Below are 72,089 nucleotides of genomic sequence, written 5' to 3' on the forward strand. Positions count from 1 at the left end.
TGTGATAATTCATTGATAAGCTCTCCATTGTCATCTCTTTTCTTGATTTTCTTGGCAACCCTTCAAGTAATCAATCTTCTCCTTTGAACAAAACTTAAGCGATCTGCTTAGATTTCACATATCAATATCAATAACATCTGCAGAAGTAATTTCTTTATGCTTCACATTCACTCTCACACACTTTTGTTTCTTTGATCAACCTTCTTTTGTACATGCCTCACACACACTTTTCGTTAGGCTCTATACCTCTTTAAATAGGAAATTCTTGCTTTTCCATTTTCCAAAATCACCATAGATCTTAGGGTTTATGATCAGGTTTAACACGATTCATTGAATTTGTCCACCTTCTTGATCATCCTCTAGAAAATTCTCTGGAATCCATCTATTATGTCTTTACCTAATTTGTTGAAGTTGATGAAAAATCAACCTCACATCTCCCAAGAATCACTTTTAATGCAAACACTTGTCACGGAAGAGAAGCAAAAAGCTATGGAGGCTGGAAATCTTAGATCCATAGATGAGACATTCTTGATGAGAAAAAAAAAAAGATTTCTATTATCCTGCTCTAATGTTGAGAGGTAAGACTTGAACACTGAAATTGAATGCAATATCTCATGCAAAGAGAAGAACTAAGAACATCGAGAGTGCAAAAGAAGTACAAACACCTATACTGGCATGTGTCATCGACACATTATGAGGCTAATGTCATGGAAGGAACACTCACTTGACAAAAGAAGATGGAAAATATGGCCAACATAAAACCCCCCAAGGCATTTTATAATGTAGTGTGAGTACAACAAAACAAAAATATGTCCAAGATCCTGAAATGCAATAGAGTGACACTTTATCTCAGCGCATTTGCAAAAACACTACAAAAGGATGTCAACAAAGATCAAAAGAGACATAATGCTAATATAATAGATATTATAACCCATGAGAAATTATTTGAAACAACAAAATCAATCCCTGGACTTGAAACAACCAAGATATCCATCAGAATGCAAAAAGACAAAAAACTAAATGGGATGTGCTTGTAGTAGAATCTGGAAAATGAAATGTCTCAAAATATGTCTCTTACAGTGCAAACTATAACTTTTGGCTTTGATAGTCAAAATAGGCCACCAAACAACATCAAAAATTCAAATAAACTATACGATCATGACGGGCTTAGAATTAGCTTTTTGACACTTCTTTTAGATCGAAAAAAAGAGTCTAGATGAGCAAGTTATGGCCAAAAAATCACATGTAGGTAAAAAAAGTGTTGGAAAAATAAAATAAAATAAAATTTACCACCTCAGGATTTGTGCCAAAATGTCTCAAAAAGTGTGTCCACAAGTACCATAAATTGCCTCCGAAAGCATGTCCGTTCTGTACCAAAACTGTTTTGATTTATGTGCCCCAAAATCTCAAATTTCGTGCAAAAAATTTGAAATTTTGTATAGAGAATCATGAAATTTTTGTCTTGGGAAATGTGCCAAAAATTGATTTTCAAAAATATTGGTTTGCGTGCCCCAAAATCTTGATTTCCATGAAAAAATCTCATTTTTGTGCCAAAAATCACTAAATCACCACATTGGGAAGTGTGCCAAAAAATCTTCATTTTTGGAAAAGCTTGATTTGTGTGAAAAATTTAAAATATTACTGCCTTGGAAAACATGCCAAAAATCATGATTTTTGAATAAAAAATCTTGATTTGTGTGCCATAAAATCTAAAAATTGCTACCTCGAGAAATGTGCCAAAAATTATAAAATCATCGCCTTAGGAAACATGTCCAATCTTGGTGCAAAATTTTTAGCCTCAAATTCCAACTGTGTCCAAATTAGACAAATTTTATATGAAAATAGAGGTTTTTGGGCATTGTGAGCTCAATGGTGATGTTTGTTTAGGCTCAATGTGCACTAAAAAATGATGACCTCCCCTAGATTCAATACAAAAAAACTCTGAAAAATGAAACCCTCTGAACAAAAAGCACAAATATGAAAGCCATGACAAACTTCTCATAAACAGAACGGGGACATGAAGATCTAGAGCTCTGATACCATGTTGAAGTTGATGAAAGATCAACTCCATAGCTCCCAAGAATCACTTGCATGCAAACACCTGTCACAGAAGAGAGAAGCAAAAAGCTATGGACGCTAGAAATCCCAGATCCATAGATGAGACATTCTAAATAGCAAAAAAAAATTGATATTATCAAAAGTGAATGAATAAATTACAAAAAGATCAATCCTTATAAAAGGAGATCAAAACCCTAATAGGGCAAAACCTAGGTTGCATAATAATAATTAATAAAAGAATTAATTATTATATGACTAAAGTTTAACTTAAGTAAACTAGAGATAATAAGTGACTTAATAATTAAATCAAAATGATTTAATTAATAAGGCAATATCTTATTACTCTAACATAATCCTCACCTTGAATTTAATGACCGAACTCATCAATCTTCTCTAACATGGTTTACATCTCCCAAGAAATCAACTGAGTCAGCTAGGAATTCATGATTTCGTCAAATTCATTCTCAAAACTATTACTTGACAATCACTAAGTTTTGACACTCGATCATCACTTAAGCACTCAGGCACCATAAAACTTCTGGCTCGACATCAACTATCTTGCTGGGTTGATACCGATGCTCGATCAACACTAAATTTGCTCGGCACTTAGCATGGGCTAGTTGACATTAGCATCACTGGACATTCCTTAACTTTTTACTCTACTGCTCGTATTAGCTTAACTTTCTTGATATAAACAATCACTTTGTCTTATCAAAATCTAATTAATCAGATGTCTATTGTAGCTTCCTTTTCACAACTCAACCTTTCTTCTAGGTGCTATTGTTATGAGCAATTTGTCAAAGCTTCTTCATCAATCAAATAGATATGACATTTAGATTAGGTAGCAATATGTTTTCAGTAGATTTGACATTAATGACAAAACAACAATTGTTCCAATTATAAGTTTCCAACAAATACCTCTATAAATTTAGTACTAGTATGAGACTTAATATCAATAAATTATTTTTTCTAGAGATAAAACTCAACTGCAAATAAGCTAATCAAGTTTGTTCAATCAAGGTCCATGCTAACAAGCAATCTTAATCGACTAAAATAACTTTATCTTACAAAACTATATTGATCTCAAAGTATAACTAACCTACATCTCCATCTCCACTGATTAAAATAGGTTTAATTTGCAAGAGTATATTGATCTCAAAGTATAACTAACCTACATTTACATTCACTAAAATAGATTTAGCTTGCAAGAGCTTTCAATGTACAACTAACCTATCTTGAAACCACCATACTATGCAAAGTTATCTAAATCATAAAATCTATTACTAATCTAATTCTAAAGAATTACCTTTTTCTTTGTTTGATGGTAAAAGGCTGAAGCGAAAACTTCTTCTTATTAATTTATAAAATTGATACGTTCTTCAATTTACTCAATTTGAACTTTTTCTTTGTATGCTTCTCTCTATATACACTTTGCTCTTGACCAAGATCGTTGTTAAAAGAAATCAATAAAAAGTATGCAAGTTATTCAAATGATATGTGAATCTTAGTCTAAATGATAAATTAAATTTAGTCTAAATGCATCAAAAAGTCAACCTTTTTTAAATTTACGTCAAAGATAAAACTTTCTTTTCCATTATGATGGCTAAATACTTTGATTTTCTAAAGTATGAATTTTATTATACCTTTACGAACAAATATTCATAACACATTTTTATTGAAAAAATTGCCCAAATACTCTTAATTGATAAAGTTGAAAGATTTTTTAAGAACTCAGAGGTAAGTCCAGAATGTTGTTAAAAATTGTACTCAAATAGATCACACTCCTCTTAGATTACTTGAAACTATTGGACGAAAAATCCTCCATCATTTTTTGTTTAGTTAAAAATTTATAAGTATCTAACATCAACTTAATAGAAGATATATCAGCGTGTCCGCTCAAACGTAACGGTAACAACTGACTCCAACTGGTTGACCTTCTATGACCCAAGACAGCTAATTCCGTTGGAACAGAGCTTTATTCTGCTCTGTACAACTTATTTTGGTGTATATCTGGGATGCCGTTTTCTGAAGAATACATGTAGAGACAGAAGCAACGGCAAAAACAATTGAGAGAAAAATGGCAGAAGCATCTGAGAAGCACAGGGTTTTAATGGTGTCGGATTTCTTCTATCCCAATTTTGGTGGCGTGGAAAATCACATTTATTATCTCTCTCAATGCCTGCTTAAATTTGGCCACAAGGTGTGTCCAACACTCTCATTTCGTTAGTCGCCCTTTAGAAAAGATAAATTAATAAAGGGAATTTTTCTTTGATTAATTTGATCTCAGAATTCACGGTAATATTTAATTCGTAACGCACATTCTGATTAGTATGATGAAAGTTTCGATAAAATAATACGTAAGATTTTTCAATCACTTGGAAAACCCTAGAATTCCTACAATTGGTTTGGTTTATTCCCATATGGAAATTGAGAAACGGAACATCTAAAATCCTTATATTACTCCTACGATGTACAGAGTAAATGACAGATGTTAACGAATCCGCAAGTAAATGGTCCAAATTCGTGCAATATATGTTAATGTGTTTAATTGGCATATTGAAGTAGAAGACATAACGCATTTTTTCATAATATGTTCGTGTATAGCATACATTCTTGAAGGCGAGCTTTCGGAAAGACTCACGGGACAGTTTTTTCATTTATATTTCAGATCACATTAGCTATGCTGATGACTGCTCACATAGGGAGATCGGAAATGTTGAAAAAAAGAATTTGCACACAATTTTTCGGAAATTCCTATTTGCTTATCATGGACCATGGAAACTCAAAATCTAAACTACATAGATATATGCAATCATAAGCCTAGTCTGGTGATTTGTAATGGAGACAACCAATCAAGACTTGTGGAATTTATCCTACAACCAAACATACATTGAAACAGTCTTTTAAACAAGCAAAGACATCCTCGCTATGTCTCATACATGACTTTGAAAGGCGTCATGGCCAAGTCCCATAACTTAAAGTTGGGTGCAGTGGATGAGGCTGGGTAATTTCTATAGATAGAATCTAGATGCCCCAAGAATGTGAAATCTAAATCATGGTTAAGGAGAAAAAAATTCATTGATTAAAAGAGAAATCTAGTGGCTAAAAATGTTGAAATTCTTGCAGCTCAAGGGCCATGTTATGAACCTCAAGAGGAGTGGATTTGTATTCCGTTATAAGAAGATCTCATATGCCTCCTTGATGGCGCATTCGCAGAATGTGATTTGTTCTTGGTTGTGGCATCCTTCAAACTCAAGGTCCTTTGAATGGGATCTCTTGCATAGATATACACTCAAAACCCGTAACCAAGCCTTGAAATAACTTTAATAATCCCTCCACAAGCAAGAAAATAAGTCTCCTCTTATTTATATTTGGCACCATGACAACAGCCATCCACTGATCGATGTTGTCTCAACATGTCAGTTCTTTGAAATGCACTTTGGGATCCTTCCATCAAACTTATCATTAAGCCTTTGTGTGGATTCAGCAGATGTCACAGCTCTACTATGATCTTGTGTGATTAACCCATGATGCTACCATTTGTGTTGTCCCATCGAAATGAGGAAAAGCAAATTTGATAGTTGTTAGCTTCATCTTTTGTTGTAGGGCTAAGTGAAAGATATGGGTCTACTGTTTGGACCCAAGCTAATGGAGTTGGCCTTCCTTGAGTCATTGAAAGTTGGGAGAGTCAACTCACTCACCGTCTTATCTCTATTAAATTGTTGCATTTGTTTTCTCCCTGTTGATCTATTTCTAGTATTATGGAATTGTATTAAACAATAAATGTTAATTGATGTCTAACATCCAATCAAGTCTTGAATACACATATATGCAACCAGTGAAATTTTTTTTTGTTGGATTTAACCCTTCCTCTTTAATGTCTACTCGACTCTAGGAAAGAATGGTGTTTTTGTGGGTCTAGGAGTTGTTCCAATTAGAACCCTGCTATCATGGATATGATTTTCGGACCCATTCAGATTTGACATGCTGCCTTCCATTCTATTATTGGGCGCAGATCTAGTGGAATTGTTGGACGTCATCTTTTGGAACATTTAGAGGAGTATTTGTGTTGCTTGTTCCTGCCTTTGTGCTATTTGCATTGTACTTGCACGGGAGCTCTCTATGCCTCGTCCCAGTTTCACATCTTCTTATCCCTGCCTCCAATTCTAGACCCTAATTGTTGTGACCCAGTTTTTAGTTTTTTCCTGTTCTAGTCTACAGCCCACCGATCTCTTTGGCTCAGCCATACACAATACACAGCTAGCAGGTTGGAAGGTCTACATGCTCTAATACTGCTGTTACAGCCCAAGGGTTTCTCATTTCTAGGGTTACAAATTTGTTTGTTGATCCAAAATAAGACTTGGTAAACAACAGATCAGTTTCACATAGATTCATTCAATTATTATAACAATTTGATATATCAGCAGAGTACACTACACAGCCATACAAGATGTGCATTGATTTGTTGGTAATTAACCTTTAGTTCCATCCTAGTAAACCAATGCAGGTCTGTTCATTAATGCTTGGTTTGTTAGGGCTTCCTGTACTGTTTGTAAATTTAGTAAGCTTCAGGAAAGATACGGATTTACAGTGGTCTCTGTGATTGTGTGCTTTCCTTAGGGTTTGAAGATCTTCCATTTATATCTGCTACTCCAAATTGATTTGTCCTGGGCAAACTGGTGATAGTCATATAGTGTGATCTGCCACCTTAAAGTAGTATGCTTAACTCCAACAAATAGTGAGAATCTTTAACACCTGAAGATGACACATGGATCTGTTGCTAGACCTTGACCTGGAAAAATGGACCCCTAGTTAACAGGAAATGTTTTGGTTAGATTTAGGCTTTGTCCTACAATGCAACACCTCCTAAATTTAGGCTCTTAATTGACAATGATGCTGCCACGTATGAACTGATTTCACCTTTAACTAGCTTGTCCTAATGAAATCTGTACACAACTCCCTGTGTAGCATGGTGAAATAGGTAAATAACAGTTGCCGAGATAAATGACTGTAGTTTTCATCTCAGTTGCTGTTGCTGAAAAACTTTGCTCTACAGATCCTTCAAAAGAGGCCCCCAAACATGTATCGATAGTGCCTTCAAGGATAGGGCACATGGGCCCAGCTATAGTGCTACTTCTTGAATTTGACAAATTTGATTTTACTATGCTTATTTTATATTATAATAATAATGAAATATGTACATGTGTAGTGTTTAAAAATACTAATATTAATGATGAGGTGGATTTGGCCTTAGGAGGTATGATAGATGACAATGTCATGATTGTAAAGGGATAGCAAAATTAATCAACATATCCTACCAAATTTCAACAGCACAGCAAGATGAACTTGGGCAAAACCTCCATCATCCTTCACCACTTTAACCCAGGCTTAATAAACTATCACCTTTTAGCTCTAATAATACGACTTTTGGAGATGACTAGGAGAGGAAAGAGGCCAGATATTCTTTAACTGTCATCACATCAGTTAACATTAGGTATTGACATTAACATAGATGGCTAATTCTTGTCTAAGTACAGTTGATTTTCTTGCAATAGAATGAGTGGGCAACTCAAGGGCAACCGATTCTTCTGAATACAGGAGCTGCACCTCCACCTCCTTGGGATCATGTGTACCTTCATCAGAACTTTCCGCAATAAGAAAAATTTCCTCAGAGAGAATCTGTTAAGAACTCAATCCCTAGAAGTAGGTCTGAAATTTGAGTGCTTTTTGCTTACAATGTCTTCCATAATTGACATGCTAGTTCTCTGCAAAGTTGCAAACCTCATTCTTGTCCAAGATTTTCTTCAGTGTATCCAAATCTGAGAAATTGAAAGTGCATTTGAGATTCTATCAGACAATGCACCATTCTAGGGAAAATCCCTACTAGACATGTGCTTCTTCTTGCTCTACTTCCACTGATCAAAATCCTCCTGTACATCAAAACATAGAACCACCTGCATTCTCCTGCGGAAACACAGAACAAGCATAATCTGTAATGTCCCCTAATCCAGTAATTAGATTTATGCATGCTTCATATTTGATGTCCAGCCTCCCAGCAAGATAGCTGTATGTGGGAGGAGTCTATAGCGTCAAGAAACAATGACATATTTACTCTATAATTATGGAAATAGGGATAAAACAATTATGGACATTGAAACTTAGGAAAGGAGCATACTATTTGTAGAGGGGCCTGGGCTCCTAAAATTATGTAGATCCTCACTAAACCTTGTTGTGTAAGGAAGCTGGGAGTTTTACACTTGAAAGACAATCTGGGACATGGATACATTCTTGTAACTAAGTCACTAGATTCACTGAATTTTATTATAAAATAATGAAACTTCAAATAAGGTGATCCTCAAAAACCCCAAAAATTGTCTATGATCGATTCATATATATACCTTCTGGCTTTTCAGTTCAAGGAGTATCTGTGAGATATGTGAACCTGTTATTTTATTTTGAGTATTTGTTCAGTTTAAGGAGTATCTGTTCAGTTCAAGGAGTATCTGTGAGAGATGTGAACCTGTTATTTAATTTTGTTAAGTGCTAAGTCTTTGAATAAGATAATCGAGGCTTATTGATTGTTTTGTTGTCTTCAATCATAAACGAGAAATCTCTATATTAGTTTTGAGAACTCAACTGTAGTGCCTCTCGTGTTTGCAGTTTATACCTTGTTATATTTTGATTTGAGAGATATTAGTACTCATGTTATGTTTTGCATTTGAGATGACTTGAGGGTCGGATGTTATACCCTGATTTCAGTATCATAGATGCTATACTACTATGCTGTTCAGTTTATTGTATTTGCATGATGATGCCATTTTGAGATGACAATATGTTTTGTGATGATATCTGGTTATCTGGTATTTGGACATATCTTTGATTATGTTATATGTTGAATTTAATGCTATGGTTATTTACTTCATTCTTGCTTCATTATGCTTAATGCGAACGTGAGTGATGTAAATGGATTAATTCAGTATAATTGAATAAATGGTTAAATTAGGTGATTTAATGCGTTTATTGCTTCGACTATGTTATTATAAGCAATTGTACTTGATTGTGTGTTTTAGTGTGCGGGATTAATATCTGTGGTAGTGGCACATGGAGTTAGTGATTCAGCTATTCATATTTGCCAATGTCGTCCCTGTATGGTTGAACATATACTTAGTTAATTGTTTAAATTAAATCTTTCGGTGATTATTAAATCCGAACTCATTTGCATTATGTGACTAGGCCTGTGAATGCATCTGTGCATTTAGAGTTTCACATTGTTGCGAAAGTTGTTAAGGAATTTCTGTGATTTTGAGTTTTTAGACTTTATTTTAATTATTTTTAATTTCTGGTAGCTTTGCCATAGATGAATTCCAATTACTTGGAATAGCCTGTTTTTGTTTGAGTCGATTTGAGATTTAATTAGGTAGACTGGTTATTTACCCTAATCGATTATTCACTCGAAAAGTGAATAATTATTGAAAGAGGAAATTAATTCCTCACTTCTCACCTTTGGAATTAAGAATTTGAGAGTTTTTTTCCAAAATCTCTTGTGGAGGATTATGTTTCTGTTCGTTGTGAGAGCTGGGGGCATGGGATTTTCGCGAGGTTAGTCTCATTGGATCCAGTTCGGGGAGACCTTGCTATGCAGTGATTTCCAGCAGCTATTGCAGGTTATTTATTTTATTGTGCTGTTTCCTATTTCAATCCCTTTTGCTGTCAGGTAGGGCTCTCCTGTTTTCATTTTTTAACTCAGTTTCTAGGTATGTTTTTGGTAGCTGTATGTTAGGAGGCTGAGAACTAGCGTTCCCCTCCATTTTTGTTTGCTGGTTCTGCCCGGTTGGTCGGGTATGAATTTTTTCCCTTTTTTTGGGATGAGGGTTTGGGATTTCGTGCCCTTATGTTGGCCGTTTTTTCATACGGTGTTTGAACCTGACTTTTATTGGATTTTCATGGCTTTTGTGCCCTAAGACCAAATAGGTTTTATTTTCGAAGTTTTCTAGTTTTGAGGGTTTTTACCTCATTTTGTGTGCCACCCTGTTTTCTTGGGTTTTCTTGGTATGATGTTGGTTGTGGACTTGGATCATCCGTTGGGATGCTAGCTAGATCATCATTGCATTTTTTATGTTGCATTGGGATGCATGCCACATCCGTTCTCTCGAGCTGTTTCAATTGAGTATTTTATTGCTCGTGTTCTCATCCAACCCTTGTGTTTTGATATTCATGATGGTGGTATGCCCATTCATGAGCACATGTGCGTGTGTCTATCGGGTGACTTACGAGGCTTGAACTCCTGGTGGTAATGCGGTTAAGTTATATCTTTGGGGTTGGGTTGGGAATATGCATGCCTACGGGTGCTCATCGTTGGATGAGTATGGGTAGGATAGGGTAGCTTCATGGAGGGGCTTCTACCGCATCCCTAGTGACCATGCCCAGGTTGATAGGTAGAAGGCTTAAATAAGTGATAACTAAATAAAATATTGGGTGGTAATAAACTTGAGATATTAAATGTGTGAGCACCCGATTAAGTTTGAGGACATAGTGTGTGACCCTTCCGTTGGGAAGTTGATTCCGCACCACACTAGCTTAGGCTACTTGATGCCATGCTATTTCCCCTCTAGGTGAGTCCTTACATAGTAATCCATTGAGTGTCTGACCAGGACCTGTTGTACTTGCATTGTCTCATAATCTTGGTTGCAGTCCTCTTACTATTTGGTGTGAGTGTTAGCCACGAATTTTTCTTTATGTGAGTATGGTTGGATTATTATCTCTATCAACAAGGCGGGAGTGGACCTAGGGGTTTTACATGGTTAGGAGGCATAACTGCCTTCACCACTATTGGGAACTAGTGTATAGAGACGGTCTATTGTCCTAGTGCGATCGTTGCTCGATGTGTTCACTTCACACTTCGGGTTTCGAAGTATGCTTTCATTGGAATGCTTGGATATCATGTTTAGATGATGTTGGTTATTTGATGCATTCCCTTATTATGATGTTTAGCATACGATTTAGATGATGTGATTTGATTGGTTGGAATATCTAATGCTTACTTTTTAGCATGTTAGATTTCCTTATTCTTATGATGTATTATGTAGTGACATCCTCATAAGACAACTCCGACGATTTGGTTATTAGTTTGGGATGTTACGCAAGTGGGATGGCTAGGACCTTCGAGGTCTCATGATGCTATTATGGTTGGGAGGAACTGCACATGAGTTTTGAAATTCTTGTACATTGTGATGTTTCTTTTTGCATTCCTATTGTTTACTGCATTATGATAGATGGTTAGATGTGTTCCTTATGTTTCGAGTGTCCAAGCCTTGGTTTGTGGATCCAGTACTCCCCGATGTGGAGGTTCTAACTCTCTTTTATCTCTCAGAATGTTCGTTGGAATGTTCTTGCTTTCTTGGGTGACCGTGTTTCAGCATGGGGCGATACTTATAAAGTATCGCATGTCCATAGAGAAAAGATCGTGCGATACTGGAATGTATCGCTCGCCTTTAGAGAAAATGTCATGTGATACTAAAAGGTATCGTACGTCCTCTAGAGAAGTGTTGTGCGATATAGGTAAAGTATCGCACGGTCGTAGACGAAGTATCATCCAGTCTTTGAAAGTATCGCACGACTTCTTGAGAAGTATCATACAATGCTACATTTAAATGTCGCTTGGGTTATTGGAAAAACCTATTTGGGCGAACAACAGACACTTTTCGGTTTGATCGGAAGTTTTTGAGAGGTGATTTGTCTACGCTCTACAATGTTCTTGAATCCCTTGGTTTTGGATTTTGAATTCTAAATGTTTCGGATTCAAAATCGTTTGCATTCTTTTGTGGGTTGTTTTGGTCAGTAGTGGCATTTGGAGATCCGTTGGTGTTTGGGCGTTTGTTTAGTCTTCTTTTGCGATTGTTGTGATCCCTGTATGATATTGTCATGTGCATGCATACTTGTTTTGAATTTTTTTTTTAATCTTGGCTTATATTTATCCTTGTTCCAAGGATCTCTGAGCGGGGCATTACATCAACAAAGGGATATGTTTTCTAGGTGTGGCTGGGTTTTTCCCTTGAGTAGGAGGGTTTTCCTAGGATAAATATCTGTGCCATCTTCTGAATTTCTGTTTATTGCATTCTTGAATTCTGGCTTGAAATCATTAACAAAAATAGGCTTAGTTTACCTAGTTTGCATGCATAAGCCACAAAATCCAATTTTCCTACTTTACATTTTGCTGAAGCAGGCCCCTTGCATCATAATTTTGATTTGGATGTTTAGATCTGATTTATATGCACTTAATTAGCAATCATTTCATTTGTTTTGTTCCATTATATATATATATATATATACATATATATACATACATACATACATACATATATATATATATATATATATATATATATGTATACATATATATATGTATGTATATATATAAATGTATATATATATATATATATATATATATATATATATATATATATATATATATATATATATATATATATATATATATATATATATATATATATAAACCCTTTTATTCATTGTTTATGCACTTGCATTCGTAAGAATTTAAAATCACATATAGTTTTGTACATTTAGTATATCAGTATTTTTTGCATACACGATTAGTTTCTTGTTTATTTTAAAATGCTTGGTAAACTTTTTAATGTGATTATTGATATTGGCCCGACACATCATTTGGCTCCATGTGAAATGCTTTTGACTTGAAGCTATGAATCGATGAGGCTACAAATGAGGACCTCATCCTCTTATTACAAAGTTGAGGCCCAAACTTGTGGGCACATTAGATAAGAAAAGGCGCAAGGTTGCGATCACAATGGCCTAGTGGGGGTTTGATCTTTGGCAGGGACACCACCACCACCACTTAACCAACACACTAAGTGGTGAACGTTGGATATAAGATATAAATAAATAAGATCAATTTATAATGCACAAATTTATAGGTTAATCCTTGTGCTCTCCTTAGGACTGAAGCATTGGAGGATGGTGTGGCTTATTCACTTGATAGGTTTCTCCCCCATGAGACGCCTTAGTGAACGAGGAGGATATTGTGGTTGATATGGTTGGCAATTCCCTTATTGACCCTTTACTTTCTATTCATTTCAATGACGACCTCTCATGAGATTAAACATTAATGAGTTGTGTTTGTCGCTCTCATATAGTTTGTCTTACTCCTGAAGATGCTTTGGAAATATTGATGTTCTCCTTTCCACAAATGAAACCTTTGAAGTATCCAATCAACTTAACATTGTTTATGTTTTGGGTAAGGAGTAACCAAAGATTGTTGTCCACCTTTGTCAAGATATCATATGATTTCAAATCAAGCTAGTGCTTGCGGTTAAAGGTGCTTAACATCCTAATTATCATGTAGTAGCTCATACATATAACACTTAAAACAGCAAGAAAAATTCTAGTGCTCTTCCCACTTCTTGACCTTTCCTTCTCCCCTTGTACCTTTTCTTTTCCCCTTGTCCTTCACAAGTAGTTTGTAAGGAGTATAATCTTATTGAACAACTTCATACAACTCTTTCTAAGATATCCCTTTAGGACTTAATTCAACTTTCACCCACATACCATACTATGCTTCAAGATGCTTTGTTAAGACTATTGGTCCCTCTCCTATGGGGCCTAATGATGTGACAGCCTTGTTGGAATGTATGAATACAACTGGAATTAACATTGTGCTCTTTACAGATGACTTGCCTTATTTAGAAGTTTTAAAATCAATGTGATCATCCTATTATTATTGCGGTCATTATTAATGATAATGCTATCAGAAGGACCTTGATTGATCATGGATCTGGTCTTAATGTTTGTATCATAAACTTGTTGCACAAAATCAATGTAGATCGCAAGCTTATCCGAATTAATCCTCTCTCTATTTGTGGCTTTGATAATATTGCTGGAGAATCATTGGGTACCATAACCTTACCTATCACAATAAGTCCGGTTACTTTATCTACACCTATTCATGTCATACCCTATGATCTTACTTGTAATCTTATTCTTAGTAGACCTAGTTTTGTGCTATGCAAAGTCAAGTTTATCCATAACAATATTGTGTATACCATACCATGGGATTGTAAATTACAAAGTTGCTTACAATCGAAACATTCTTCTATTCCTTCACCAATACAAGGTGATACACCATCTCCTACCCCTAAAGAAAAGCTCCTTGAGGATGATTGGGGGTAAATAGATTTTGCACCATTCGTGAGAGAGTATAAAGTACTTGAACTTAAAAGGCCTAGTGTGTCATTTGTTAAACCCTCTCCTCGTAATCATGGACATGGTTAAATATTTGTGCAACAAAGCATTGAGAATCACAAGAAATGCACATCACACTTACCTCCTTTATCACCATCCCTTCCCTTTTTGTGGAATACTTCTATCTTCTATACCTCAATTTAATCGAGATAATATTTTCTCAAATACTTGTATATCTTCTATGCCTGAATTTAATGCCAAGTTGATTACCCAAGGAAAAAGGAAGAAGAAACATAGACAAGATCTTGAAAATCTTCCTTTTTGCATGTATCATCAATATCATGACTACTCTAGTGATGAATGTCAAGCTTTGCATTATAAAATTCAACAACTCATTGATTATGATATAATTTATGTAACTTGTAACAACGAGTGGTATTTCATTTATGATTATTTTAAATATCAATTATGTTCCTATTTTGTTGCTCCACACTACGTGACATTGTTAGCCTATCCCTTAGGGACTCATTGTCATTTACGGTGGTAAAATTTCAGGTGCAATCATACTTTTTGAGCAGTATAATAGCCATTATTATCCTTGTCTCTGTGCTTGGGGGGTAATGGTAGCATTCCAACCTCCTATACTTCCTAAGGATCAACTTTCTTTTGGTTAATTGATATTTGTTTATCATTTGACATCCTTTTCTTGTATAGAAATGTTTGTTTTGCTCAGGGATTCTCTCTTCTATAAGAGGTGTGTATCCTTGTTCACAACCTCTTCCTCGCTTGATGATACTTGTCTATCATAAACATATCCCTTACCTGGGAGATAAAAGTGTTCCATCCTTCATCAAGAATCCCTTTACCTAGCAATAGGGAAAGTTAATTTTTGTTCTTCTTCCCCTCTTTTGGTCAATGATGTTATTTTTGTTCAAGATGTCCTCTTGTTGAAGGTAGATGTCTTTGAGCAAAGATACTTTCTTCTTATGCATCCCTTAAAAAAATCCATTTACATTGTTGCAAGATATATCTTAACAACTATCTCTTCCTTGCCTCAAGAGTTTCGTCCTCTTTAGCTTGGATCTCAAAGGATATCTCCTTGGCGTTAAAGGTGTTTATCCTTGTTCGTTCTTTCCTTATGGTATCAACATAGTCCTATCTTGCCATCTAAAGGTGGGGCATATATACGGTCTTCTTATTTCAAACATCGCCCTTGCGAATATCATGCTTTGTTTGGCTGTCCTTACTTGAATCTTATAGGCTGAGTCTACTGGCATTGCAGAACTTGCTAGGGCTAGATGACTCCCTTCACATGATTTTAGTGATTTTCATTGGATACAATGCTTTCCTTGGTTATCCTTGGGATTGGTTGACCAGCATAAGAAAACTTTTTTGATCATTTGACATCTCCCTTGTGCATATATTCAAGATGAGCTGAATAGCATAATATGACTTTCTAGCCCATCAACTTTTCCCTCTTTACATGGATCACCTAGCACAATGCAATTTGCTAGCTTGTACGATTTATGTTAATCTCTCTCTCTCTCTCTCTCTCTCTCCCAATAGCATAACACACTTTGTATTGTTGGATCATAGTACCTATCCCTTAAGTTGGCGAACGCCCTTGTTCTTGTTATAAGTCCATACGTGCTCTTGTGATAACATGTTGAGAATGTTATTAGTGGTTGAGACATTTTGATTATTGAGGTCTTCAATTAGCTGACTTGGGACTTTGTGTTTTAGTGCTAATGTTGTTTCTTTTGTAAAGGTTACTTGTATGGAATGATAAAATCTATGCTTGGGAGCTTGATTCTCCCTTAATGTTATCCTATCACTAACTTGATTTGCCCTTTGATGCTCTCTCCACTTCTAATTTACCACGAGTATGTCCGTAAGATCATATTTCACTAGAGTCAAAGCAAAATGTAGTGTCATAACATTGTACACCTTTGATGAGGGTGTCCAATTTCACTCACTTAGAACTCATTTTAGTCTTTATCATTCCTCTATGCATCATAAGACCTTTATTAATTTAAACTAATAATAGGAGTCCTCTTAACTCTCACTGAAATCCTATTTTGGGCCATTTATTATAGCCACACCTGTTTATCCTTGTTTGTTTTTTCCTTTTGATGTCAAGATAGTCCTCTCTTGCCATCTCAAGGTGGGGCATATATATGGTCTTGTTTCAAACATTGCCCTTATGAGCATCATGCTTTGTTTGGTTGTCCTTACTTAAATCTTATAGGCTGAGTCTACTAGCACTATACAAATTTCTAGGGCTAGATGACTCCCTTCACATGATTTTAATGAATTTCGTTTGATACAATGCTTTCCTTGGTTATCCTTGGGATTGATTGTCTAGTATAACAAAACACTTTTGATCATTTGAGATCTCCCTATGCATATATTGCATATATTCAAGATGAGTTGAATAGCATAATACGGCATGCTAGCCCATCAAGTCTTCCCTCTTTACATGGATCACCTAACATAATGTAATTTGCTAGCTTGTAGGATCTATGTTCATCTCTCTCTCTCTCTCTCTCTCTCTCTCTCTCAAACCCTATGAACCCATAAGATAGTGCACTTTGTATTGTTGGATCATAGTACCTATCCCTGAAGATGGTGAACACCCTTGTTCTTGTTATAATTCCACATGTGCTCTTGTAATAACATGTTGAGAATGATATTAGTGGTTGAGAGTTAGACATTTTGATTAGCGAGGTCTTCAATTAGTTGTCTTGGGATTTTGTGTTTTAGTGCTAATGTTATTTCTTTTGTGAAGCTTACTTGTATGGATTGATAAAATCTATGCTTGGGGCCTTGATTGTCCGTTAGTGTTATCCTATCACTAGCTTGATTTGCTCTCATATGCTCTCTCCACTTCTAATTTACCATAAGTATGACCGTAAGATCATATTTCACTAGAGTCAAAGCAAAATGTAGTGTCATAACATTGTACACCTTTAATTAAGGTGTCCAATTTCACTCACTTAGAACTCATTTTAGTATTTAGCATTCCTCTATGTATCATAAGACCTTTATTTATTTAAACAAATAATATGAGTCCTTTGTTAAATCTCACTAAAATCCTATTTTGGCCCATTTATTATAGCCACGCCTTTTAAATTATTTTATTTCTTCAATTTAAAACAGTGAAACCCAAGGACATGCACCTAACCAAAAACCTAGGAGTGTCTGGTGTGATGACATCCCCGAGATGGGTTCTTGGAGTACCCTTTGCCACTATCCCTCCTCAGTTCCCTCGTCATCCCGAAATTGAGGTCCTTTTTTCCTGTCTTAGAAACTTTTCTCAATGTCCCTCTGCCCTAACATCCCTCCACTCCGATGTTACACTAATTTATAATGAGACCTACCTCATTTAATGTTCGAAACACATTTTCCACATCCACTAATCTCATATCTCCATTTCGTGTGACTTTTAGGCATGTAGATCCTATTATTCTGATCACCCTAAAATTTCACTTACTTTAGGTGGGAACAATGTGCTCTGGTCGAAATCTTATCAAGAACAAGCCAAACAATAGGACCTATTCTTGTACTTTTTCTCCAAAATCTTAGGAGCGGGATTTGGCAGTCTCACACTTTTTGAAAAGTTATCCAAAATGCAAATATTACTTCTTGAACTCGGCCTAAAGTTGACTTCTCTTGGGATCACTATATAAAGGCCTCTCCCTCATTTCATTTTATCATTTCATCTCATTGGCATCTCTTGATTTGAAGAGCAGTTCTGATTCAAGGAGCAGCAAGTTTCTTCAAGTCATCTTCAAACATTATTTTGTGATTTCATTGTGTTTTTATCACGTTATTGCATCAACAGATGGAGAACTTATCTTAAGGGCATTGCATCATCAATCGGAGTTACAATTGTTAAATTCAAGTATTTCAATTCAGACTTCTTATAATGTTGTAGGGATGAGTCCCAACCTCAGGTTTTACTGAGACAAGCCCCTATACAATCCTTATAAAATCATTTTCCATTCTTGTGTGCAGATCAAGGTTCAGTTTTAGGTCCTGGGAAGGGAATCAAAATAGTATACTGTCACAAGTTCATGATCTCAATTTCGCCAGGAAGTCCTTGTGCTAGGTCGCATGGGTCCACCCAGAATCAGTTGAAATTTGGTCAGGTACCGATACAGACCCCCAGGAGTTCAGATTCTATCCGTGATATGCATAACTCATTCAGAAGGTCCAAAAAAACTCAAGACAACCAAGGTCATTATAACTAGACTCAATTTCAGGTGTACACATAATTATCCTTTCACATTTTTAAAGTTTGCACTTTACAGATCAGTCAATATCATTTGTTTAGGCTTGATCATTGTCACCTAGTTTACAAAATTATCCAATCAATTAATTATAAGCAACAAAGGAATAGAAGCCCTAAGAGTTTGATATTGAATTGATTCTCTTGAGAAAAGTGCTAGTCAATCATACTCGTCTCTTGGTGGCCTTGAATTCTAAATGTTATCAAAGAGGAAATAGGCCTATGATATATAACCAAAAATTATAGCAAGAGCCTATAATTTTACTTAATCAAGAAACCTTAGGAAAATGTTCGTTAATGAAGAAACATTCGAATCTTATTTCTTACTTGAGCATGTTTTTGCCTTGTTTCTCATTTCTCATTTCTAATATCATAATTTCTAAAATTGTTAGTGCATCAACATGCAGTAATGAGGAGGTGGCTAGACGTATTTTTTGATTTACTTATCAAAGAAACTCAATCAATTTGACATTAATTTTACTGTTGTAGGAAAATCTTTATCCTATGTTTCATGTAGTTGAAAAAAATATGTAAGACTCAAATTTGTAAAAGAAGGGAAATGGATCAGGATTGGATATGGATGTTGAGAAGCTATTGGATAATTGCCTGTTTGGAATGAAGAGCTTGCAATAGTTATTGGGTTGGAATGAGGGTTTTGAATCTCTATGGATGACACTATTCAACCTATTGGATTGGAAAATTTATACAAGGGATGACCAGTGTGGTTGAATTTTATACACTTCGTAAATGGTTTCAAATTTTTGGAGGATACAATCAGAAGTTCAATTCTTCAAACATAATGACACCTAATCTTGTATAGAATAAGACTTGAAGAATCTTATGTTTGACACATCTACACTTCTATCCAATAAAATCAGTACTTGAATTAATGGCAGAGGTAGTTTGCATACTCAGAGGAGCAAAAGTGTATCATTATTTACACATGAAGTTTTCACAGAAGTAAGCCAAAGATGAGAAGCCAAGGATCACATTACTTTCCTTGGCTACACAAAGGTTATTTAAAAGATCTGATGTTTGCCTACAACTTTACACAACTATGTACCAGTTGATTCTTCTAACCACTTGAAGCTGACAAACAATTAACACATTGGAAGCAAATGCAGGTCGTAAAATTTGAAGTTGTATTCTGGTATTCATAATGCATAGATGCTAAAATGTATAAGCTTGAAATCAGAGAAGCACATGCAACTGAAGGTATCTGTATCAATGAAGCATCAAATATTAAATTGAATCTTGGAAGACCTCTCTCACCACATACAGGCAGATTTTTCAGAGTCATGCACAGTCGGATTATGTACAGTCATAAAAATGCATAGGTATGACACTTCGACATTGAGATCACTCCCATGTCAGAAAAACATATTAGTCCCTAGATTAGAGGACAGGTAGTAAGATTTTCAGGGGAACAATTTTCTTCAAGCATCCTGCTATAATATCTATCACCCCTTTTTCTGTTCTTATCATATTTTTCACTTTACTTTTTTGCATTCTGGGCTGTAGGAATGGCTGGCTGCCCCTTGCAGATTTGTACCCATTTACAGGACATCATCAGATTTTTTTTGTATATAGGGGATTGCTTGGGGATGTTTTCAGTGTCTTCCATGGGGACATGGAAAAGTCTATGGGATATGGCATTGAATGTAATGGCCCGACTATTAGGGTTATCTTGGGACAAGTAATTACTGCAAAACAATTATTAGAATTATGACAATAACAAATTTAAGTATTCTAATGTACCCTCTAATTTAACCCAACCTTAGTGACGTCTCCAGATCCAGCTTCCTAAACCTTAGTTATTCCAGCATCTTCTCATGAAGTGCTCCCATTAAGTTTCTTCTTCGACGGGACATCCTTTATCCAAGGTTATTCACATATGCATATGTTGACATCCTCAAAATATTCTAGCACATGGAGATTTTCTATTAATTCTAGTCATGGTGGTCAGATGGAGACCTTAATGCCTCACATAACCCATGATAGAGATTCCCTTAATCTCCATGGTGTCAGTCCGATGGATTGACACAATATTATCCATTTCTCATCTAGCCATTCATATAGGGTTACTCATCTCACACACTGGCATGATAGCTATTTATATGAGGGTCTCACTTCCTACATTGGCACTATGAGATTCCATCTTAGTCATTCATATAGACAATCTTGACCCTACACTGTCACGTAGCCATTTATATAGAGGTGAGCCCAGTCTCTGAAATGACACTATGAATGTTATAATTAATTACTTGGATCCACCAAAGATTATATTAGTATCTTACTTCATAATAATGTTAATTTTGGAATCCACCTAATTTCATTTAACAAACTAAATTACAACATCATCCTTATATATTTCCATATTCAAATATTTACTATGTGTCTATTATTGTTATTGATGTAAGAAAGTTATATACATATTTCATAATAGTATGAAAACAAAAATTAACTACTAATAAGTATATATTACTTATACTTAGCTTAAGGGAATTGATACCCCAGATCCTTAACCCATAATCTGAATAGGGTATGCCGTCCCTGTCACTAAGCATCCACGTGGTGGGGTCTTTAACTTTTTTGATGGTCTTTTCACATGATTCCTACCGTACTTCCAACTCCCGATCTCCTTACCGATAAAATCCTTACTCGGTAGGAATGTCACATGTGTGTCGCTTCAACTATGCACATTTACTCCTTTATTAGGATGACTGTGACTTACCATGGTAGTGATGACATCAAGACTCAAAACCTATTCAATATCCCTCATTTAATTTTCTATTTGTTCCATGAATGCATTTGCCTTTTGCATTTTCTGATCTAAGCATTGACAGGTCAAACCAGTTAGTGGACTGTCCTTAAATTATGTTTCGATTTATTTACTCCTTCCTTCTTTAGTAATGCTGACATATCTTTTTCTGATGCAATCTATTCTTTGTCCCAAGGATCCTTATTTGTCATGTATTGTTCGATAGTCCCTTTGTGCATTGTTTTAGATATCTCCTTCCATGGTTTTCTTCCCATGGGGCCCAAGCTTAATAATATGACTCAAGCCAATAATCAAGAGCTGTGCCCGATTGCATGGAGGCATGGGTTATGACCTATGTCGACTCAATGCCGATGTGGCATGGGTTCAATAGTGATATTAGCATTTTCACTATTGATGTTATATACTATGATGTGTGTTTGATTGATATACTGATTAATAGTTTAATTGTTTATTTATTTATTTCTTCCTAGTTGTATATTTTAATGATCAATATTTAGTTAACTAGTTAATATATTTTATAATGAAATGCTTAGGTCTTATTTTCTAAATAATTTATAATATATAATCAAAATAATCATTTTATTCTTTAATTGATTATTTAATTATTTCAAATAAGGATGTTGACTATTTAATACTGATTTCCACTATTAGAGGGGGATATTACATTAAACTATTCCAAATTCTTGTCCTTTCTAGATAGCTGATCCATATACCATGTTTATCACTATGAGGCAGATTTTAAGAAATTTTAAGTCACTTTGTAAACTTATTTGATGTTGTTTATTCAAGTGTATGCCATTAGGCATTAGTCTAGTATTGGATTTCTCGGAAATACAAGAATATTTTGCTAGATGGCTAGGAAGAGAAATTACTATAGCTTTCATATTTTAATTTACATTACATACACCTAGGTCTACATTCATACTCCATTTCATTGCAGGCATCTTCCAAACTCAATAGAGTTCTAAGTTTTGAATTTCTTCTTTACATGCTGTAACTTAGTTAACTATATCATGGTTACCATTTGCTACACATTAAGACAGACCTTTCAACTAGCTGATTGTTGCATGTGGAAAAAAATTGGCAAGCAGTAAATATGGGAACTGTTTCTTATGGTCTAGGCATGTAAGGGAAGCTATTTCTAGGTTGTGAAAATATGCTTGTATTGTGTACCTTTTTCTGTTTTGATAGAGCAATTCCCAAGTTTGGGATGTGGTTTTACTGATTATACTTTGAAGTCTAAACTGTACTAGATTTTACTGAACTACACTGTAACAATATCATTTTTTCCTTGTATTTTATTCGAGTGTGGCCTGATTATGAACTAATGAATCAGGTGGTGGTGATGACACATGCATATGGAAAACGTAGCGGTGTTCGGTACATGACAAATGGATTGAAAGTGTACTATATTCCATGGCTTCCTTTTTTTATGCAGAATTGTCTGCCTACTATTTATGGGATTTTCCCTATATTAAGAACAATTTTGATTCGAGAGCGTATTACGTTGGTTCATGGACATCAGGCTTTCTCTACTCTTTGTCATGAAGCACTTTTGCATGCAAGGACCATGGGCTACAAGGTGGTGTTTACTGATCATTCACTTTATGGATTTGCTGATATTGGCAGTATTCACATGAATAAAGTGTTGCAATTTACATTGGCAGATGTGAATCAAACTATTTGTGTTTCACATACAAGCAAGGAAAACACTGTTCTGCGGTCAGGTTTGCCTCCAAATAAAGTGTTTGTAATACCAAATGCCGTGGACACAGCTATGTTTATGCCTAACCCTAACTGTCGCTCATGTACTGAAATTGTAATTGTTGTTATAAGTAGACTGGTTTATCGGAAGGGTGCAGATCTCCTTGTGGAGATCATTCCAGAAGTTTGCCGTCTATATCCAAATGTAAGTACACATAATTTTGTATCACAAACCTTACCATAAAATTCAAGGTAATCACCAATCACTTATAGAGTACTTGAAATGATGTCACTAAAGGTACGTTTCATTGTTGGGGGAGATGGACCCAAGAGGATACGGTTGGAGGAGATGAGAGAGAAATATTCTCTTCAGGAAAGAGTTGAGATGTTAGGGGCTGTTCCACATGCACAAGTGCAGTCAGTTCTTGTTCGTGGTCACATATTTTTGAACAGGTAAATTCTCTATTCAAGTCTTTATTTTATCGCTATACTTTATTTGTGGGGACCAACATATGTGCAAATGTTACAAGTGAGTAATGAAAACACACAATAAGATTTATTCTAGCACAGCTTGTTTAGGGATTCAAGCTTTCTGCTGTGATACATTATGAGGATCTTAGGCTCCTGACTCTTTTCATCCAGGGGCTGATTCAACACAAAGGAATCCTTCTTAACGAGTGATTACTCATGGGCACTAATTGTCTCACCTAATTCTTGTTCAACCTTTAAGATGCACTAGTTTTAATGTTCTCACCCAATTATTTCTGCATTTATCCTACAATTAGTTATTTAGGTGTAAGACAGCAGCTTCTCAACAATGATCATTATTCTTACTAAGTATTTGAATTCTTACCTTCTCTTCTCTCTGTATCTGGGGATTTAATTTTTTGTAACGTATTTTTTGCACTATTTGCAGATATTGTGATTCTATCATATATTATGGTTACGCATACACCATCATTCTTACTAGATTTACACCAGTTTGACCTAACAATTGTTTATAGACTTTGGGCAAAAGCACATGGGGCGTATCATGCATGCTGTAATGTCCATGATATCTTCTGGGCTGAAAGCATCAAGAATGCTAGCTCTAATTAAAAAATAGAAAATTATTATTAATAATAGTTAATGGCTCATAAGCATCAAAGGGAAACTAATACTACAACAATGCACAAGACAATCGAACAAATTTTCGTAATGGTAAACCTTGGGTTTCTTCTGGTCTGAAGTCTTATGGGGAGAAGAACCCTAGTTATAAGGTTAACCAAAAATCTTTGGACCATATTTTAAACTGCCACGAGTTGGTTGGGACTCTTTTAGCTGTCTTGCTGTGCGTGTAGTTTCTTGTTGCTATTCTGTTTGGCTAGGTTTCTGTTTAGCTGATCCCGTTGCTTTTCTTTTGTGGAAGATGTCTGCTGTCCTAGTGTGCTGAATACTTTATTTTTCTTAATGTAAAAGGCTTTGGGCCCTCTAAGAACCCTACTTACCTTAATTAAAACAATCAAACAAATTGATCTTGGCCTCATCCTAGTGCCAAGAAACATGGATAAAACAGTGGACATATTCATGGGAACAACTATTATTACTATTTAAGAGGCTATACTAACTATCCAGATGGCATGCATGAATGATTCTCTTGATATAGAAGTTGGAAAGGTGAAGATTGATTATTGCATTCCTTGATGGAGATAAAAGATCAAAAGCAACAAGTTAAACCTAATTTGTGGTATGTTTGAGGATAAATGTATAATTCTAATAACGACTTTTGGATGTCTAATCATAATGTTTTTGAATCAAATGCTCCTATGAATCAAACTAATAGCGAGACATAAGTCATCAAGGAGAAAATAATAGACTTGCAATGTCAGAATCAAAACACTACACAGTGGTACCCAGAAACATGACATTATGCACAGCTGTATTACATTATCATACAGTTACATGTCTTCCATTCTTTGCAGGCTTTTGATTGCGTTTAAACTGTTTCATAACAATTATACAAAACCTGATTTTATTGTTTCCATTTACATTTCTTCTCTTTTTTGTGTTCTTCAGATGTAAAGGTTAGTCTTTGTTTGTAATCATATACTAATGCTTAAATTGTTCTTCATTGCAATGCTAATAGTTACTTTTCAGATTGTATCTTATGTGCTTAGATTGAGAAGAAACCTTGAATGGTTATATGACCATAGTGGCTTTTCATACCTACTTGTGTATTTTTGTTGGCTAATCTTGTTGCATTGCAGCTCTCTCACAGAGGCATTCTGCATTGCAATATTAGAGGCAGCTAGTTGTGGCTTGTTAACTGTGAGTACACGAGTTGGAGGGGTCCCAGAGGCATGTATTTGGTTCTGTTTTCTTTATTTCAAAGACATTTGTTTTTACTAGTTGATTGTCAAGGTTAACTGCATTGAGTGCCTCAATCAATTGAAATATAGGTATTAGATAATTGCAACTGAAATGTCCTCCTTTTAATGGTCCATTTAGATTTATGAACTGTTGCTGCTGGTTGCAGGTTCTGCCTCCTGACATGATTGTACTTGCAGAACCAGTACCTGGAGATATGGTATCTGCCATTGGAACAGCAATAAAATATCTTCCCAAGATTGATCCTCATGCCATGCATGCTAGAGTATGTAGCTATTCTTTTAAAAGTCCAATTGTATTTTCTAATGTGTTTGGGGATTACAATTCTTTAAATGATATGCTATATTGTTATATATTTTACTTTTTTGGTGTTTGCAATATTGCATAATTTTCTAGACAAGGCATGAACTTTGAATGAAGCTATGTCTTAGACATATTTCTAATTTATTTGTGATACTGTTGGTAAACATTTTGTTCCTCTTGCTAACTTGGCTTTACCTTGACTCTCAATGCCCAAAATATGAGGAAACAATCTGCCTACAGCAGATTGGATTAGAGCACCTAATATGTCACTAATCCCTGAATTTTAAGGGTACAGCTCCCCTCTACAAAGATATGCAGTGAACTGTGTTTTTAGTAGGTAAAAAGGGGGATGCTCTTAACCTGAGAGCAATAGAGGTAAACCAGGATGCTTATAACTAAAAACACCCCCGGCAGAGATAGATTTGGGAAACCTATAACATTCAATGGAATGGATATCACAAGCTACCTTAAAGTCCTCATACTATTCCTAGTCCAATCTAAATACAGATTAGTCCTACTGAAATGCAATCTAGGGAGAGAGCAGAGATGCACATGAAAGATGAAATACATGAAAGATGAAATAGAATCCACCTTGACTGATAACCCTTTACCAAAATGGAATTTGAGAAGGAATTAACGGCTCCAAATGCATTTGTCCTACAATCACATAGAAACTACTCTGAAATGCAAGGTTAGCTCAGCTGAAGGAGACAATGAAAGGAACCTAGGCATGCTAGTCCTAAATGACATTAAAATATCACATTACCTAACTGCAAACATCATACAAATCCTTCATTCCATCTAATTCTTCTATTCTCACTCAAAATCTGGAAATGTAGGGGGAAAAGTTGGACGGAATTGCTGATCCTTTATTGATTGAAATGAAATTACATATATGGTCCCCCTTTGTGTTCTTGGCCATTTACAGTCATTATTACATAGAAGACTAACAGTCTTCAGTTACATTCAATTATTGCATAGAAGACTAACAGTCTTCAGTTACATTCAATTATTGCATTACCACTACACTGGAATATCAATAGTTATCCATTACGTATCAGAGGAGAAGAAGAGACACAACAAAAGGGATAAGAATAGAGAAGGTCAACTGTTACATTATCACTGAGAAACATGCAGAAAACCCTAAGATTCTTCCTTTTGGCATTGATGGATTCTTCTGTACATGTGTTCATTCTCTATTAATCCTCCAATCAATGCTCTAGTTCACTCTGCAATTGAAAAGATTCAAACTCATCAATGAAACATTGGTTCTGCCTTTGAAAACTTCTTTTGCCTTCGACTAACCCTTGACTTTAAATATGAGTCGTTGATCTTGCAATAGAGGGTTGCGATTAGATCTTCATCTTTTAACAGGGCCTTATATTACTTTTCCTTAATACTCCTTTGTTGGGTGCTTAGTGGGCCATGGACACGTGGCATTATTCCAGAGAATTTCTCCAAAACTTTTTATCTTTCAACATTTAGGCCCAAAACACGACTAGGGCCATTCGATCCTTGTTGATCGAACGGTGCGTAACTGTACTTGGATGGGCCCATTCTTTATGAACAAATGAGATCAACGGCTGCCTGCCATTATAGATGTGATGTCAAGTATGCAACATGTCTTCCTTTGGGAGACTTTGTGAATACAAGACGACTGTTGCCTAAAATTGGCCTGAAATTCATTCGAAGTCGTTGATCTAATCTCCGTTCGACGGTTAGGAATGATTCTTCGACAAATTGACTTTTCAACCCTTATCATGGCTAATAAGACTGCGCGATCACCGTTGATCTGAATGCATTGACGAACCGGAATCATTTGGCTCCATCTGCATGATGACTGCATGAATTCTTTGCTTAATATGACTTGTTCTTCAACACCATGGCTCGGTGTCTTCATGAAACTCTTCCTTTGAATGTGACCTATTGTAGAACCTTCACCTTGGCATTCTTTATGGGTTAGATCATCAATATCTAGAGCTCTTTTATAGCTTTCTTCTCATCTTGAACACTTTGAGACATGCCCACCCATCCTACAATCACCTAGCTGACTAGATAACATTTGATCACTCAACTATTCACATGGTGAGCATAGAGAGAGGGTAGATGAGAAGAAAGCCATCCTAGAGGGCATACTAAACTGACTTGAAACATATTGCATTAAATTATCACTTAGTTTAAAAGCTCAAAATAGGGTAACCTAAAGTATACCAACAGATACAATTGCAACAAAATCAAATATGTGGGTAGATCACAGGGTTTAAAAGAAAATGAGCAGAGCCATCGAAGGACTAGTAGAATTTGAAACATAGCAAAAACAAAGTTTAAAGTATCATTAAACTATAATAATATAAAGCTTTAGGACAGGGATATTTTGGTTTCAAAGTTTCTTCCAGAATATTCATTGCAATTGTCTGCAAATCTGGACATTGATCAGATATTGCCTTGATCAATGTAGCTAATTGATCTATAATTGAATCTTCTTCATTATATGGCGTGTCTGGAACTAGCTCTGCCAAGACATTTCTGGCTTGCTTTAAGACTTTGGCTTTCTTCTTCTTAAGTCTTGCCTTGTCTCTTATTGCTTTCCTGTTCACCTTTTCTGAGTATTAAAACAGCGCTTTGGGCTTTAACTTGGAAATATCTACTGGTGTAGGAATTTCTTCCTCCTTTCCTAAATCTTCTTATTCTATAAGTAGTTGCACCAGTTCGTGCCTTTTCTGTGTACTTTGCTCTATACTCATCTTTCTATTCACATGACATTCTTCTTCAGCTTTCTCCTGTCTCTCTACTTGCTGACTTTTTGCAAACTTTTCGTCTTTATTCTCGAGTAACAATGCTTCTTCTTGTGCCTTAGGTGATTCCTGTTGACTAGTTATGTCAACAACTACTACTTCAGATTCACTGGTTGGTGGAATCTCCATGCTTTGTCTTTCTATGTCCTGGACTTGTTCAGAGACATCATAATAACATCACCAATTATTTGCTTAAATGTATAACCCACTTGAATTGGTGTGGACTGATCTTTTCTCCCTTCCTCATTCTTCAGAATCTTCTTCCACATGTCAACTGTTTCATCATGTAAACTTTGTACATATTCAACAATTATCTTTGTTACTATGTTCTTTATTCCAAATTCTTTCTCCTGAGCTTCATACAATGCTTTAGCATCTTCTGGGCTAAACTCAGGTTGTGCCTCTAATAGAGCTTTTTCTATCATCTCTTTGTCCATCTATAGGGCAAATGATCATCTTGCATCAATCATTTGTTGCAACTAATCAGCAATAATTGAATGCAATTCCAGGGGTGTCTTGCTGAACTTATGAAGATGTTTTACAACTGCGTCTTCGATCTTTTTCTTGTTTTCATCACATCAAAGGTATACTTTCGCTTCCGTATCTGACTTTATTCTTTCAACTTCTTCCTTTTCATCTTGTCTTTTGTTATGTTTCTTCTTTCTGGAGATCTCTTTTGTGGCTTGACTTCTTCTTCTTACGGGTTTAGTCTTTTGTTTCCTTTGTCACTGATTGAGTCTGCTTGACCTTGACTCTCCTGTATTTGGAAGGTATGTTGGCTGATGGGTCTTCAATCACCACAGTGACTGTTCCTGATGTACCTGTTTCTTCACCACCAATTTGACTTGGTATTCTCCTTGTCTTCATCTCTATCATCAATGTCTTCAACTCCTTTTGGGTACCTGCAAGAGCTTCATTGAATAACCAAATATATATGCTTTCTTGTCTATCGGTTTGGACAACAATTCATCAGCATGCTTTCTGACATTATCATCATCAATCTCATAGCCCATAGGTGGAAGCAAATGGATTATGTGGCCTACAACCTGCACAATACAATGGTCTTTATCAACTAGAAAGCAAATATCATTCTTATATTTATCTACAATATTAGTAGGGTTTCTTTCTCGTTTATGCATGTTAGATTGAAAATATCTATAGTAATCCCACATTACAGTATTGTAATTCTCATTGATCGATCCTTTGACCATATAACTTGACCTCTACCTGGAAGATAATTTTGGATGTAAAAGAAAATACATACCAGTAAAGCTCCATACTTCAATAATTGTTTCTTGTCCCTCTTTAGCCTTTTAATATTCTCTAGTAGTTGAGTTTTGATCATCTCACAAAGATCATACACCACATCTTTTGCTATCTAGTAGGTTGCATGGACAACACTACTTGGAATACTGTTTGTCTTGCTTGACAGGTATACTCTATACCCTATCACCATTGAAGCAAAACGAATCTCTTTGTCTTGTATCTCTTCAATTGTCATGGCTATTCCATCATATTTGGATTTGGTTAGGTTAGTAGCCAAATTGGTTGCTACTTGTCTTAGGGTGTATTCTTGGCCCTGTGCTCGAAACCCAGTTACTCTATGGATTATAGTTCTTGATATCTTGTGTGGTTTGTCCAATCACATGCATTGATTGTGCACTCTGCTCAACACATATTGAATTTAATATGGGTGAAATTCAGTAGGAATATCTACCATGTAAACTAAACCCTTGGTTAAAAGATGTTTGTGTTCATCTTTCGATACTCCATCTTCACACAATCCTTTGTACTACACCTTGTGGAACAGTAAACAATGCACTAAACATGTCTACGTTGACCTTCTTGATTGGTTGGGGCTTGTATTTTGTTCGTGATTCCTCTGCATTGCTGATTAGGACAAGTGTCCCAACATCTTGTGCCATTTTCTCAACTGGAACAATGTATAGAATTAACAATAAACTGAATTGGTTTTTTTTGGGATAGACCAGTTAGGGCTCATTAAAACATGATATCAAATCCTTGCACAAATTTCAATTTGATCTTATCAGTTTCGCTTGATAATGCTCAAAATAGCTCACAAATTCACAGATGAATGTAAAGGTGCGAAATGGAATGACTTGCCTCTATTTATCGCTTTGAAATAGATGTTGTGGTCAGCAACGGTTTAAATAGTACCTTTACCAATGGTCAAAATAGTGTCTTATCACTAGTTAACGAATACTCCTCGGTTAGTGCTTTACTGATGGTTATGACTGATAACAACTAGATATGTGAAACTTTTAAGAGTGGTCATCGCAGAGTTATTCCCTTCTCTCAAAATCTTCATTGAAATCATCATGATGAATTCTTACATAATAATATGCAAATCCTTCTTACCACTCTTTACTAGAGGGGATTGATGACTGATTTTTTCTCCTAGAGGATGGTGTTTTTATTTCTGATGACATGGCCTGCTCCTCTCTCTTCTTTCTTTACCCAAGTCTTCTTCATCTGATTTCTGATCTCAGCAAGACTTGGATTTTTTATTTTTCTTTCATGGGATCAGTTTAGAGATTGGTTCCTGTGTTTGCAATCTTTGGCAATGTGACCAATTTTGTTGCAATGGAAACAAAATATTGGAAGACAATTTCTAGCATTCCCTCTTTGTGCCCTAAATCTGCAATTCTCAATAAAATGTCCAAACTTATCACACACAAAGCATGCGGGATTGAACTATCGCTTTCTTTTGTTAATGTTCACCGGTTGAACAGGTGATAATAATAGGAGCTTTCACCTTAGACCTACATTCCTCAGCTTTGTGTCCATGTTTGTTGCCAGTATAATAATAGCCATTGAAACTACTATTGTTTGGTATATCATTTGGTCTAGATCTACACTCAAATGCAAAATGACCATATTTATGACAATTGTAGCAATGTCCTTCAAATGAAGTGGACTTTTACTTTTGCACATATTTTTGGATATGACCAATCTTTCCACAATTAACAAGGAGGTTTGTTAGACCTCTTACTTGGTTTGTTTGTGGCTTCCTTCTGGTTGTTCTATTGCTTCTTGGATTCACCTTTGGAGGACTTTGATCATGAAATTCACCTTTGGATGACTCATTGATAATGAATGTTTCTTTGTTTGTGTAACCAAGATTGGTTGTATCATTGTGTCTCTTTTGGTTCTTAACTGATCATCAAGCTTTTGCATGTTGTCAATGTATTGCTTAAGCTTTGCACTTGCATCTTTCTCAGTTTGCAGATCTTTCTAAAAATTTTTATTCTCTTCTTTCAACCTTTGATTCTCAATCACAATCTGTTGGTTTTCCACCTTATTTGCATGAAGGTGTTCATGCATGATATCGTTCGCTTGGAATATACTGAAAATTTGCTTATTCTTTTCCCTCAATGTATTCTTAGCAGTTCTTCTTGCATCTTCAGCAAATTTCCTAGCTTGCTCAACTGCCTTTTTTCCTTCAAGATCTTCACACATACTGACTGATTGGCTTTCAATTTCTCTTTTCAAGTTTTCCACCTTGTCTTTGAACTTATTCTTTTCCATCAATTCTGCTATTGCTTCTTCAGACTCCTTCAGACAGTTGATCAATGTAATCCTGCCTTTCATTCAGCCTGCCAGTGAGTTCTCTTCTCATAGCTATGGATTTTCTTAGCTTTTCTTACAACCCTTGAATCATTTGGTGAACACTTTCAAGTTGCTTCTCCTACTTGTAACTTTTCATGATTGTGGATCTTTCCCTCAAATTGTTAGGCTTATTATCAAGAGGACCAGAGCTCTGATACCAACTATTGGGATTCTCGAGTACTTGGGGGCAGGGTGAATCAATACGAACAGCTATTTAAAACTTCTACCACCGATCTGCTAACTTGAAATATAAACTTCCAAATAGTAAAACATATAACTGATGGTGACGAATAAAAGCTAATAAATTAAACCACCACACAATTAACACAATGATTTTGGTATCATGGAAACCCTTGTTAGAGGGTGAGAACCATGGTGGGGATGATACCCACAAGCTCAATAATACAGTAAATGAGTTGCCCTGTTAGGAGCATACAATTACCCTTTCTGACAATTCATCCTATTAAGAGTGATTTGTACCTTGTTGGACGTACAAAGTTACAAACAAATCTGCTAGGATCTATCTCTTTAAAAAATTTGAACTATTTTAAGAGCTCATCGGATTAAGGGATTTAATGTTATAATTATTAGGGAACAACTAAATCACTGATCTGGATATGACTCTTGCCTGTTAGATCCAATTAGCTCTCTGCTCTTGTGCAACTATTCTCTGCTCTGTGTCTTGATCACAATCCTCATACACTTCACAATTCACTATGTTCTCTCATCAACATCTACTATGTTATGAACCTTCCTTTTCAACTTATTAGGTTAGACATAACTTTTTGCCTCTTAATCTTGACCATTTGTTCAAATCTTAATCTTCATGCTCAACCTCCTTAAGCATTTGGCATTTCTCTATGTGTTATTGTGATTTTTTCTGATTGCATCAGCCTTCAACTGGACTTCCCTATCAATTACTTAGAATAATATCCAATAGGATTGCACATTCTGTACCTTTCATTGATTTTGAATCTTTCAACTTTCCTCGAGTGTTCATCCCTTGCTTAACATCTGGAATAATTCAAACTATTTACACCAGTCAACTAATTATGTTGTGTCCATAAATATGCAATGGGATAATCACTTGGGGTCTGTGTGTGATCTCATCTCTTGATTCTTCTCCTGCCTCGATTGATGTGAAGGTGCATTGTAATTGTTAGTTGCTTTATTGTAGTCACCAATCATAGGCTTATTCACTGATCATTAAACCTTCACTGATCATGTTCCTATTTTAACTTTTATTCCTTTACCGATCATACTAGTTGTCCATAGATGCCATTTTTCCATCAATGACAACCATATGTCATCATTATGCTTTACCACTCTTCCATCATGATGTTCCATCATGGTCCATCATAATGCTGACAATGCTCTTCCCACCTCATGAAGGAAGATATAACTATATCTAAGCACAAGCTCCAAGAAGGGCATCAACAAAGATAAGAAGAAAATCAAATCAAAAGGTAAGCAATAATACTTGGTGTGAATTATATATTCATTGTGGAATGCATTGTAACTGTTAGTTGCTCTATTGTAGTCACTGATCATAGGCTCATTCACTGATCATTAAACCTTCACTGATCATGTTCCTATTCTGACTTTTATCCCTTTACCGATCATATTAGTTGTCAATAGTTGCCATGTTGCCATCAATAACAACCATATATCATCATTATGCTTTGCCACTCTTCCATCATAATGTTCCATCATAATGCTGACAATGTTCTTCCCACCTCATGGAGGAAGATATAAATATACCTAAGCACAAGCTCCAAGAAGGGCATCAACAAAGATAAGAAGAAAATCAAAACAAAAGGAAAGCAATAATACTTAGTGTGAATTATATATATTCATTGCAGAATGGATTCCCCTGCATAATGGAACACTTGAACTGAAAGTCTAAATTGCAAGATGAAATCTGAGTCGCCAATTCAAAAAAGATAATTTCAAAGCCAAGGAGAGGGAAATTTGATTTGTTATGAACCAAACTTGGTGTGCAATGTCGTTTGAACAAGAGTCTGATATAGGTCGAGAATCTGATCTCTCTTAGTCTTTGAATTTAGAGGCCTTTGGAGAAATTTTGAACCCCCATTAAGGAAGAAATCTGGAGAATAGATACCACCCTTTGACACACCCCTTGGTTGCTATAAATGATAGGTTGTGGTGAGAGTTTAAAACAAAGCAATACCAAATCAACAAAAAAAATTGCTTGAGTGCAGAACAGCCTTGAGAGTGGGCGAAAAGTGGAATTGACGTTGGAGTTGAGTTTGATGATTATCAAGGTGATCAAAATCTCGCTGAAAAGTGGAGAGGTTAAGGTCTGAAGACATAAGAAATCTTCCAATAACAAACTGAAAATGTGAATTACCCCTTGGTTGCTATAAATGATAGGTTGTGGTGAGAGTTTAAAACAAAGCAATACCAAATCAACAAAAAAAATTGCTTGAGTGCAGAACAGACTTGAGAACGGGTGAAAATTGGAATTGATGTTGGAGTTGAGTTTGATGGTTATCAAGGTGATCAAAATCGCTGAAAAGTGGAGAGGTTAAGGTCTGAAGACATAAGAAATCTTCCAATAACAAACTGAAAATGTGAATTATAGCAGACTTGAGAAAACTCAGATTTGTTTCAAGTTTTCAATCAGTTATGGGTTTGAAGCCAATTACCCAATGGTAAAATTATAGAATCAAGTGGTTTTGGGTGTGCTGAAGTGAGAAATCAGGTGTTTCAAACTCAGAATTGAAAATGTGAATCCAAAGATCAGGCATTGAAAGTTATTTGAAGTAATCGGGGCCACCGGTCTTGAATTTGAGCCATCCATTGTACATGAAGTTTCTATATAAGACTTGCTCAAACTATTTATATAGAGGAAATTTGGAGAAATTGTTGCTAAAATGTTGCTAAAGTAATTGCAGATTCATTGTTGATTTCATGGTGAATTACTTGTGTTATTTTGGAGTGTTGAATAGCTTCCTACTTCTCACTTAGAATAGGAATTTCTTATCTTAAGTAGAAGTTGTTTAAGTAGTTGAATGGAAGATATTATTGTTGATTAATGGTGAAACCTAATGCAGGAGCATCTTGTGTGTAAGGGCAATCTTGCATCACCCAAAATTGTTTCTGATTTGTCTTTCATTAAGGGCTATCTTAGTGTTATTTCTAGAAGCTTACTATTTTTAGTAAGTTGATTCTTTGAGCTCAGAATGTTTTGATTTCTGGTAATGACCCTCCTCAAATCTGCCCTCAAAAATGCTGATGAAAGCTCAAGGAATTTCATCAAACAATTCACACGCAAGGGACGTATGACTGATATAGTATTTCAGCTAGCTTCAAATGACTTTTTTAACAATTTGCATCAATGAAAATCTTGTGCTAGAAGACTACAATGGACTACACAATGACCTAACATGAGTGTGCTACTAATTTTGACAATATTCAGTGCATATATATGATCTAAGCATGAGAAATGAACACCTACAACCAACTGGCATTTTTACAAACAGTTGGTATGCAAACTAACTAGTTGATAAATAATAATATTAAATTGCTTAAATGACACCAGCAATTATTAATATTCTTAATTGCAATGAAAATTACAATGCTCATGAAATATGGCCAAGACTTTGGCATTTACATGGATTACAAAATGATAATGCTGGTATAATGCACACTTACAGCTGAAAGCTTATAACACCCTAAAAAACAATACTAACAAAAGAACCTGGTTGTAGATGGTTGTAGTAATTTCCTTCTATGCTGCCCCTTCTGCTTTGCTTTTTTCGAACTGCTTTTTCAGCTTGCTTTTTCGTACCCGCTTTTTTCAGCTTGCTTTTTCGGTTCCGCTTTTCCGGATTGCTACTATGTTGAATCTCAAGACCATATCTTTCAATGGCATCAAGATTTCCAGCTTGAAGGGATTTTGTCCTCCAAACTATTGAGACATAATCTCCAGAAAATTTTCCAATTTCTTTGATATTTCCAAGCATGCTTAAAAGAAGCTCTTCCATTTCTTTTATAGTGTTCTCACAAGGGCTCCATCCTTCGTTTTCTCAATGTGGGATAAAACATCACTCCTTTTATGTAACTTATGCCTCCAATGTGTTATAAAATAAAGGGCACTCTTTTAAAAATAAATATTTCTCACAAACTATAGTCTATGCATTAATAAAGTTAAATATTTAAATTTAACTTTATAAAATAGCTTTATCAATGCATAACAAATCTTATCAATGATAAACAAGTCTTCTTGTTGATTTTAAACAATTACCATCGACATACCGCTGCCACTGGATGTTCGACCATGTCCAAGATGACTTACTATAAATATTAAGTATGCCCAAAGTTGCCTCAGAACCCATTAGAAAGACCTGCAACTGAAAAGCCCCTTTAATGTCCTAGTTAGCCTACGGGACTGTGGGAAAATAGGCTAACGACAACATCATGCTATGAATGCTAAAAAGGGGATATTACAGTCCGCCCTTCCCAAAATTGCTTGTCCCCAAGCAATGGTCGAACAACAACCCAATCAATCCACCTGGATCCCAAATGTAGTCATGAACTATATTGCTGTTAGTCAACATAGGCTCCGGCAACAACCTCTAAAAATTAACCAAGAGGAATCCATAATCAAATTGGCGAATACAACTCACCCAAACTCCAAAGTCAGGAACCCATGAGAAACAAGCTCTCGAAATATCAGAACCCAGGTAGAGTAGATAACCCAAACTGCCAACATAGTAAATACCAAATCCCACTAGCCTATGTGGAATGTACAATACAATTCTGCAACAACGATGAATACTCCCGCATGAAACTACACCAAATACAGAGAATCCACACACTGCACACCTACTGCAATTATTACAACTCTGCAGATCATCGGTCATTGTCTCATAACCATGACACCCATGCACTGCTGATGGTGAATAGTCATTACACGGTAGATAACAAAAACGAGAGCCCAGACCAAACCTGTCTGCCATCAACTCCTCAACACATGGATCAAAAGCAAATCGATGAACATATCCTACAGTATAATGCCGGTAAAAAGAATCAATCCCAGTCAAAGACTCATCCTGCAGACATGATACAACCAACTGTAACTGCTCATCAGCTAAGTCAGAGGATGATATAATCAAGAGTGCAGAATCAACAACATCACTAGTCTTTGTGCCCTTCAAGTCAAACATACCACAATGCTCAGCTGCAGCACCTAACTCAGCCGAACCTACCTCCAGTGGAAACGGACCAAATATGCCAATACTAGTGTCGTGGATAGATATATCCTCATCTCCATTGCCTCTATCAACCTCGACCATGGACATCCCCGAATCACCAGACACCATGGTCCGTGATTGTACAGATCTGGTAAAGACTGAAGTCTTTGTAACTCCATGGTCGCCTTAGCTAAATGAAACTGTGACTCCTTGAAAGCCAATTGTGTACTCTCAAGAAACTCAGAAGTCACCTTGAGCTGCTGAGTAAGCTCACTCACCTCATCTTCCTTGACCAATAACGCGTCATATGCTGTACTGCTCCACTCCATAAGATAATCTCTGTCCACTACCAACTGCATAAAATTCTGTCTCAGAATCCGGATAGCCTCCCATAAAGAGTGGATCTGTGTCAAGGAAAGATAACTGCCTCCCTGCTCATCACTAGTAGGAGAACCCCATCCATAAATTGCTAACAATTGACGAACAACATCAAAATGCTTGCAAGCAATAGAAATGTCTTGCTCGCCAACTCTCAGCTGACTAGACACATGATTGTGCCGACTGGTCGAACTCCTATACTCTATCCCTGGTACACTGTCCAAAGGAATAACCTCAGAATAGCTATCATCTGTAATACTCAGATCCTGGGATTCTCCTGTAAACTTTGTCATCTCTGAGAAATCATCAACATGTGACCTAATTGTAAAAGAAAACTGAGTCCCTGCTATACACGCTAACTCCCGAATTGAGCTCACCTCAAGACAAAGCTCATCCACATGTCTCTCAGAATCTTGGAGAGCCAACTGAATACACACCAAGGAATTCCGAGTATCCTCCAGCTCATGAGAAAGCCGGTCAACCTCCTCCTCCTTCTTCAATGCATCTAAATAGATCCCTGCAAGATTAAGGAGATGATCGCGATCTGAAAGTAGGTGTATGTAACTTACCTTCATTGCCTCCATGCCTTCCTTGATCTGTTGTAAGTTGTCACAAGAAGAACCTGTTGTGACTCCTTTCTGTCTCTCCTGCAGCTGAATCATCCAAATGTGATTCTCAATCAATCCATGTATCTTGTCATGATGAGATAAAGACGTGACAATATTCTTGTCCCTTGTCTTCAGCTGGCTTGGCAAACCAAGTAAAGAGCTACTAGCCTCTATCTCATGTGAAGAAGCATCCAACTGTGCCTGATACTCATTTTCTGCAAAGTCCTGAATGCTCACTTTCTGATCAACTGTACTATCCTCAAACATGACAGTATCCTCAACTGCTGTAACTTCATCCAACCCAACGGTACTGGAATCACTATCTGTGTCAATCGCACAATCCAGTGTGCCTGTGATATCATCTTCTGGCTCAACCTGCACAATGTCTGTAACCCCTTCTACCTGTGAAGATGATGCAGATAAACCATTACCTAAAGATGTGCTAATGTCTCCCTGTATCGAATCAGCATGTCTGTTAAACTCCTCATACAAGTTTCTGCCTTTCATAGGGAAGGTACGATCCTTAGGCCTATCAAAACGTTCAATCAGTCTCTCCGTAAACTCCACATATGAGGTAATGTGTGCATGACCCATAGTGACCATACCATGATGCCACCACTCGTGTGCTAACACATCTAGGTGAATTGCTGCATACTTAATAGCTTCTTCCTCAGGCATAGGGTTCATTTGAAAGTATGTGTCAAGCCTTTGAACCCAAGCTCTTGCTGTAGACTCCTCCGAGCCATCATAATATGATAACTGAAGTTTCCCTACTTTCTTCCGTAGCTCATAGCTCTGGTTCTTGTCATGTCCACGTGGCATATGTTTCATCCGCACATCCATATACTCCCTAAAAGTAATTGCAGCAGTAAAATCTGGACCTCCGGCTTCCCAATCTCTTCTCAACTGGTCCTGTATATCAGTGATCTAGGGCTCTAGTATGGGCTGCTCTGGGGCTCTAGGAGGAAATGTTGGAACCATGGGCCTTGAACTCACTGTCCTAATTTGCTGGGGTGCATGACCGAAATTGTTCCCAACTTGTTCACCTCTATTATGCGTCCCAACCTGATTATTACCACTCTGGTTATTACCATTCTGATTATTTCCTCCACCCACATTAGCATTCAACCCCATTTGACGAGCCATCATCTACATCATAACCTCCAATCTCTGACCCTGTTCCTGTGCTCTCTGCTCTGCTGATCGCTGTCCCTGTGCTAAGGTGTCTAATAACTGTAAGAATCTTTCCTTTCCCTGATTTGAACCGGCATTCCCGCCTCCGCCTAATCCTGTATTCTTGTCATCTCGATCACCCATATGGTTGTCTTGATCAAAGAATATCTCCTCTGTGTCTGTATGGCTGGATTCAATGTCCACCTGCACAGATGTACTAGACTGTTTGCTTTGCAAGTCTGAAATCCTATTTTGTCTTGCTCTGGTATCGCGGAAATTATAAGGCCCCTGTCGCATGCTCAAACATAAATGCTTTGATTTTAGTGTTTTGACATTTCGTCAAACACTTTCCCCTATATCTGGCTGTTCCAAATTCCCTATAAGACCTCCACAGGATGGCAGGACTTATAGCTCTGATACCACTGTAATGACCCTCTTCAAATCTGCCCTAAAAAATGCTGATGAAAGCTCAAGGAATTTCATCAAACAATTCACATGCAAGGGACGTATGACTTATATAGTATTTCAGCTAGCTTCAAATGACTTTTTTTACAATTTGCATCAATGAAAATCTTGTGCTAGAAGACTACAATGGACTACACAATGACCTAACATGAGTGTGCTACTAATTTTGACAATATTCAGTGCATATATATGATCTAAACATGAGAAATGAACACCTACAACCAACTGGCATTTTTACAAACAGTTGGTATGCAAACTAACTAGCTGATAAATAATGATATTAAATTGCTTAAATGACACTAGCAACTATTATTTTCTTAATTGCAATGAAAATTACAATGCTCATGAAATATGGCCAAGACTTTGGCATTTACATGGATTACAAAATGATAATGTTGGTATAATGCACACTTACAGCTGAAAGCTTATAACACCCTAAAAAACAATACTAACAAAAGAACTTGGTTGTAGATGGCTGTAATAATTTCCTTCTATGCTGCCCCTTCTGCTTTGCTTTTTTCGAACTGCTTTTTCGGCCTGCTTTTTCATACCTGCTTTTTCGGCCTGCTTTTTCATACCCGCTTTTTCAGCCTGCTTTTTCGGTTCTGCTTTTTTTGGACAGCTTTTTCGTACCCGCTTTTTTAGCCTGCTTTTTTGGTTCCGCTTTTTCGGACTGCTACTATGTTGAATCTCAAGACCATATCTTTCAATGGCGTCAAGATTTCCAGCTTGAAGGGATTTCGTCCTCCAAACTATTGAGACATAATCTCCAGAATATTTTTCAATTTCTTTGATATTTCCAAGCATGCTTAAAAGAAGCTCTTCCATTTCTTTTATAGTGTTCTCACAAGGGCTCCATCATTCGTTTTCTCAATGTGGGATAAAACATCACTCATTTTATGTAACTTATGCCTCCAATGTGTTATAAAATAAAGGGGACTCTTTTAATTTAAATATTTCCCACAAATTATAGTCTATGCATTAATAAAGTTAAATATTTAAATTTAACTTTATAAAATAGCTTTATCAATGCATAACAAATCTTATCAATGATAAACAAGTCTTCTTGTCGATTTTAAACAATTACTATTGACATACCGCTGCCACTGGATGTTCGATCATGTCGAAGATGACTTACTATAAATAGTAAGTATGCCCAAAGTTGCCTCAGAACCCATCAGAAAGACCTGCAACTGAAACTATCTAGGCCAAATGGCCTCTAAGCCCCTTTAATATCCTGGTTAGCCTACGTGACTGTGGGAAAATAGGCTAATGACAACATCATTCTATGAATGCTAAAAAGGGGACATTACATTTCTTCTGTGGAGGTTCATTTTAGATATATCATCTTTCTAGTAAAGTTTTGCTGCAATATCAAGTCTACTTGTGAAGTTATTGAATTTTTTTTGGTATTGGTAGCAGGGTATAAAAACTTTGAACTCAGCTTTGAAGGCTTTAGAGGCTCCAAAAGGGGTCAAACCATGGCAAACTAGAGCTTGCACAAGTAAAGGGTTGTAGATTAGTTCACAACATTTGCAAAATCAGGTCATAATAGACAATCAAAGCAACTGGCGATGAGTTATGGTCCTTGAAATTCACACCATTTGAAATGGACGAAGATAAATTTCCTTCAAAATTTATCTTGAGCTCTGAAAGTTGATGGGCCCTACTCTAATGTAACAAACTATGAATTAATAATATTTTAGGGTTGGTTGGCTTTAGGGTCTAGGGTTAAAATCAAGGTTGCATGGGTACTCGTATCCACACCCCTGGTACTCGTACCCACGTACCCAAGTACTGGGTACACGTATCCTAAGTATTGGGTACTCGGTGGAGAGCATCATAGCTAAGAACGTTGATTAGGATTTCTGATTATTTTTTCGTTTTTTTGTTTGCGTATCAGCTTGTTGTTTATCAAGCTTAATTCAATACCTAATCAGTTTGAAACTTTGATACAATACTGATTAACAAAAAGCTTTATCACTGTTCAAGTCAGAAGTTTATCATTTGCAATATGTCATTGTCATATGATTTATGATCTTCTTGTTCATGTTTAAAGTCTGCCTTCTCTGTTATGCATCTAAATAGTTATCATATATTATTATTACAAACATACAACAATCTGAAACTGAAAACAATACATTACATTAGCAAACTTTATCACTGTTCTTGTTTTAACAAAACTTTTCATGACTCATAATTTCAGATTTTCTATGAATATAAAAGTATAATTAAAAACTAAGTTTGATAACCAAGTACCCCCGTCCCCTATTATGAAAAATAGCTGTACCAGTATCGGTATTGGTACCCTAAGTACCCAAAGTACCCCTGTCCTTGTGCAACCTTGGTTAAAATCTCTAGAACCTTCTTGGGCGATGGAAAGTTGCCTATATAGAGAAGGCCCACATGGTTGTCTAGGATACTTCATGGAATGTTTATGGTGGATCTAGCTTATAGAATATTGTAAGGAAAATGCCCATGTGCCTACGCATGTATATTTCTAAAATTTTTAATTCCATACTTTTGAAGATAATAAGAAGCCAATTTTCTATTCTTGCAACTTCTTGTTATTTCTCTATATATGTTGTGTGTTTGTGTTATTAAGGGGATTACCCTTCATCAAAACCTCAAGTTCATACCTTTTGGTACTTGTTGATTGCAAGTAATAGTGCAAGGTTAGGCTGAATTCATTGCAAACACTTTCAATTGGGAATGCTCATTGGATTGCACTAGAATTGGGTTTTTGAATGAATGTTCGCAATTTGAAAATCAGCCATGCACCCTTAGAAGATTGCACCTTATCTTGTGTAGTAGTTTAAGTTGGTGAAGCAAGGATTGGTTTAGTTTCACCACATCATTGATTTAGATTCTTAAACCCAATCCATTTGCACTTTGTTTTATTAGAAATAGTTGAAGAGCTCAAATTGTCAAATCATTCACATTCAGAAAATGGATATCCCATTGAGTGGATAGCATTGAGTCCTTGAGTGGTTGCCAACAAATCACATCAAATTAAGTGAGTTTTATCCAACACAGAGTTGCCAATTTGCATACTTGGTATTTTTTATTTTGCATGTTGGAGTGGACACAAAATTCACATCAACATAGTGCTACTTTGTTTCAATTGAAATTGCAACCTGGAGAAAAATCTGGGTACTTATACTTTGGGGATATTACACTTGACAAATTGCTTTCTCAAAGTATTGAAAGATTAGACATGGATATTACTTTTATTTTACTCTTTGAATTTAGAATGCTTTTCGAAGTTATTGTTTTTGATGAATCTACAATCCCTTCCAGATGAAGGATTTATACAGTTGGAATGATGTTGCACGGAGGACAGTTGTGGTCTATGATCGTGCTCTGGTTTCTAGCCCTACAAATCTGCTAGAGCGCCTTTTGCGGTAATTGTTAGTGATTTATGTATTTTTTAATATTAGAGCAAACATTATGGTTTTTTAATGCTATGCTCTTACATAATTCAATAAATGAGCAAAATAGTAGGAGTATATTTTATCTGATAGTTTGTCGCTCGTTTTAGGTATTATGAATGTGGTGCTTGGGCTGGGAAACTATTTTGCTTGGTAATGGTTCTGGATTTCATAGTATGGCACCTCATTGAATGGTGGCAGGTGACTGGTCACAATTTTATTTCTCAGTTTGTTCTCAGTTTTCAACTGTTTTGGGACTCTAGTTTTCAAATCTTATAACGATAGAATTTATAAACATATTTGGATGTTAAAAAGTATAATTCCTTCTTGAGAAGATTTGATGTGCTCTAATTCTCCAATACATAAGATTTAGTTAGTAATTGACCAAGAAACAAGGTTTAGTTTGATACTTTTTAAAGTTCTATCCTTTAGGTTGAATGATTTTGTTTACTAAAGAATAAATTAAACTAAGCATCTCGATGAATTTGTGTGTTTGCTCTCAGTTTTCAACTGTTTTGGGAGTCTAGTTTTCAAATCTAATGATGACGAATTTATAACCATGTCTCACCAGTCATCATTCTTTGGAAAATTCAAATAGGGACAGTGGCTTCACCTTAGGGCACTCATCAATCATCTATATTCAGATAATTTGAATAGGGACAATGACTTTTCCCATCTTGGGTGCTTATCATCCATATGCCTACAATTTGGTTCAAGCCAGGTTGGTAACATATTAAATTAGTTGTTTTTCAGTTGGGTCAGAGAGGGAGTATTCATTATTCATTTAATTTTTTCTTTTTGTTCTAAAACCTGGCTGACTCATTTGCTTGTAAATTGTTATATGTAGGCCTTTTATTTGTGATCCATGTTTATTCTTTGCGTAATGACAGCTGGCAGAGTGTGACCTGAATTGCTGTTCATGTTAACTGTTTATGCATGCATTTCCTTTGACATTCTTGTCTTTAAAAAGTGATGATTATTAGTCAGTTGTCTATAACACCTGTTACATCTGGCACCTTGAAGTAACTGCCCTTGTCCTTTTCTTTCGGCAAGTGATACTTTTGGTGGAAAAGTCAAAACAATTTGGAGACTATTTATGTTTCTTGCTTCTAAACATTTGTAAGGTTAGACGACATGCCTAAATTAATGAAAATAAATATTTGTGCTAGTGGTGCAATAAGAATTGACAAAGCTACAAATTGTTAAATCAAATAATTGCTCTTGTTTTTGCAGAATTTGGTTTTCATAATTTCACAAGGTATCTACAATGGGAAAATATATTTAATAATATTTTATGGTTTAGTTTCCTGAAGTTTGCCTTTGTTCCTTGACAATTATTGTTTTACGTTTTGTCATTTGGGTCATTCCTTTCAATAATAGCACTTCTTTTTCCAACAATCCCCTCGTTATAAATTATTTCCTTGTTGACAATCCTTTCATTGTGAGTCTGACCCCAGAAGCTAATGGTTCTCTCATTATCTAATTTTTTCTCACCATAATATATGGCCCCTAATCCTTCTCACTGCATCATCTGCTCAAAATCAATGCTTTTTGTCTACTTTTATCAGCCACATTGTTTTGTCTAATCTGTGTACCTTTTTGTTGTTGTTCCCATGTTAACACTAACTTTTAAGTTTAAAATCTTCTCCCTTGCTCAAGTCAAACACTATTACCTGACCTTCCTTTCTTGGAAATGGGTTGAACATTGATGATATGTTGTTATTTGTCCTCTTCACCTTAGATAATCTTTGATGTGAACCTATAAACAAAATAAATTCACATATTTCTTACTTGTAGACATTTTGCCATCTTTGTCTATGAACAACTTAAAGTGTTAGTTGTACAGTTTGTACATGCACCCTCGTGCACCCAAATCGAGTTCACACTTTGGTATGTTGTGGGCAAGCACAAAGTGCACTTAGAAAGCCTTGGGTATGCCTAGGTACACATAAGGTGTGCACCAAGGTATACCCAGGGCATACCCATAGGGTACTTGCGGGGACCCAAAAAATAAAGCTTGCACCTAGAGCACACCTAGGGAACACATAGGTGTACCTAGGACATACTCATAGGGTACTTGTGAAGGTCCAAAAATAAATTGGGAAAAACTTTAAAGAACCATTTCTCTATTTTTTAAATTGATACCCTAAATAGCCTATATGGGGTTCACATCCAAGGATACCTGGGTTGTACCCATAGGCTACTTGTGAGGGCCCACAAATTAGGTACAAAAATATTTATTACCATTTTTTATTCAAACCCTAAAATGGCCCATTCTAGGCCATTTTGCATTGAAAGGTAGGTCATTTTCTCCTTTTTGAAGGGCAGCTGGTTTTTTTGATATCATTCTTGTTGAATTAGGGAGCCTAGTGCCTAGATTAAGTGAAACATGTACCCAAAATTGAACTTCTCATAATCCATTGTCTCCGGATTCTGTTCTCCAGCTTCAAGATAATCTTTTCAGGGAATTACTTGGAAAGATTAATTTTAACATAGAGGCAAGCAAAGATTGTGTAGGTTTTGTCAACGTCTCATTTGTCAAATAGAAAGCTACCCTCAAGCTATTTGCCTTGAAAATTAATTTTAACATAGAGGCAAGCAAAGGTTGTGCACGTTTTGTCAGCATTCTCATATGTCAAATAGAAAGCTACCGCTCAAGCTATTTGCAATGAAAATCAATTTTCTGGTCCACTAGTATTATAGTGGCAAATAACAATAGTTCAATCCAAATTAGGGCAGTAGAGAAAACATCACTTTGAGGATCAAAAGTGAGAGAACATTGTCTGATGCGCAAAAATATCACTCCATGACCATAGGACAGTTCTCAAAATGAACTTTGTCTTACTTTGATATAGACTCCAAGCTAAAATGCCCATAGACATAAGGGTAAATAAAAATCTCATTCCGAGAGATCCACTCATGAAGATCTGATTATTTCAGCAGCTAGAACTTTGGAATTTACAAATAAGAGCATGTTGGGTCAGATATTCCTCATGCTCAGAAGCCTTTGAATCCATTACAATTTCTAGAATTTGTGCTCAAAACTTGGGGTAACAAATAGAGTCTTTGCTAACATTAACATCTTAAGAGCTGACTTTGGGAAATTTTAAGAGGACCTTTAAGTAGGAGCTCTGAGTATCATCCCTGTTTGAATAGATATCATAATCTCAGTCATGTTTAGGTGTAGTTGTGTAGCACTACAGGCTCAATAAACCTTCATACCCCTCGTAGTTTAGGACCATCCAAAGAAAAAGGGCTGATACAAGTAAAAGGAAGCAAGGTAGGTGGAAATGCTTCCTAAACAAATCTTAGAGTGGAGCAATTGCAACATTTAGATTTTTTACAATCACTAAATGGGGAATGGATATAAGACCATAAACAAATTTATACCACAACATAGGCCTGTACAGTCCAAAACATTCACCAACTACACTGCAAAGGTTACAATACAATCTACAATCTCAATACATGCTCTCCTAAGTATCCCCAACATACAACTTTGGATAAATTCAAGCAACATAACAATGCGCCCATGTTATGTTGCTTCCGAAGTACCCAATCAACATAGCTTAGAAAAAGTCCAAGCAACAAATCAACCATGTACAATCCTTCCAAAGTACCCAACTAATAGGCACATATTGAACCTCAAACCAAGAGTTCCAAACCCATTCACGAAATTTATGTGCCCAAAAGTGGCACCAAAATGGCACAATTTCCAATACACACATTGGCCTTGCTCTTCCAAGCTATTTCTAGAAGATGCTTTTATGTCACAACCTGTCATATGCAACTAGAGGACAATAAATGTTGAGGAGTGTTTGGATGGCTTTTGCATTGTTACATCTAGGAAATATTTATAAACTGATCTATCAATATTTTCTACCTGTAGTAATCTACGTTTTTGGAGGTCTTTGGAGTGTTTTGATCCTCCATAGTTTTTATAGAGGCATATCGCCTTTGGATAGGCCTCTCAGCAGCTATACTAAGATCTTCCAGAGATCTCTCACATTCATCCAAGAACTTCAATATGAGTTTAGGAGTTGGGACTCCACCAATTCGGGGTACCAAATATAAATACATTGGAAATGCAAGGTTGCAACACCTTTTCTGATCACCAAGAACCTTCATCACACTCCATGCACAAATCCTTGTCACCCAGCCTTCTCAACCTTGGAGTCTTTATTAGGATTTGCAGTGTTTCCATCAGGAGCAGTAAGTGATCCAAATGCCAACAAGCTCAAGAACTCAAAAAAGGGGATCTTCAAAATGCCATCAAAACTTCAATGCCTCTTCCAGCCCAGCTCTTGCCATTAAACTAAGCCTTTTGCCTCGTGGCACATTCCAATAAAGCACAAAAGCAATAAACTTCCTGAAATGATTGTCTATTGGAAGGAGATAATCCGCAGAATTTTGGGAGGTGAAATTCCAGATAAGGACTGCAAAATCTTTCCTAAAGGGAAATGCCAGAGGCAATTTTATGTCCTTTTAAAAATAATATCTTCTAAATTATTTTATATTTTAAATCTAGTAACTGAAATAGGACAGATTGTAAAAGATACAATCTAAATACAATATTTATATAATTATTCATTTTATAACAATTTAATATTATTAATTTATGATTATATCTGTATCATATTGTCTTCTAGATGTATTAAAGATATCTATGTACTGATTTATTTATAATTATATAATTAATACTATATAATCTTTTTTTTTGATAAAATGGTATCCCAATTGTGTAATTAGCCGTTATTGGAAAATTGGGTAGTGATACCCACTTGAACAACCAAATCTATTTTAAAAAAAATTACTTTGGGGAATTATATAATTTTACTTTGGAATATATTGAAGTCTATGAAAAGAGAACACATTATATGTTTATGACAAGCTTGCAATCTGATAAAATGACATTCCTTTTGTGTAACTAGCAATTAATGGAAGGTAGGGTATTAATACCTACTTAAATTACCAACTCTATTCCAAAAAATGTTTATTTCGAGAGCAATTATTAAATTTACATTGGATTATATTGAAGACTATGAAAAGAGCACACATTGTATGTTTATGAGAAGCTTGTAAGTAAAGTATGAGATTTATATCAATTTGGAAAATAAACAAAATGCAACATGATAGGTTGCTACGTCTAATGTTTAAAAAACAAAGACGAATTAGAGTCCTTTGATGCTTACTTATGGACAACTAAAACAAAATTCTGATCTTCTGCGGGATGCTTCCGATTGTCTGCTATTACACTTCCAAAAAAATTTCATTAATTGTTATAATAATAACTTAAAAACACAGCAGTAGATATTTTAATGGTGGTTCACAAGATGGTCTTAATATCCCATTGTGAAGGTTTCCGCCATTTTTTTCATTTTTACTTTATACAATCTCCTTCAAAGACACATCAATGCATTTAACAGCTGGATCTTTTTAGCCATGCTCTCTTTGTGAGAATCTAAACACTACCTGCTCTCAATACATCAAAATGTCATTCAAGTTTAAATAGAAGAGAATAACAAGGTGGAAAGGAGGTACACAAACATGACCATCGATGTGTGCAACACGGAGGATAGTATATGATACTTCTAGTTTCCCTTGTATATCCAGAGGAAGAAATTAAAACTTTTTTTTCTTCTTTAATGTGTTTGAGTACACTAATTTATTTCTTACTGAAATGTTTGTGTGTTTCCAGCCTGCAAAAGATATTGATTTGGTCCCTGATATGGCTGTGAGAGAGAAAGATTGCAGACAAGATGCATCAAGATAGCTGCACGAGATCATTTGAAAGGATTTGCAAACAATTTAATGCAATGAAGGTGGCCTTCCATGTTCTTTGACACAAGTGTTTTTAAGATTGTCTCTGTTTGCTTGATCGCGATGATTTCAGTATGAAAAGAGCTAGACGTGTATGGCGTAGGACAAGATTTTCTGGCTATACACAGCTTTGTAATAAGGTTTGTAATCAATGTGATGATAAAATGGTTGTTTTCCTGGCAGCCTCAAGTATAAATCATCATATTACTTCTTGGTATGGTTGGCAGCTGTCGTTTTCTGAGGGGCATTCCTTGTTTCTTTTTCTCCAATATGTTAAGAACCAATTCGTGCACCTCTACATTTTATTGTGTGTTCTACGTGTTGAAATGATTTGCAATTATACCAGTGATATTTTTCTAAATACCTCTGGTGGATGAGTTAGGATGAAGCAAATCTTTGCATTGTATACACAATTTGTACAATCTGTGAATATTGTAATATTTTTCGGAAACTAATGAAACTTAAATAGGATATATTCATTAAAAAAACTCTCTTTGATACCAAGAGTTTTGAGCCACGGCTCCTGGCAGCATTTGTGGTGCTCAAATCTCTAAACAGTGTTAGATTTTTAATTTTTAATTTGTAATTATTATCCTAGTTTTTGGCATAGGCCCTTGTGCCATTTGTGGTACTAATTTTTTTATATCCACAGGGTTACATTTTGATTTATCTGTTTGAAAATATTATTCTAGTTTCACGTAGATTGTTAGATGTCTAAGCACATTGCAAGCACTGGTAAGTATATAAAGCATTTTTTTATTTTATAGAAATCTTATAATTTTGTATGAAATATTACATTATCAATAGTTTAACTATATTTGATAGGAAACCAACTTTTCTTTATAAAAATCTTATGATTTTGTGTGAAATTATGTTTATGCTTTAGTTTTTATGATATTTGATCCCATTGTTTTCTTGAAGTCAGTTCAAGAGGACTTCATTAAATTTAACATCCAATATCACTATTGGGAAGGTTAATATTTTATTTTTCTTAGCAACAACTAAACTACAATTTTATACATGAACATAATTAACTTAAAGTTTGTGCAATATGAAAATTGCATGCTTATAATAATGGCAAGCAAATGGAGAATGTGGGTGGGAGGTCGACAATGAGCAATTGCCAAATTATCAACTTGCATAATGATTACTTTGTACAAAAGAAGGGAGGTTGTTAAGAGGGAGTTCTAGATAAAACATGCACAATACTTGGAGTTGTATCATCAAAAATGTCATTCCACAATTGGCCCCTCATTGAATGCCCAAGCTTTTTCACAACTACATTCCCATATCTTGTCCCTGCCTTAATAAGACTCCATTTAACCTATGCATCCTTGCAAAGAATTGAGCTCTTCAAATTAGCCAACAAATTGAAACCAACATAGTTATGCTTTTTCTATTGTATTCGTTTATTTTTCTAATCTTGACATAGCTGTTTGGTTTATGAAATTTGTTAGAATTAGGTGCAGAATCACTCTTATCAATAGGTACATGAGCCATTGGAGTGGTGCTCTCAAATTGAGTCACTTGTAATTAATAATGATGAAGCACTGCAAAAAGTTGTGAAAAAGAGGTAAACTCAATAAGAATAATCCATCTCTAACGTCTTTTTGTAAATTTTTAATAAACATATGTTGAATATCAAGATTAGACATAGGATAAGAAATATGAATACACAAATTCTTAAATCTACCAATAAAATCATTCACTTTCTCTTTAAGACCTTGTTTACAATGCATTAAATTAGTCCAAGAAATAAAATGGCCAATATTATTCTAAAGTTATTGTATAAAGGCATTAACAAGATTATGAAAAGAACCAATAGAATAAGTTGGTAAAGAGAAATACCTTTGAAAATCTTTATTACAAAAAGTTCAAGCAAACAACTTAGCTAAGATCCTATGGTTATGATCATAATCACTGCACAGAACTTGGAAAGCCTTAAGATGTGTCACAAGATTACCTTTACCATCATAAGTGTCAAGATGAGGCATATCAACTTGTGGAGGAGCAATAGTATGGATAATGTCAAAAGACAAAGGACTACCCATATCACATTTAGGAAAATTAAACTAAAATTGTGTGAAGGAAGCAAGTTGTTGTTGCAAAGAAGATACTATCTTGTTGAAAATAATTGATCAATTGTATATTGTCTTTGATATTACACAAAATGTCATATCTTTACAAGTCAGTGTATGTCGAGTTCACTCGGGTGATGAAGATAGTTTCTTGTGTCTGTCAAGCATTTTAGTGTTTGCCAAGTGCAAAAGATAGTGTCTACTGAGTTCACTAGGGCGTCAAAGAGAAGTTAGAAGAAGTTGAGTGTTAATCGAGCTCACTCGATTAACGAAGGAAATTTGTATGGAACCAGTGCTAACCAAGCTCACTCGGTTACCAAAAAAAGTTAGCGAAGATGTAGTGTTAACTGAGTTCCCTTGGTTAACACAGGAAATCATTTCTAAATTAGTGTCTACCGAGTAGGGTCGGCTAACAAAGGATTTTCTTGTTTTGGCATATTGAGTAAAATTGATTTGTTTGTTGGTTCTAGCTAACTGAGGAGATGAATATTAATTATTCCAAAATATATTCAAGTCGACTTGAGATTGTGTATGATATAAGTATAAGGTCAAGTTGATGATTGAATGTGTGTGAGTGGATGGAAGAATAGAAGATGCTTAAGGGCCCGTTTGGTGAGCGGAATAGGAATACGTATTCCAATTTTGGCCCAAAAATGGGGTTTTGCAATTCCATCCAAATAGGTGGTATTGGAATACGTATTCCTATTCCATTTTTTTAATTTCAGAAAACATAAATTTTCGGGTACGCAAATTCCCATCAAATATTGGTTGAACCAAACGGAGAATAGGAATACGTTCTATTCTAGAATACGTATTCCAAAATATTTATTCCTATTCCACTCACTAAACGGACCCTAAAGGAAGCAAATTAGAAGGATAAATAGAATATCCTTGAGGAGTTGCAAAGATTCGATCAGGAAGGATCAAGATTCAAGCTAGAATTGAGATCTGAAATCAACAATACAATGGCATCAGAAATCAGGTCATATCATTGTTACTCTCTAGCCATTGTAGTAGTGAACTAAATCTTTTAAAAATTGGCTTAATAACTATTTGTAAACCCTCTAACAAGGTGTCATTTCTAGATTGAAGTGTCTAAAGACCTCTAGCAAGACCACTCTTAACAGAGTGATTAAATCCTCTAATAGGGTCACACCTAATAATGTGTTTTGTAACCTTTAACAGGGTTGGCTCCTAACAGGGCTCTCTTTAGAAGAGTGAAAAAATAGTAACTAGTTGCAGTTGGTGGTTTTTTCCCAAATTGGGTTTTCACATTAAATCTTGGTGTCACTTGTGTTCATGCCATTACTTTTATATGAATGCAACTAAATTAATTAAGGTTAGTCACAGATAATATCTTAAGTTCTGCATGTTCAGTACTTGTTGAGTAATAGTTGTTATTTCAGTAGTTACTAAGTTATAACATATTGTTAGAGTTAATTGAGTGCCTGTGTGTTAACCAAGTAATAATAATTTTATCAGAGTTTATATTTTGTATTGACATTTAAGGGATTTGGGATTTATTTTTGTGGTAATTGATTCACCCCTCCCCTCTTAGTGCCTCCTCTTATATTTCCAACAATTAGTATCAAAGCTTTTGGTGCTTCTAGAGAAGGTTTTAAGGACCTAAGCTAAAGATCAGGATGTCTTACAGAAGGGACATCCTCAAGTTGAACAGAGATAACTTCAATACATGACAAGAACTTATGAAGTTGCATTTGGAAACCATTAGTGATTTAGGTCTGAAATATTTGAATGCTAAGTATGTGGCACATACTGGAATTATGGTTGTTGAAGAAATTGTAGAGAAGAAGAATCATACCATTATGATGATTGATATTACTTCAACTCTCAATTATGCCGAATTTGATGAAGTCAAGGACTATGGTATTGCTTATGAGATGTGGATCAAACTGAAAGTCATCTATGGAGGAGATGATAATCTAAGAAGAGTCAAAGCTCAAAGTCTTAGAGGACAATTTGATCAAATAAAAATGAGAGAAGATGAAAGCATTGCAAAGTACAGTGATAGAATAAAAGTCAGTGTTTGTGCAATCAAAGCCTCAGGAGGAAAGATTGAAGATGAGATAGTGGCAAATAAGTTTCTCAGAGCACTTCTTCCTATATATGCAATCAAAGTTTCAACAATTCAAGAGATGAAATGCAATCCAAAGAATGATATAACATTAGAAGCAATAGTTGGAAGATTAATAACATTTGAGTTAGATAACTATGATAATTATGTTCCTCGTTCTAGTAATCTTGAGTTTGCATTTGAAGCCAAGTTGGAACTCAAGAAGAAAGCTAAAAGGTCTAAAGGCAAACAATCTGAAAGTGAAGAGGAAGACAGTTTTGGTAGTGATCTTGAAGCCATTGAAGCATTACTTGCTAGAAGGTATCCCAAAAGCAAAGGAAAGTACAAATGTAAAATTCCTTTAATTTTTTTTTCTTGTGAAGAAGTTGGTCACTTTACTCCAAGGTGTCTAAAGAAAGAAGACAAAGATGAAAAGAAGAACAAGTACAAAGGCAAGAAGAATTTTCAAAGCTACAAGGACTACAAGGATAAAGATAAGAATTCTTGTTTTATGGCTAAAGATTCAGATAGTACTGATGATGATGAAATGGTCTAGATTACTGTAAAAGATGAATCTGATGATAAAGAAGATAAAATGGAACTTATCTCTCATGTTAGCAAAAATGATATATGGATGATTGATAGTGGTTGTTCACATCATATGACTGGTGACAAAATAAAGTTTGAACATATGGAACACTATAATAGTGGAAGTGCAAGATTTGGAAACAATGAACCATGTTGCATAAAGGGAAAATGTTGTATCTCACTAACCAATGAACTTAGATGTGATAATGCTTATTGGGTTGAAGGACTGAAACATAATCTATTGAGTGTGACACAATTGAATAACATTGGATTCAAGGTAGAGTTCATGAATGGGAAGGCCAAGCTGCTAGATGGAAAAGGAAATCTAGTTGGGTCTGGTAACAAAACAAAATGTAACTTATTCTACTTAGATCTTATTGAAAGTTCATGTTTCATTGCTCATGTAGAAGAAAGTTGGTTATGGCATAAAAGGTTATGTGAATTTTGATAATCTGATCAAGATAAGCAAAAACAAAAGAGTGAGAGGTATTCCTAGTTTGAGGGAACCTAATATGGGCCTATGCAAAAATTGTCAAATTGGTAAGATGGGCAAGACAAGTTTCAAGAGCAAGAACTATCATTTTGAAGAAGTCTTGGAGCTAGTTTATATAGGTCTTTGTGGACCTATTGAAATCGAGAGCTACAATGGAGATAAGTACTTTATTCTTTTTGTTGATGATTATTCTAGAATGATGATAGTAACGTATCTAGAAGATAATTCTGAAGCTTTTCAAAAGTTCAAGTGGTATTTGACAAGAGTAAAGAAGGAAATAGGAAAGAAGCTAAAGTGTTTGAGGTCTGATAGAGGTGGTGAATTCATTTCTAATGAGTTCAATAAACTCTACACTAAAAAAGGAATCAAAAGACAAGTATTAGCCCCTGGTACACCACAATAGAATGGTATAGTAGAAAGAAGGAACATATCAATCATGGATTATGCAAGAACCTTGATGATATAAAAGAATGTTGCCATCAAATACTGGAAGGAAGTAATAAGTATAGCAGTGCATACCATGAATAGAGTGTAATTGAAGAAAGACTCAAATCAAACTCCTTATGAACTATGGTATGTCTAAAAACCTAATGTAAATTACTTGAAAGTATTTGGCAACAAATGTTTATTCTGAAAGAGACTAAGAAAGGTAAATTTGATGTCAAAGATGATGAAGGCATATTCCTAAGATACTCTAGCAGAAGTAAAGCATACAAATTCTTGAGTCTAACTACTCATAAGACCATAGAAAGTGCACATGTGAAGATTAATGAGTTTCTAGAAAATAGTGAAGAAGAGAGCATATAAGAACTTGAAGATTACAAATTTTTTATTTACTTTGAACCTGATACATTGCCTAATCCAATTGGAAGTTAGCAGGCTTCACCTCCCGAGTCCCCAAAATCTCCAGAAGCACCTAAGTTTCATCTAGTGCAACCCGAGTCATAGCTTGAAGGATTTGAGTCATAGTCAAAGGCTACTGAGTTGCAACAAAAAAAAATCAAGTCTAAAGGACTCGAGTCATAGACAGTGCGACCTGGGCATGATGTAGAAGATCATGGTGAGGCAAGTGGGAAAAGTTCTAAACCCAAAGTGCTTATGTTAGAAACATATTTCAAAAGGCACCATGCACCTTATTAGATCATTAGAGACAAGTCAGATGGAACAATGACAAGGAACAAACTAAAAGTTACATGTTTGCTTACTAAATTTGAACCTAGATGAGTTAAAGATGCTTTGGATAATGAAAGTTGGATTGAAGCAATGAATGAAGAGATAGAATGTATAGAAATGAATAAGACTTGGACTCTTGTTCCTAGACCCAAGGATAAAAATCTAATTGACACAAAGTGGGTTTTTAGAAATAAGCTAAATGAAGACGAAGAAGTTTCAAGAAACAAAGAAAGGTTAGTATGCAAAGGTTATTCTCAAGAAGAAGGTATTGATTATGGTGAAACTTTTGCTCCAATTGTAAGACTAGAAGGTGTTGGGATGTTAGTTTTTTATGCTGCACATAAAGGATTTAAAGTTTATCAGATGGATGTGAGATCTGCATTCTTGAATGGAATTGTTGAAAAGGAAGTCTACATAGAACAACATGAAGGTTTTATTGATCAAAGCAAAAAGGATATGGTGTGCAAGTTGCACAAAGCATTGTATGGTCTCAAGTAAGCTCCTAAAGCTTGGTATGAAAGACTTCATAACTATTCGATGAAGATTGGTTTTTAAAAAAAAAATGATAACAACAACCTATACATCAAAGGAGGACCAAACAAGAAAATTATGTTGGCAAAAATCTTTGTGGATGACACATTATTTACTGGAAATGATGACTTGTGCAAAGGTTTTTCAAAGGAAATGAGTAAGGAATTTGAGATGTCCATGTTTGGAGAGATAAAATTCTTTGTTGGATTGCAGATTCAATAGAAGAAAAATGGTATCTTATTACTCAATCTAAGTATATCAAGGAGATATTGAAAAAATTTGGAATAGAGGACTCAAGACTAGTTGGAATACCTATGTCTATTAGACATAAGCTTTCCAAAAATGATAATTCTAAGGACGTAGATCAGACCACATATAGATCAATGACTGGAAAACTACAAAATGTAGTGCATACAAGGCCTGATATTGCATTAGCAGTTGGTATGGTGGCAAGATTTTCAGCCAATCCTAAAGAAAATTATATAATGGAAATCAAGAGAATCATGAGGTATCTGAAGGGTATTGAAGACTATAGATTATTGTACAAGAAATGATGCAATTTAGATTTGAAATTCTTCATTGATGTTGATTGGGCAGGAGGTGTTGATGACAGGAAGAGCACTAGTATTGGAGCATTTTTTCTTGGTGAGGGTGACCTAAGTAGAGCTTCTCTCTAGAAGCCATATCAATGGTCAACCAATTTTGATGCTATTTCATCCAATTTCCATCTTTCGCCTATCTCAAGATTGGTGCATTTGATGGCTTCCAAAAGAGATTCCCTAGATATCCTAAAGATAAGGTAGTTCTTGTTGAGTTGTGTAGACAAATACTAGAAGTGAATACCTTATGTTCAAATGTGAAGAAGATAGTTCCTTTTCCAATCATGGTAGGACCCTATTCTTGTGCCTAAAGATATGATACCAACATTATAGTTAAATCCTTTGAAAATAGAGTTAAATTGATTGATTATGAGGTAATAAGACCCTATTAACATTGTAAAAGATCATCTAAAGCTTGGGTATGCTCATGGGCATGTTCCAAATATTGAAGACTATTAGTTCAAATGTTATGATGAGTACCTAACTAGAGAAAGGTATTGGTCTAGGTTGACTCTAGATGAGATAAAGTTGTATAATGACATTGTTGATGTTAGTGATCTTAGAGATGATGGCTCTTACATGTGTCCCTCAACTTATGAAAAATCCAAGGACACTCCTATAGTGTCAACTCTTCTTAATGGTCCTTTTGTTGATACAATAGAATTCCTTATGCATAGTATCATCAAGAGGACATCTAAATGGGTAGAATGGATCCGAGCAAGGAAGAAGAGAACTGGAGCCGCAAGTTTTTCTAGTGGAGTAGCTTTTAGAACAACCCAATCATCTGCTACTACTTCCACTACTATTGCTACATTGACATCAGCCAGACCAGCACAATATGTTCATGGAGGAGGAGACCAACCTCTTGAGAAGAATGTTCAAATCACTCCAACCTATGGAGGAGGATCTCTACCAAATATAGGAAAAGTTGGAGACAAAGAGGCAAAGAAAGAGAAAGGTAAAGAAAAAAGAGAAGGAGAAATTAGTAGTCAATGGCTCCTCACCTGTGCCTATCATCAACCTTGATGGTGACAATAACACTCTAGATGGCCAAGAGCAAGAAGTATCCCAAAAAGGTGATACTCTAGCCCTCTCAGTCACCAAAGTAACTATCTTTTCTTTTGCTATCCAAAGCAAGGTGACACCTCTAGTTATGAGAATTTTTTTTGGTCATACAGATCTGCAATTAGCACTTAATGTCCTTTCAATTGAATCTTAGTTGAAAGAGACTATTGATAGAAAGAATAGAAGATGTGAGGACAGTTCTCCATCTAAGGACCTTATTGTACAAGTAACCTTATCTCAACTAGTATCAAAGAAGGTGAAGAAGCAGATGACCATAGCAACATTAGCCACAAACTCTTCTACTGGTCACATGTTAGTGGAGATTGTAGAACCTCAGAAGGAGGGAAAATTTCATGAGTTGACTCCTAATGATTTTTAGATTAGAATGGTTGACATAGGTACTCCAGTGCATGACCCTATGGTCAACATTTATAAATCAAAAAATGTGAATATTAAAGATAGGTTGGAGGAGTTAAGGTCAGAGAAAGAGGCACTAAAAGCCTCAAATAAAGAATTGATGGATTACATCATAGCTACACTTGGAAGTACCTGTACAAGCACATTCAACCCAAGTGCAGAGGAGAACAAGAATTTACTACTTAAGCTACAGTTGGAGAGGTAATTTGGTTAGGCTGGTCATGCTTGGATATAAAAAATGAAGGCCCAAGGTCCCCCTCTCATTGAGATTCTTAGAAATATGTTGTTAGACACTGACGGATTGAGAGAAGTAGTGTCAAGTCACTAGACTTCAATGTGCAAAGCATCTGAGACCCTAATAGAGCAATTGGTCCTATTGCAAGAAGTGATAGACATGAAGAAAAATATTGTTGTGGCCCATGGGATACTCAAGTTAGGCCAAGAATGATTTCTTGATTGGAGGTAATCATTGTAATTCAAAATTGAGAGTTCAATGAAGTCTGAGAATAAGTTGAAAGATGTCTATGAATTAGTGAAGAAAGTAATGAATAAGATATTAAAAAATTTAAAGGTTTTTCATACTAAATCATATCACTAATAATGGGCAATTGGTAGACATTGAATGAATGAAGACTAAGTTTCTAGCATTCATTGAAGAGGTTAATGACCCATCAAAATTTCAAGTGGCCAAGATTTCATAACTTTTAGTAGTGGATTATGTTCTAAAGCGTGCAATGAAGAAGCTCCAATCAAGAATCTCCAAAGTTGAGGAATTGATAGAAATGCATGATTATTGGATGATTAGAGCTGACAATATTCTCATTCCAAGTGTCCCAGAGCTAAAGAATGTAATTGATGCAATGAAGGCCTACATGGCCAAATCTGTAACTCCAAATTAAAACTGATGCTCTGTTAGAGAATTACATTCTTCCTACAAGATGTGATAAGTGTCACCCCCTGCACCCCCCCCACCCTCTCTCTCTCTCACTTTCTGATATTATAGCCATATTTGGCATTCTCCTCATAGGCTAAAATTTTATAACAGATGACTGACTAGTCAATCCTATTTATAGAATGTATTTATTCAAAGATGCTTTATTGAGTAATTATTGAATGTAACTATCCAATTCTAAAGGGCCTATAAATGTAACTTTTTGGGAAGTAAATAAGATTGATTTTTTTTTGATGTGGCCAAACCTTTGTAGTTGGGAATACTATGTGAGACTTTGCATCTATAGTTTGATTCTATTGTTCATGTTAGTTTAAATTAGCTCTTATATGGTAGTTGGAATGAAATGTGTTGTTATTGAAAATTCTAGGATTGCAATTAAACTTAGTTTTGTTTCTTTCCTTTTAGTGGTTATAATATTTAGTTCCCTCATTTATAATGTTATCTCATTTCCTTTGTTCCATGCAAGTTAGTTCATGTGCATTTGCATTGCTATGTGAGAAGTTTGGGATTTGATTAATGTAAGCTACTGAGTAGGAAGAAAATAGTTGCTGTGAAATCTTAGTAACTTGGGTAATCTAGGTATTGCATACTTGATCATACTTTATCTTTTTATGAAAAATACGTTGGTAGATAGTCTTGCATTGTTGCATCTTGCATTTAGTAAATTGAATTGGCTACTTTTAGGTGTTAAACAAACTTAAAAGTGATCCATGTGCATTCATAACTGTGAAGCCTTGTGAGTCGTCATCTAAAATTTTTTGTCGATTATTTAAAGCTTTGGGCAATCTATTCATACTTCTTCTTCTCTCTGGTTAAGAGCATACCCCTAAATCTTTTTGATATACTAAAATAATACTCATTACAAATATTTGCATACAAGGGAGCTACACCTTTTCAATTTAGGGGTCTTTGATAGAGAACGTACATTGATCCATTTTGTTGCTAACTATTTGGTCTTTCACTGCATTGGGAACATTAAGAGTCATAGTATAAACCAAATCAAGGAAGAGAACTTATTCACCAATAATTTTTGGTGATTGTATTGGGAAAGGAAACCAAGAATCTTAGGTTTTTGAAGATAACAATATCTTTTTCCTATTATTCATTGCATAAGTATTCTTAGTAAGTCTATCTATGGCTTCATTGAAACAATTCTAAGCTGGGAACTCATATATTTGTTTGATTCACGTCTATTGACCCATGAGGAAAAATGGTGCTAACTCGTAAAGGCCAAATCCTAGCAATTTAGCCCAACCTTGGTTTTAAAGATGAATAAGAAAACATAATCAAATAGTTAAATACACTCTCTTGGAGAAGTAGAAAATCCATAAACAAGTACAAAAGAGTCATTTTTGTACTAGAAAAAGAAAAAGAAAAAATCCAATGTTGAGTACTAGGAAGGTGTGCTTTAGCAGAGAAGGTTGAGGCAAGCCTAAAAGCATCTGTTGTGAACAAGTTAGTTCATCTTGAATCCCAAGTATACCAAAAGTGTTCATAATCATGGTCAAATTGCTCTAGTGTTTGAAGAGCTTAGGAAAGATGATTTTCCCATATTAGAAGATTCCTTGAGAAGAGGAAGAACTTTCTTAAGAGACCTAGTTTTAGAAGGTATCTATGGAGATTTTTTTCCACCACCTCGTCCTCCTTCTTGGAGACATAGATAGTCCTCTTACCCACTATTTTTTGAGCATAGATTCCATCATTGTGTAATGCTTTGACCTTATATGGAGTTGTAGCTCCAACTATTGTTACTTTCCAACCAATTTTAGATATCCTTCCTACATTAATGACAATACCTTGAGGTAATTCTATTGGTCCTTTGCACCTTCCTACTAACAATGATTTACCAAGAGCCCCCTGGAAGTATTTTCTCAAATTTGATGGTGATGGGAAGGTGTCTACAGATGAACATATTGTTTCTTTCTTCGCAGCCTATAGTGTTGTCTCCCCTCAACACGAAGAAGTAGCCATAAGAATGTTTATTGAATAGTAGTAAAAAATGCAGTTGATTGGGTCCAACACCTTCTTGTTGGATGTATCACTACTTGGGATGACATTAGAAACTGATTTGAAGCCTCCAACAAAAGCATATACGATGAGCATACATTATTGTCTCAGCTCACTTAGATCAAGAAGGAACTAAATATTCCCATGAGGGATTTTGTTGCAAGGTTCAACAAATTTCTTAACCAAAATCCTATTGAAAGTAGACCAACTCTAGATAATCAAAAGATGTTCTTCATTAATTATATGCCTTTGGATATCAATTTTCAAATTAGAAGAGTGCATGTAGAAAATCTCCAAGCTACTCATACTTTGGATATAGAATTAGAAGATGACTTGATAGCAGTCAAGAAATAGAAGAGAAGCATTTAGAGTGGAGCTTCCACAGGCACTGCTACTAGCACTACTAGAAATATGAAACAATGCTTGAAAAGTTGTCAAATGGGATGATTTCGATGAAAAGGAAAATGGGTAAGCCATTTACTTCATTTCAATAGCCTTATCAAAACATATCTAGAATGCAACATGAAGGAAAGGAATTATAGTTACCACCTGCTCAATAAAGGCTTTCTATTGAGGCAATCCCTAAGAAATAGAGCATGTGCATATTCTACTTAAGAGTAGATCATGATGGTGATTCTTGCCCTAAAATGAATAGATACAAGAAGATGAATGCAAGTAACAAGCTAACAGTAGAATATTTGGAAAATGAAGATGATTTTGCTCTTGGCAACTCTAGAACATTTTATTTGGAGTATGAATTAGATTTGGAAAGAGAAGGTGATTTTTTCACCACTTGGATGGAGTAAAATGACCATAACTACAAGGAGCCAAAAAAAAAAGCTCTGATAGGCTCAGTCACAATTTTGAACATTGCTCTTGCTACTTCACCTATCAATGTTGGCACTTCCACCCCCTCTACTTCAAAGAGAGATATATCAAAATTAGAGCCAAGTGGTATGCCCAAATCCTCATTTCATATTATTCAATAGTGTAAAGATTCTCATATTCAAGTCTCTCCTCTAAAATATTGGAAATCTAATCCTGTTTAATTGTACAAACTAGTTGACTATTGTAGAGGAGAGACTAGTAGTAAAGCTCACTCAAATGTCAATGTTGCTAGTAATAGTAGGCCTAACGCTAGTGTGTGTCCCCCCACTGATGAAGAACCAATGCTACCTATGTTATTCAATAAAGAATAATCTTTAGTCTTAGCTACCTCTCGTGGCCAAAAAATTGTTCCTTTTAATGTGTCTTTATATGTCAATGGTAACAAGTGAAGCAATTGCATAATTGACCCAGGTGCATCAAAAAATGTCATGCTTTCTAGTGTTTCTTATGCCTTAGGTTTTTTCTTAATCAAGACCTTTGGGAATTTTTATTCTATGGATACAAAACAAGTTCCCCTAATAGGTCAAGTAAAGGATGCCCAAGTAGCTTAGTTGCATACCCAACAAAAAGTATAAAATTGACCATCCTTGTGGCTAACATCCCTGCTAGTTATGGAATGCTACTAAGAGTTTTTGCAAGGATATGGGAGGTGAAATTAATCTAGATTTGTCTCATTCTATTAATCCTAATAGCAACAAAAAGATCAAGCTTGAGCTTGATGAAAAAGAAAAATTTACTGTGATAAAATTTAATGATCCCAAGGCTCAAATATTATATCAAGAAATGAAGTGTGGGAACTATATGATGTTCACTAATTTTAGTACTCCTAAAGAAGAATTGAATCTTCCTGATGACCAAGAAATTTGGAACTTAGAGTTTGATGGCAATTGTGTGACTACTAGATTAGGACTAGGTGTGGTGCTCATTTCCCTTGAGGGAGATTTGACACAACTAGCATACAAGTTGTCATTCAAAAATACAAAAAATAATATAGAATATGAAGAATTACTCTTAGGCATTAATGCTGCAAAGAAAAGAGGAGTGAAATTCTAAAATCCTAGGGAGATGTAGAGCTAATAGTGAAACAAATCCAAAGTCAATACACTGTGAAGAACCTAAGACTTAGGAATTATAGGAATAGAGACTAAGATGAGATAGAAGACCTTGATGCCTTATTTATACACTCTATTTCAAGGGAACAAAATATAAGGGCTGATATGTTAGCTACCTCTTCTTCCCTTCTATTACCCCATCCAAAATTCAAAAAGAAGGAATATAAAGTTGAAGTCCTCTTCAAACCTAATTACCCTAACAATGTTGAACCATAGAAATTCTTTAATGATGATATAAAAATATAGTGCTTTCTACAAGGAGCTAAGCCTTTTACTGACCTATATTGTGAAGGAAGTGATATCCACTGCCAAGCGTTCTCTCCTAATAATAAAAAAGATTTGGAGCTAGGTCTTGAGAAATTAAAAGGTAATAAAATTACTAGACACATAATATCTTTAGAAAGGCTTTTTAATAAACATGATGCATACATGATAAGAGAAAGAGGCAGGAAAGGTGAAACCTTAGATGATTATGAGAAAATGAATTTAGGCATAGAACTTAAGCCTAAAATGATTAACATTGGTACTAGTTATTTAATTAAAGAAACAACCATAGCTAAATCACTACTTTTTGATGATAAAGATGTTTTTGCATGGGGTTATGAAGATTTCAAACATTTAGGAATGGTGAGTTTAGACACAAAATTCCCCTAGAGCCAGATGCAATTCCTTTTAGAAAAAAAATCAACACAACTACAACCTAATAATCTTAGATGCCTTCTTTAGAGAAACTCATAAAATGTTAGAAGCTAGGATCATTTATCCCATATATTATACCACATGGACATCTAATGTTTTCGGTGTTAGGAAGAAGAATGGGGAGATTGGAATTTGCATTGATTTTAGAATTCTAAATCAAGCATCTCTCAAAGATAATTTTTCTTTCCCAACATGGATCACTTACTAAAGAGAGTGCCAGGATTTGAAATGATGTCTATGTTGGATGGTTACTTAGGCTTCAACTAGATTGAAGTAGATTTAGACGATTAGTTTAAGACAATGCTCACCACTCCTTAGGGAACATTTTCTTATAATAGAATGCGCTTTGGGGTAATTAATGCTAGGGATACCTTTCAAAGAGCCACAAATACACCCTTTGTAGATTTAAAGGAAAAAAAAACATTGTTATCTATTTGGATGATTTGACAGTATTCTAGAAAAAAAAAGACCATTTGAAGGACTTCGAGAAAGTATTGAAGAGATGTAGGGAACATGGAATCTCCATTAACCCTAAGAAGTTTTTCTTCTGTGTAACAAAGGGAATTTTTTTGGGTCACATAGTGTCCAAAGAAGGCATTAAGATTAATCTTGAATACGTCAAAGCTATTCAATAGCTCAACCTACCAGCAAGCAAGACTAGAGTTTAATCATTCTTTGGTTAGGTAAATTTCTTAAGACATTTTGTTCTTGATTTCTCTAAAATTACAAAGTGTATAATTGACATGATGAAAGATAGTCACATTTTCAAGTGGAGTGGCCTTGGAAGAAAGGACTTTGATGAAATCAAAACTGAAGGATTTGAGCAATACACAATACAAATCCACAAAGTCTGAAGAATACCTGCATGTAAAAACCTATCATAGAGAACAAAAAGACAAGGGTTTTCTCTGAAAATATGAAAATTGTATTCTCAGAAATGAAAAAGATGAGAGATAATTGCAAAATATCTATCCTTATAGAAGGATATCAAAACACAAAAAAGGGTAACCTAAAAAGAAAAATCCATTTAATAATTACTAATTGATTATTAATTGTGAATGCAAAATTGCATAAAGGTGAAATATTAAGAAGGGAGAAAAGGTAATATAATAAATGAAATGAAATTAACCTTTTTCTCTAGTACTCCCCCTTAAGATGAGTAAAATTGTAGCTACAAAAAATGTAAGGAAACTACAATGCTAAAAGCAAACTTGCATCCCGACTACAAGGCTTGATGAGGTACCCAATCACAACCAAATCTCTATGAGTTGAAAAAATAGAAAAAACCCAGTGGGAAAAACTCCACTCCAAAAAGAGATATAAAAAGGATGCACAAATGAAACATCTCAAGAGAATCTCTCAAGACCATAAGTAAAATGAATGAAAACCTCCATGATAGAAGCTTGAGACTCCATAGCCACCCCCCACCTCCCCCCACAAAATGGCATAACTCTTGTGTTGATGAACACAACAATGTGGCTCCAATATGAAGGAAAAAAGGGTAGTGGACAATGATAATAAAACCCATGTATGTAAGGTGCATCTAGTAGTCCTAGCTGATGCTCAAAGGAGAAAGCATGGGAATCCTAAAATGGAATCTCCAATGGAGGTGAAATAATAGGTGTGATGAATCTATCAACTAAGAGGAGATGTTTGTCCTCTAATATATCCTCAACAATCATAGTAGGTGGCTCAATGACTAGAGCTACAATAGTAGACAATTCTAAAGAGTAATCCTATGTAAGAGATGGAATCTAAATAGGAGGTGGAGGTGTAGAAGTCACAACACTAGTCTCAAGAACAACACATAAGTTCAAGTGACTTGACTTCACCTTAGTAGACTCTCATGAAAAAAGAGAGTGAGTCTTCGATAGTGGAGATGGTGGACCAAAATGTGATAAGGAATATAGGAAGGAAGCATGATCAATAGTTCCTATAGTAATAATATTACTTGTATCACTATTTTTGATATGCATTGAATCTTGTGCAAACTCTATTGTCTTCCTTGTCCCACTATGTGTAATCTAATAAATAGAGAGAAGGTTAGAGGAACATGATGGAACAAAAAGTACATAATGAAATGTACCATCATCAATGTCAATAGAACCATTCCCACATATAGTCATAACAATGTTGTTCCCCCTCAAAATCTGTGGAGTAGGAGAAGCCTTAAAAGAGAGAACAAATATTGAGAAGATGCCATATGGTATGAAGCACTTGAATCTAGTAACCATCTAGAAAAATGAGGAATAATTGTTACACATAGTGCACAAACCTTTCCTATATCTTTACCATCTAAATGAAATGATGATGATGAAAAAGGTTTGTGAGAAGTAGAAGGAATATTAATGTTGCTCATCTAAAGGAGAGTTATCAAATCTGAAATCTGTTTAGCATAGCCATCTAACTTCTTCTCATAGAAATGTGAGTCATCATGATTAGGCTTATTAAAATAATAACACTTAGATCTTTTTGACTTTGATTTACCACCCTTAGGAGGAGGTGGCACTAATGAAATGTGAGTACTAGAATCAATCTGAGTCTCTATAGAATGAGATTTCTTTGTCTCCTCCTACATCCCTGAAAATGGCCGAGTTACTAATGCATAAGTCTGTTAGCTTGTGAGAGAATCCAATTGAGAGAGCTTAGCCTACTATCAAGTCAAATCATCACAAAAAACCTTAAAGGATGGCATGGTAAATCTATTACCCAAAGCATCTTTGGTGGAATAGAAAGTAGAAGCAAAAATATGAAAGTTTTGATGAAGGTTAGAAAGAATTAGGTAGATGCACTCAGTATCAGTCTTGGTCTTCCCACAACCCTGTAATAAAGATCTCTATTGATTGAACTTCATCAAGAATTCCTCAATGGAAGGAAAAGAATTTGGTACAAGAGAGGTAAGCTTTGCCTCAATCTGAAGTACCCTAAACTCATTCACTGTACCAAACAAGCCTTCAAGCTTGGTCCACATAGTTAGATGGGTATTGCACCCATCAAGATGAAACTATAGACTATCAGAGACCTGTAAAGTAATAATTCCTATTGCCTCATCCATCTTGTTCCTATGCTGCATGACCTCAAAAGGCCTATATAATACTGGTTGCACTGCATCTAAGCAAGACCCCAGTCATTTTGACCGGAGAAGCCAAGTCATTAAGGTCTTCCATGTGTGATAGTTATGCGGGGTTAGAAGTTCTAAACAAGAAGAGATATCTTCCATTGTTTTAGAAGGTTTTGAATTATTTTTGAATGAATTTCTAGTTTACATAACTAAATAATAGAAACAATATGAAAAAATACCTCCCACAATGGAAAAAAATTGAATCCCAACTAATAGTAGGAATATGTAAATGAGAGAAGAGAAAAAATATTTAGTTTATAATAACATGTAACTTTGAGGAATATTGATGAAAATATTAGATAATCTGAATAGGGCTTGAGAAGATCTTTCTGATGCTTTTCTTAGAATGGAAAATAGAGCTATAACAAAGAAGTTATTCCCCCTAGAAGATATAAGTCATCAACAAAATGCAAGTGCAATAACAAGTACCTAACTAGAAAAAATTCTTAAAAATACCTACTCCATCATCTCCATCTCGGAACCAACTTTCCATCTCTTCTTTTGGATTAAAAAAAAACCTCCGTATGCTCAAGATATCACAAAAAAAATGATAGTGCCCATATGAGCATATATATATAAAATTGGAACTAACACTAGCAAAGTGGTGGTGATGGCTAGGTGGGTGGAGGGTGGGGGCGGCGTGGTGTGGGGGAGGAGTGGTGGCCATGGTGGTGTGGCAGTGATGGCCTAGAGAGAATTGACAATGGCACCAAAAATTGGAGCATGGTGCCAGAATCTTTTGTAATGAAATAACTTGCACAATAGAAGAAATATTATGAAATATTATATAATTACTTGATAATAACTGAGAGTAATAGGCCATGTTGAGGGGCAACCTCCAAATATCTCCAGTGAGAACACACTTCACAATATGATGTTTAAATAAGACTCACAACCTCCTATATATACCTAATTATTCTTAGGTTGAATAGACACAACCCTACATAACACCTAAGCTGACCTACCTACCTAAATAATAATATAATAATGATAGCATGACTTAATTAAGGATTAAGATAGCCACAAGTTGACTATTTAGAACCCTATATACACAAAATTAAGGGCATAACATGCTTCCTCTCTTGAAAGAAGCATTATCCTCAATGCTAACCAAGTGTGGATTCTTTTGAATAAACTCATCCTCCCATGTGGCCTCTTCAACTAGTAAGCTCTTCCATTGGATGAGATACTAAGTCAAGGTTCTATTCCTTAGCTTCTTTGTGCATGTTTGAAGAATGCACTCTAGTTCCAAAATTATTCTTCCTTCTTAATCAAGTTCTAGTAGTACTATTTGAGTAGGAATATTTTTCCCAATTACCTTCTTCAAAAAGGAAACATGAAAAACTAGATGTATCTTTGTTGATGGTGGCAACTCAAGCTTGTAGGCAACACTGCCAATCTTTTGCATGATTTGGTATGGTCCATAATATCTTGGAGACAACTTATTATTCTTTTTTTGTTGCATCATTGAGATTTGTTTATAAGGCTGCAATCTCAAGAAGACCCAGTCCCCAACTTCAAAATTTCTTTCACTACAGTGTTGGTTTTCTTGTTGTTTCATTCAATTTTGTGCCATAGCTAAATTCTCCTTGAGTCCTGAAAGTTCTTGTTGTTGATGAAGCAAGTGTTCCTCTATTGCCTAAACTTTTGGTGACACCTTTAATGATGATGTGATGGAAGGAGGATGGTATCCATAAAGTGCCAAAAATGGAGACATTTTTGATGAGCTATGAAATGAAGTGTTGTACCACCATTTTGCAAGATTTAGCCAATCTACCCATTGAGATTTTTTTTCTAAAGTGAAACAACATATATATCCTTCCAAACATTTATTACAACCTCAATTTTCCCATCTAATTGAGGATGGTATGAAGAACTATGAGCCAATTGAGTACCCAAACATGAGAATAAATCTTTCCAAAAGTGACTAGTAAATATAGGATCACAATCACTAACAATAACCTTAGGTGTATAATGTAGCTTTTGGATATGCTCCAAGAAAATGTTTTCCACTATACTTTCTATAAAAGGATGTGATAATGTAATGAAATTTGCATATTTAGTGAGCTGATCAACTACTACTATTATGACATTATGACCTTTAGATTTGCGAAGCCCTGTGATGAACTCCATGGATTCCTCTTCCCAAAGTTGGCTAGGAATAGATGAAGGCTACAAGAGATCTGGTGTCTTAATTGTTTCCCCCTTATTTCTTTAACAAACCAAACATTTAGCCACAAATTTTTGAATATCACCTTTTAGCCCTTCCCAAAAAAATCTTGCTTGACCCGATGATATGTCTTCAAAAATATTGAATGACCACCAATTGGGGACTCATGTAGCTCTTTGAGAATCTTGTGCTTAAGAGTGGAATTCTTATAGAGATACAAGCACTCTTTATACCAAAGAATATCCCCCTTTAAACAAAACTTATCTGAATTACTAGGGTCACTTTTTATTTGCTGGATGAGATTGCTTGTTGCAATAACATTTTTTCACTCTTCTTTGGCTTCTACCACCCAATTTTCTTGTAATGTTGAAAGGGAGCACAATAAGGCTTCATCTTTTTCATCCTTCCTAGAAAGTGCATTGGTGACAATATTTTCCTTCACTTTCTTGTATACAATTTCAAAGTCATATCCCAACATCTTAGTGACCCATTTTTGTTTCTCTTTTGACAATAGTCTTTGTTCCAAAAAATATTTTAGGATATCATGATCTGTCTTAACCTTGAAGTGTCGACCCATTAAATAAGGCCTCCATTTTTTAACTGCATGAAGGATTGCTAGCATTTCCTTCAAATAAATAGGTTTGAGTTAATTTTTACCTTTTAATTGACACCTCTCAAAAGAAATTGGTCACCTTCTTGCATGAGAACTACTCCTATCCCTTTTCTAGAAGCATCACATTCCACAATGAATTACCTGGTGAAGTCTAGATGACAAGCACTGGAGTTGTACACATAGCCTTCTTCAATTGCTCAAATGATACATTAGTAGATTCATTCCAATGAAAAGAATCCTTCTTCAGTAGAGTGGTAAGGGGTGCTACTATTAAACCATAATTCTTCACAAATCTTCTATAGTGTCCTGTCAATCCCAAGAAACCCCTCAGCTTCTTAATAGTTTTTGGAATAGGCCATTCCATGATAGCTTTAATTTTGTTAGGGTCCACCTTTAATCCTTCATGTGAAACTATGTGTCCCAAATTCTCCACCTCCCTAAGCCCAAAAGCACACTTGGATGGCTTAGGATAGAGTTGTTCTTCGAGTAATTGTAATGCTTGATCTACATGCTGTAAATGTTCTTCCCAAGTCTTGCTATAAATGATATATCATCAAAAAATACTAACAACAACTTTCTAGAGAGCTTCTTAAAATTGGAATTCATTAAACTTTGGAATGTAGATGGTGCATTGGTAAGACTGAATGACATCACCAACAAATCATAATGACCCTCATGAGTTTGAAATGTTTTCTTACAAATATCTTCCTCAATCCGAATTTGGTGATAACCTGATCTAAGATCTAACTTGGTAAAATACATAGCTCCATTTAATTCATCTAGAATATCATTGATGACTAGAATAGGAAATTATATTTAATGATGTACTTGTTGAGCACTCTATAATCTAGACACATGCACCAAGTTTCATCCTTCTTACACACCAATACAATAGGTGAGGAGTAAGCACTTTGACTATGCCTGATAATTCTTGCCTCTAGCATCTCCTCAACAATTTTTTCTAGCTCACTTTTTTTGTATGTGTGGGTACCTATAAGGCCTAATGTTTGGTGGCTAGCTCCCTCAAACTAGTTTTATGGCATGGTCATGATCCCTCTAAGGAGGAAGTTCTTTGGGCATATCTCCAAGAATCACTGAGTGATGATCAATTATTTCTTGTAAATCTGGATGAGTAAGAGCATTAGATTGAGAGACTTCTAATTAACATAGTTGGGCCACAAATCCATCCACACCTTTCTTAAGAAGATTTTGCATTTGATGAAAACTTACCATTTGTGGGGATTTTTCCTTCAATACCCTTAGCTCCACTACCTTTCATTTTGATTGAAATCACATGAATAGTTCTTGGAAGTTCATCTCAATTGTTCCCAATGTAGTAAGCCATTGTACTCCCAAAACAATGTCTGCTACACCCATGGATATTGCATACATTGTGGTATCAAGTTGATAGTCTCCCATGGATAATTTGATGCTATGAAACTTCTAAACAATTAACTATAACCCCATCTACAATCAAAACCTGAAATGCTAGGGCTGGATGTATAAAACAATTTAGAAGAGTTGCCAACTTTTTGTTGATGAAATTATGAGTATTACTTGAGTTGATCAACATAGTTACTTTCTACTTCTTTAAGGAACCCTTTACCTTGAGAGTTTGTGGTGCACTAAAACTTGAAAGTGCATGACAAGAAATGATTAGTTGAGAATCATGTGATTCCTCACCTGAATCCCTATCCTCATCTAATATGGGCTCATATTCTTCTTCCTCACTTGGACCTTCAATATAGAATAATTTATTTTAACAAAATTTATGTCCTCGACTATATTTGCTATCACAATTGAAACAAAACCCTTTTTCTCTTTTCTCCTCAATTTGTTGTGGAGTCAACCTAATAGGTCAAGGAAGAGAAGGTGTTGAATATCCTTTTTCTCTTGTCACATTAGTCCCTTGCTTTCTAGGAATCAAGAACTTCTCCTCTAGCCTATATGCCAATATAAAAGACTTATTTACTGAGTTGGGGCAAAGCATACATACCTCATGTTGAATGTGATCCTTGAGACCACCCAAGAATAAATCATTCAAGTTCTCCTCTGTAATTGTATCCACTCTTAAGGATAGATTTTGGAATTTTTGAATATAATCCTTAACTGATCCTATTTGTTGAAGCTTAGCAAATTGGCTAAAGAAGTTTTCTGTCACACTATTGCTATATTGTGCTTGGAGTTCTTCTATAAAAATTGACCATGATACAGTGATACCCTTTTTCCTCCTATGAGTACAAAGCCAATGATACCAAATGAATTGATCTAG

The 72,089-nt window shown here is 35.4% G+C and overlaps 1 protein-coding gene across 2 annotated transcripts; it reads left to right on the forward strand.

Moving 5' to 3' along the window:
* Positions 1-3,938: 3,938 nt before the first annotated feature.
* On the forward strand, positions 3,939-49,844 carry SETH2 (UDP-Glycosyltransferase superfamily protein). Of its 2 annotated transcripts, XM_089795304.1 has the most exons (8): positions 3,939-4,258; positions 22,681-23,253; positions 23,347-23,501; positions 25,295-25,385; positions 25,564-25,680; positions 43,287-43,390; positions 43,528-43,618; positions 49,116-49,844. In XM_089795304.1, exons 1-8 carry the CDS (start codon positions 4,136-4,138, stop codon positions 49,188-49,190), a joined length of 1,329 nt encoding a protein of 442 aa, XP_089651430.1. In that variant the 5' UTR covers positions 3,939-4,135; the 3' UTR covers positions 49,191-49,844. The 2 variants fall into 2 exon arrangements, with proteins under 2 accessions (XP_089651430.1, XP_089651431.1); XM_089795305.1 differs by lacking the exon at positions 43,528-43,618 and having other exon boundaries at positions 49,116-49,163.
* The last annotated feature ends 22,245 nt before the right edge of the window (positions 49,845-72,089 follow it).

Source organism: Cupressus sempervirens, chromosome 8, assembly GCF_028749045.1.
Source record: "Cupressus sempervirens isolate cs-2001-9-10 chromosome 8, ASM2874904v1, whole genome shotgun sequence".
Classification (NCBI taxonomy): domain Eukaryota; kingdom Viridiplantae; phylum Streptophyta; class Pinopsida; order Cupressales; family Cupressaceae; genus Cupressus; species Cupressus sempervirens.

What these genes read in the sequence shown, in the direction of transcription:
- SETH2 (XM_089795304.1), top strand. Translation starts at nt 4,136, where the DNA reads ATGGCAGAAGCATCTGAGAAGCACAGGGTTTTAATGGTGTCGGATTTC. An exon ending in CTCATGCCATGCATGCTAGA is followed by an intron (nt 25,681 to 43,286) that starts GTATGTAGCTAT and finishes AATCCCTTCCAG; the next exon opens with ATGAAGGATTTATACAGTTG. An exon ending in ACCTCATTGAATGGTGGCAG is followed by an intron (nt 43,619 to 49,115) that starts GTGACTGGTCAC and finishes GTGTGTTTCCAG; the next exon opens with CCTGCAAAAGATATTGATTT.